The sequence below is a fragment of the Lactuca serriola genome, chromosome 5, assembly GCF_051521515.1.
Source record: "Lactuca serriola cultivar US96UC23 chromosome 5, Lser_US96UC23_V15, whole genome shotgun sequence".
Classification (NCBI taxonomy): Eukaryota; Viridiplantae; Streptophyta; class Magnoliopsida; order Asterales; family Asteraceae; genus Lactuca; species Lactuca serriola.
In genome coordinates, this window is record NC_136412.1 from 343,210,625 (window position 1) to 343,282,713 (window position 72,089).

Consider the following 72,089-nt stretch of genomic DNA (forward strand, 5'->3'; position numbering starts at 1 on the left):
CGACTTCGTATGAAGAAGTTATGCTTCTTTAATGTTTCGCAATTAACTGACATGGCTATGCGTGTCATAAAAAGTGAATCGAAGATAGGTTGCTTACTATCCTAAGTAATCCAAACAAAATTCTTAGTAAGTATAAAAGTGAACTTGTGCATATAGAGAACGTCCAAATCTAATTTCATATGAGGAATTTATGATTTTTAGAAGTTTTAGCGTAGCAGTGTGCGACATAAAAACCAAAATTAAGACCGACTGATTGTTAGGCAAAACAATCTAAATGAGAGTTGAGATCTCGTCAATACCTATCCGTTGATATAAAGATAGTCAAGAACGGAGGTCATATGAGAGAGTTATGATTTTTATACGGACTTTAACAGCCCAAGTCTGTTAAAAATATTACTTTAAAAATAGAGTGAGAAATAGCCGACGAAGATTAAATGAAAGTTGTAGATCTCGTCGATAGCTATGCATGGATATAAAGAACGTCAAAAATGGAGCTTGAATGAGAAAGATACAATTTTCTAAAGTTTTGCGAAAGCGTCATGCACGGGAGGCGTGACGCGCGCTTCTAGAAGGGATCCACATAGGTCCAAAAAAAATTATGCCACATGTCACGTGGAGAGCAGCCGACCAGATCTAGGTGATGACGCATCTCTGGTCTGGGCACGATGTGCCTCCCCAAATGTTGCCATATAAATACGATTTCAAGCCTCATTCTTCCCACACCTCAACTTCCTTCTCTCTAACCTTCTCAGGTCAAAATTCCGAAATTTCTCTATGTTTTAGGATTTTTAGTAAAGCTATGAGGTCCCTGAGAGCCCGAAAATTTGAAGCTATCAAGTCAGAGTTCTGCCTGTAAAATTTTCAGACTTTGGTAAGGAAAATCTCTATAAGTTAAACTACTCTTATATCACTTTCAGTGTAACTTATATTTATATTCATAGTCGAATCTATAAATAAGATTTATCAGTGATTCCATGTCAAAATACTGATTGATCTATTTAAGGGGTGATGTCCAGGCTAGATTTAGTGATGTGTTTAAAGTAAGATTTCCAAACAGTATACTCTATATACCGAACGGACCCTACCTCTGGTATGATCTTACCTAGTTTCTCCTTATCAACTATAGATCAATAAACATCGGGATTATGGAGGAATCTAGACTATCATTAGTCACAAGGAATATAAAACTAAGACTTAGTGACATTCGTACCTAGGTCACATCAAAGGAAAATTCAAGGTGTTAGGCGGAGCGCTGCCAAATTCACTAGCCATCCACTTTTAACAAATGAGTGCATAATTACTTTCATTTTGCACACAAATATGAAGTATTTAGATGATTAAATGCTATATGTGCTTATTATCTATATTATGTGTTAGATGAACCTATATGACATGATTTTACTTGATTTAATTATATAAGTATTTTCCTACTTATAATATGTGTGTGTGTGTATATATATATATATATATATATATATATATATATATATATATATATATCGGGTAGTGATGGGCGATGAGAGATGATTATGAGATGTCATGACTTTTACTTGCGATGTAGTCATCTAACATAGTATAGATGACAACCACTAACTATTCTAGACGGTCCAGTGGAACACTGACAGGTTCACAACCTGTAGGTGATGAGGTACTTGTCCATGCGATATACTCTACCCCTTGCTGACATGTATTGTGGAGGAATCCCAAAGCGGTACTGTCTATGCGATGTTAGCTACGATCCTTAGGATAGGTCCATAGAGATGAATATATAAGAAAACATGGATGTGTCATCGGGTTAATTGTTTGATATGAATTGTATAATTAAAGAATTTAATAGGTTGAAAACCTTATGTACTCATTAGGTTTCCCAACCTAACCCACTCAGTTTCTTTGTATCACAGGTAGCGGTACAAAGGTATATGATGTTTGGATTTGATGAGAGATTCGAGAAAATGTAGGACATTTGTCTAAGATGTTGTAGGGCATGTTAAGGATAATTTATGCTTATGTTTCTATATCAGTTATGACATCCCAAGTTTTTAATAATCAATGAACAAAATCTATTTTGAAATAATTTTATGGGACAAATTCCGCATTTATAAAAAATACATTGTTTTAAAATAAGCATAAAGAAAAGGTATTTTCGAGCCGAGAAAATGGGGATGTCACATAAGTCCAAGCCAATCCCTAACTCAAGCTAGGGTCTTCCATCTAAAAAAACGTCAAAATAAGTTGGGCAATGAATTTTCTTAGTGAGTTACATGAGGTTGGTTTATTAAGAGTAAAGGGATGGCAATCCAACTTACACATAGAACACTTGGGTTTAATAACCCAATCAAAACAAGGGTCTAATATGCCCAAAGACTGACTTTAAGAAATATTATTTTCAAAAGGACACTTAAGTACCACAATTTACATAGAAGGGGTAAACCAAAGTTATAAGATAAATTAAGTGCAAAGCATAAAACTATTCCCACCCGTTGTCAATCTTATAACTGCAACTCACCATCGATATAAAAATACGTAGAGCTAATGAAGGATGAAACCGGTAACATTTTACCTAATAATTGTAGGTCCATCTCGAAACAAATTTGATGGCCATACGTGAAGAGCTCATGATAGATGGCATCGTCAACTTTTTCACTAACATCCACAAACTAGGCACTATGACCCATCACCCTAGGCCACAAATGGGCAGTGAGCCTTTACTTATGCATGAGAGGATTATCTAGAAATTAATCTAGTCACAAACAAAACCATAAACAATTTTCCTTATGGGTTCACATGAGCACATAGTCACACCCATCCTAGCATAATATACATAAGTATGATACTTAAGTTTTTTTTTCAAGAACATAAGTTTTTTGGTTTTATAATCAAACCAATTTACAAAAATGATATTTTATTAATGCACACATACATAGTATTCAAGTAGTAAGCAAAATTATTTAAGGAAAACTCAACAAAATTCAAAGAGAGGGGATGTGTGTTCCCGGTAACTCACATTAGTCCACAATTTAGCAAACAATAAGCCACTTATTAAGATCTTAACTCCAAAATGTAAATTTTACAATTTCAAATCATTCCTTATGATAAAATATGAATGTAGGTGATAGGTACATTTTATGCACCTATTTTGCACGTCTATTTCTATATTTTCATTGCATTTTACTTCATAATTCTTGCTTTTTAGTTAATTATTTGGGCACTTGCACATTTTATTCAGAATGACTGCTATTTCACTATTTTTGATTAATTTTGTTGGCATTATGGAGCTTGGAGCATTGGAACTATGAAGGCGAGCTTGGAGCATTGAAGCATGAAGAGAAGATGGACTGGTCATGCCATGGAAGAAAACATGAAGACATAACCCGAGTCATTGCATATCATCATATCAAAGGACTACGTATGAAACACTGGCCTTGTCACAGCGACTCATGTAATGTTTTTCCTTTTTATCACATATTTGAGCAACATGACTCGTGGTGAAGCTAAATCGAATACAGAGCCAAGTCTGAAGATTTTTTGGAGTTTTAGCAAAAAGGCATGACCATGCTAAAAACACATGGTCAAAAATCATAGCCATGCTAAAAACACATGGTAAAAAGGCATGGCCATGCTAAAAACGCGTGGTCTTATGGCAAGAACATGAGCAACTAATAAAATAAGGGAAGTCATCATTTTTCATCAGGGACGGTTTTGGGAGCAACCTAGGGCGATTTTGGGAGCTTTTGAAGATTACTAATCATTGCAAACACCTTTGATTTCCATTTGTAAGCATTAAACATTTCTAATTCCATTTTTCTTTTTGGTTGATTTGTTCTTAGCCATGTGTGGATAAGAAACCCTAATTTCTAGTTCTTGTTTAAAAAATGTTGATTGCTTGACTTGTTAAATTATAAGGATTTAATATTTCAAACTTATAAATTTTTTATATCCTTTTAATATTTAGTTGGTTATTTATTTTATATATACTTGTGTTGTGTTTGTTATGGTTTGGTGCAGGAGGATTTATTGTGTGTATTTTGTGTAAGTGTTGGACTGGAGTAATCAAATGGTAAAGATATGGAACACGCGGGTTATACCCGACCTAGTTAAAAGTTAGTGATCCGGTTGATTGTCTAGATGTATAAAGTGATGTTTTGTATGGCAATTGTAGAAGAATACACACACATTCATCTTCATACTGATATTTTCTTTCTCTCATTATTAGGGTTTCTAGTTCTTAATTATTGAGTTTTATATTCTGTTCTTAATCTGTTCATCAAGTTGTGAGTAGATTAGGTGAGTGGTTTGTAGTAAGGATCATTGTAGAGAGAATATAAATTTATGTAGTGAGGTTTTGGATTGTAAGTTTTACTTGAAAACCAATTGGTTCTTAATAAATAAGAGTTGTTGATGTTGTGCAATCTTGTGTGTTAATGTGCTTGTGTTCTTTTGATGGTATTGACTTGAAGTATATGGCTTGATATTTGATTTATGATTCTATTCTTGTGATTATATATGTTCGTGTTTAAACTAGAATCCTTTAACTTGATTTATGTTTAATTGGCCACTTACATGAATTGAATTCTTTTGTAGTTAACTAACTTTTAGGGCACCTAATCATTTTATAAAGTTAATGATTGGTAATAAACAATAGGTTTCCTTATTGTAGAAAATATATCACATGTTTTCACACTTCCGAGCGTACGAGAAAAAATGAACATTATTGGGAAGCTTGTACAAAAGTTAATGTAATTTTTCAATACAATCTAAGAGTGTGTTTAGATTGAATTAATAAAGCTATGTCTAGTCAAAGAGCGTATTTTGGTTAGATAATTTGGCAAGTGAGAGGTATTAGAGAGTGTTAATCTCTTTCAACACCAATTTAGAATAGCAATCATGAATTGCATCAATCCATAATCAAGTTAAACAACAACATTGAGAACTAAAACTAGAACCATTTCAACAACTTGTTCACAAATCTATTTAATTTTCTGCATGTTTTCAAAGTAGATTGTTATATACATTATTTCATACTTTGCATACAACCCCCCCTTTTTTTGTGACTAAAGTACTTTGTGCAAAAAGGTATAAATTTTGTTTCGTATCTCTGTGGATCGACCCTATTTGCCTTGTACTACTTTTTAGTGTAATAAAACAGTGTATTTGGACATGGATGGAGACAATAGGGGGGCTGCTAGATGCTCTCCCCCCTCATTCTCTCTTAAAAGTTAAAACACTAGTTTTATATTAATATAAAATATGCTCATAAGCAATGTTTTAAAAATCAGTTTGAACTGATTGGTCGAACCGGTTGGACCGGGAACCGGAGAAGAGAGTAGTTCAACTATCACCGGTTTTATGTCTATTTCTGAACCGGAATGAACCGGCCGGTGTTTACAAAAACCCAATTGAACTGGTTAAATTAAATAAAAACACATAAAAATGAATCATTTTCATAACAAACTTTGGGTTTTTTTTTTCACATCTATTTAGATTTCTTTCAATAAAAGCACATGGTAAGTTTTATAAAGTTTTTTAATGCGTTCGTATTCATCTAAAACTATATTTTGTTTATTTATTATTGATGTACGTGGATTGTGGATTGATGTAAAACTTACAGTTATGTGTTTTTAATGTATTTAGATTGATTTTCAACTTGTATTTATATGTATTTTTAATGTTTAAACTTGTGGATGTTTATGTGTGTTTAGAAAAATAAGAAAAACGATGAAAATTATGGAAACCAGTTGAACCGACGGTTGAACCGCTTAAACCGATTGAATCAGGAATCAGTCACCATACCGGTTCAACCAAAAAAACAGGTTTTTAAAACATTGCTCGTAAGTAAATATATATCCCCCATCGGTTATTACTAAGATGAAGCCTCTCTCAATTGTTTTTAGAAAAGCTAATGTTATATGAAAAAAATATCCAATGATTGTATGTGAATTATCTTAGGCACACGTCTGCTTTAAGTAACACGACCTCCACTCAATTTATTTTTATTTTTATTTTAGTTTCCTATTGATTTTATCCTCATTCATGTTAATTCGTTAATTCTTATTCATAAAAGCTTTTTAATTCGACAAAGATAGTGCTATTTTTATTTAGGTTTCAATCAAGAAGTTACTAGCTACATGGTTGGTAAATTTTAATTCTTATCACATATTTTTGTTTTCTTTAATATTTAATTAATAATTTATTATAGATAATTTGGTTTATTATTATCATAGTGTAAATTTGAAACAAAATTGACCATAACTTACAATAAGCAACATACTTCTTATACTCTAATAAATTTTACTTAATTGAATTCTTTTAAAATGAAGTCTAAAATGAATCATAATATGATATGTATTTACGTTCTAATTAGTTTTTTTTTTTTCTAATAATAAAAGGTTAATGGACAATAATAAAAGATTATGATCATATGAATTTTTTAAGATTGATTCTTACAAAAATTGATGTAGTTCCTATTTAGATGTTCATTTTTCTTTATAAAATTTTTTTTTAAATTTTTATGACTATTACGATATTTTGATACAATTTTTTTAATATCTTATTACGATGGAAGCCCCCTTTATATTAAAATTCTGGCTCCGTCCCTATATTTAGAGTCTATTGTATCTTTATCATTTGTTGGGTTTGACACGCCTAACAGTAGACGTAAATGATGTGTGATTTTGAGTCCATATGCAAATGTTACAAACAAAACAATTTTCAATGCAGATAAGCGCATTACACGACGCCTTTTCGTAAGGTACATGACACGATTTCCACTCGGTAACTCCATTTTGAGCTTTCTTTCACATTAAACTATCCTATGAGATGAAGATGATTTGGAATGGTGGAGAGTGGACAATGGTGAAACACAAATGTAACATGTTTATATGGTGTGATACCTAACCCTATAATTTGTCCTTTGATAGCAAATTACTAACCATATCATAATGAATTAGGAAAAAAAAAAGCTTTGTTTCGGCTTATATAAAATTGATTATTTGGCATGAAATAATTGAACAACTAAAGAGAGATTTGTTTATAAATGTTAAAACTGATTATTATGAGTTCAACTCACAATAATCAAATAATTCATTGCATTTAAACTTGTTATGACTTTTGTAGTTTAAATTATGAGATTTTAGATTTCTTGTTAGAAGTTGTTAAAGCACGTCCAAACACCTTTATGCATTTATCTATTGTAATTAATGATAAAGTCGAACTCAAGTGATTTTCAATTATAATGAAAAAATAAAAATTCCAAACCAGTTGAAAATAAAGCAAAAATCATCAAGTATTAAATTAAGCTACATAAAGAGTTATCAAAACGATAGTTCAAGACATGTATTCAAATGTAAAGATCATAAAAGATGTTTTAAAAACAACACTTTTAGGGGGTTCAAGCGACAACGTTAACAACTTAACATCAAAGGTAACACACGAATAGTATGGAATCTAAAAAGTAACATATAAGCTTATATATTAATGAATATTTGTTAAGATCAAGGCTGAATATCTGTACAGTGTTCAATAAAAGAGAATTAAATCAGAGAATGAAATAAAACTAATTTAATTCGATGAATAATTAATCAAGTCTCCAAACCCGCAAAACCACCGGCTTTCATCATTTGCTTGAACTCTTTAAAGTTAACCATTCCATCACCATCTTCATCGACCTTCTTGATCATCAGCCTACACTCCTCAACGGTTCGACCTTGCCTTAACCCGAGAGAACCCAATACAGTTCTAAGCTCTTCCACAGTGATGAACCCGTCTCTATTTTGATCAAACACATTAAACGCCTCTCTCATATCCTCTTCCTCATCCCTCTCCCCTAATATCGTCTGATAAAGCTCACCAAACTCTTCCATGTCAACAAACCCATCCTTATTGACATCGATTTTTTCAATCATTTGGGCAAGATCATCATCTGGTATATATATCCCAAGGTTTTCTAGAGAGTTTGCTAGTTCTTGCCTTGTGATCTTTCCATCACCATTGCGATCAAACATTTGGAAAACACGACGTAGTTCAGCTGGATCCATCTTGGATGGAAATAACAACACGTTAATTAATTTGTGTTGAACGTGTTTAACGATTTACAAGAGCAATTATTAACGACCAAAGGGGAAAGAGAGGGATTAACAAAGATAAGTATGGTTTACCAAGAACATAATTATGATATAAAAAGTTACGGGGTAAGAAAAAAAGAGAAGAAAAATATGCCAAAATGGTTACAAAGGTAGACTAGAGGGTTTATTGAGGAGGAATTGGTAAAACTGACGGGGTTTGTGGTTGAGAGTAAAGTAAGGAGAAAATATACGAGGGACAATTTGTGGACATCCTCGAATTTCGTTAAATGTTATTAACTTATTTTGTTTGTTTGGTAAATAATATTGTAGTCAATTTGCTATTTTCAAAATTTCATACTCAACAAAAAGAATTTAGAATAAGTTACAGTTTTGGTGCCTGTGGTTTTGAAAAAATTGATGTCAATGATCCTTACAATTAAAAAATATATCACGGTTGGTGATCCTTTGTCCGGTTTCTGTTAATCCATCTTCTTTAAATATTTTAAAGTGACCATTATACATCTCCTTTGGTCTTTTAAGTTATTTTGTTATTTTATAAAGTTAAGGGGTATTTATGTTATTTACATGAGATATAGAATTGAGGGGTCATTTCTATTATTTACATAAAAAAGTATAAACTCACCGGGACGAATCTCTCTACTTAATAAAAACCTCTTTTACATGTAGAGGTGACAAAAATTGACACGACACGAAACCCGACATGAAATAAACGAGTTTGGGTCAGATATTTCAACCCGTTTAAATAAACGGGTTGACACGACACGATACGAAAATTAAATGAGCAAGGTTAGGGTTTAGAATTTCAACTCAAATATGACTCAAAAATGACCCGTTTATTTATATGCAAGTTTTTTGAATTATTTAAATAAACTAGAAATATACAAAACCAAAAGCATAAGTAAAAGAAAACCTTCGAATTAAATTGTTTTGTAATGTTGAAATTACTTAGCCGTCTAGATCAAAATTTCATTTCAGTTTTTCCATTCTCTCCCAAACTACCCAGTCTCTTTCACCACTCTCACATCCTCATGACCTTGTCATCCGCCTCCCCAACTCTCACTCTTTTAATTTTGTCATCTAAACTTGCTATGACTTCGTCTATTCTGCCTCAAAACAATTAGTTTTTCATTTCCGCCTACCAAACTCCTACTTTTTCAACATGCCCAATCTTTTAACCTCACAAGACACGACATATTTCAAGGTATAGCCCTAACCCGAAACCCAACACAAAAATAAACGGATTGACACGACATGACACGTTAATTAAATGAGTTAGGTTAGGGTCAAGCACTTTCAACCCGTTTAGTGTTTCGACACGACACGACACGATTGCCACCTCTACCTACATGCCACGTGTCCATATTTTACACCACTAACTTGCCACCAGTTCTCCAACATTTTACTCACTGATTTTCCCGCCCATTGCTAATTGCTGAAATCTCCGATCATATCCAATAAATCAACTTTTCAGTTATCAATATTTGATCTTATATAAAAAATAGGTGAAATCAAAAGCAACTATACAAAATTCAAACGCATCTAATTTGAAAATACCCTTTAAATCATATCCAAACTAGGTGTGAGCCCCGTGTATTACACGGGTTTATTAAAAAAAGTTGAATATAAAATAATAAGGATCAAGTTTTTCAATATATCTAGCCTAATAAATGAAAACTAATTTCTTTGTTTATAATTGGATTCCATAACATTTTTTTTGAAAAAGTTATTGTATAAGTGAAAATTATGATGTGTAAACATTTAATTATGGAAGAATTGATTATTGTCTAATTTGTAGTTGTACGTTTTTTTTTGGTATGGTTATTGAAATTTAATTTAATGATTGTACATAACATAAATAAACTCGCATAAAATATGAAATTTACTTTTAAATTTAAGAAAATTGAAAGCACAAGAACATGCCAAGTGGAAAAAGAAAAAATCAAAAAATCCTACAAAATGTCATGTGTCAAACTAAATGAGAACATGATATTTGGCAAAAACATTTTCATTTATTAGGATAGATCATTGATGTATTCGAGATCACAGTATCCTATAAATCCGCATTTTAGTATTCAATGCCAATATTTATGATGCAAACTCCACCGTTTTTACTTGTCCGATTCTGTGACCTTCTTCTCCATGATCCATATCCATCTCAGATCAATGTAGACACCATCGAGTTATAGGGCTTTTATTTGACGAAAAGTTGTTCTGGAACACCAAATGTATGTATTTTATTTGACAGTATAAGGATTTTTTTTTCTTGAACAATCGATTAAGAATAAATTACTTAAAAAGGTTTTTGATTATTTTTAATTTCAATTTTCTCTAACTCGATTGACGATCTTAGAAGACAATCCTATTCCGGTAACCTCTCATCTCTCTGTCTCAGTCTCAGTCGATTGTTGCTAAGCACTTTAATCTTTTTTTATGTTTTGTTGTTAATCATCGAATTCACATATCATTGTGTGTGTCCGTGTGTGTAAAACATAATTTATGATTTGTGAATGTCTAAAGCTAATACAGTCGGTCATATTCTTGATGTATACATTTAAATTCATTTGTTTGTTTTGAAATTGGAATACTTTTTGTTTATAAATGACAATAGGTAACTGATAATAAGGAGCTGAGAGATAACATTGTAAGAATGCATACGAGGTGGTCGACGGAATGCCTTAGTGAAATTTTATTACAAGACTTGAACAATTGTATGTTCCATTCAACCTTTTATGAAAAATTATTTCACAATTCATCTCATGAATCCAATTTTAAAACATACTTTTGGTCTTTATTTGGCTCTTAAGATGTTCGGAAACAATCCATGAAGTAAGCGTGGTAAATGATAAACATTGATATTTTCTTTTCTTTAATGATTAGACTCAAATTTGAAGGTACCTGATGGAGTTTTTGATTGACTATAATCATCTTTAATTATAGATGACTTGAAGATGGAATCAGAAATCTTTTGTGTTACAGATAATATATATTTTATCTCTTATCATATCTTACAACATATTATTTCTAATTTTATTTTCCATTATATTGTTAGAAGATTTTTTGACGTGCGGAAAGGGGCGAAGTGAGTATATTGTCAAACAACAAAAGATTAAAGGATAGTGTTCAAAAGTCGATGAAACTAGAACTTCTGATAATCTTGTCCAATGCCCCAAGGATAAAATGAATTATATATAGAAGACATGAATCTAACAACAAGTTAACTTCAGCCCTACGTTCCACAACTCTGACTTCTCTTTGATTAGGGGATGATAATATGACTATTTAGCCCTTATGACATGAAAAATGTTTAGCATGTAAATAATACCCAATTTGATTTGTTGTAGAGTCAAGGTTATATTCTTCTAAGAGAAGAGAAATGTCTTGCTAGAAATATGTTTTTGCAAAATTAAAACCCTAAAATTAATTTTTGATAAATGGATCAAATACCTCTGATGTTCGAAATAGTAGTTTAGCGGTTTTAAGGTGAACTATCAAGTTGATCACATACAATATCTATAAATCCCTAATTACAACCATAATTCATTTTTTATTCAAATTTGAAGCTATACATTTTAATTATTTTTTTGCAGCCCATGTATGTTACATCCACTTCTTCCTGCAATTAGTTTAGACTTTTAAGTTTATTTTTGCCCGAATTGATAGCTTTGAATCACATGTACTTCCTCATCTATTCATTTTTTGAGTCTGAGTATGTGTAATTTACTTCATACTCTATATTTACCGTGATGTCCTTGGTAAATAATTAAAATTGCGTACCTGTTTTTTTTATACCTATAAAGTTGGTCTGCTGCAAAAAAGTATTTTGTGATTTTTATTTTTTAAAGATTCATGTTTTTCTTCATATAATTTGCTTATATGTATTTGTATCGGGCAAATGTTTTGTTGTCCAAGAACTTTTTTAAGATTACATAAAAAGAAATAATTGTGAAACCTACAAAAGAAAATCCAAATCATATATATTCTACTATTTTACTTATTTATTTTTTAATTTTAACTTTTTTTTTTTTTCATTTTTAACTATTGTACTTCGATTCTTCTCAGGTGTCGGCTTTACATTCTCTTTGATATATTATGTTGGTAAGGGGTAAAATTGTCAAGATTGCCATCAACACTCTAAAGGGATAAGCAACAAAGCCCTTTATTGTTCTTCTAACTTTTTTTTTTCTCTTCCTCTTTTAATTAGGACCAATTTTCCTTTCTTTTGAGATTGATATTGAAGAATAGAAACACCCGAATCCTTTATTCTCAATGCTTCAGTGCTTTCCAACTGCAATCAAAATGCATATACATTCTTCCATCGCAATGCCTAAACATTAAAAGGCATGTACTAATTTCTCCAATTGTTACAATGTTTGTTTATATTTAATAGTTTCTTAACATATTTGATTGAGTTGACGTTTTATGTAACTGGTTAAGGTTACACATGAAGACACACCATACACATCAACAACAAGTTTTGAGGACATGCATATTCTCAAGGCTTCTTTTGCATCATCAACATCATACTCCCTTCAAATTATTGAGATTTTAGATTAGCTCTCTGACTTTCTTTCCAGCCATTCTATCTTAAACATGGCCAATGATTTGTTTCATATTTCATTTGGATGAAGATTAGAGATAATAGTTGAACATAATCATACATCACATGATTTTATTTTTCTTTCTTTAACTGTTGGCTTTTAGGATGAAGCACGAGCCGATCGAAGCAAAGATGGTACTCCCTACGTACCTATGTTTGAAGGGCAAGCTAGAATGAGGTATTAAAGAAGATAAGTTCTTGGATTTAAAGGTTAGTCCTACTTAATGGACATTTTTAAACTCCCAGTGTTTAATTTGATTTTAATGCTGAAAATAAACATTTTTGTACAAAAGATTGGAGGGAAGCACAAGTTATTTATAATTTTTACCTAATTTGTTGTTTCTATGCTTTGATTTCATGTTTATGAAGAATGACTAGATTTTGATCCAAGTTTAATGGGTGCCAATGGGTAACAGAATGCGATTTACGTGTATTGTTTTAATCAGTTGAATTGTTTGTTTTATTAATATATTGGGTAAGAAGTTTGCAGGAAAGCTTAGTCATAATATTCGAACACATTTGATTGACTTATTTTTATTCTCCCATGTAGACATTTATCTTTCAATAATCGAGTTTATATATTTGTTTAGATGCCCATGCAAGTCCAACGTGACAACTTTTTTTTGTTTTGTTTTAGATTGTATATGTGTATTGCCGTCACAAGGGTGTTTTGAACTATTTGGTTTGTCAATCTCATTGAAAGGTTCATCTAAAAAATTGCGGAACTCGAGAGTGTCACTACGAATGTGGGACTTTGTTTCTAAGATTATATAATTGCTATATAAATGTCTTTCATTTTTGTTTAAATATTGAATGCTTTTTTTTTTCATGGAAGGATAGCTTTATCACCACAAATTTTGAAATTATGAAACTTCTTTTTTTTTTTTTTTTTTTTTTTTTTTTTTTAATAAAAATAAAAAAAAATATTTGATTTTTTTATGTAGACGATTACTTTTGGAAGTTCCTAATTTTGCTTTTCATATTCAAATAACTAATTGCAAAATTTTAATTATTGACTTTGTTTTTATATTATGTAAATTTAATTATTATTCCTGTGCAACACACGGGTTAAAACCTAGGGGGTGTTTGTTTTATCTTTTAAAACCATCTTTTAGTTTTTTGAAGAAGATAAAAGTTAAAAGATGTTTGGTAAATACATAAAGATCTTGTAAAAGCCACTTTTTCATATAAGGAAAATCAACTTTTTGAAAAAGTCAAGTAATCGTGACTTTTTGCAACTTTTCCAAAAAAAACTTTTCATCTCAAAAAGCTAAGCCAAACACCCACCTAGTCTAGAATAAAAATTAACGTGGTTCCCTAATCAATGTTCAACCAGATCGATAAAAGTATAGTTATGAAAATCAGACCGCAACGATCGGTTCGATCGATTGAAGCGGAAACCATTCTTATTTCCAGTTTTTTATCCAACAAAATTTGTTTGTTTGCAATTAGTGGAACCCGATCGGTTTATCAAAAAAATTGGTTCAACCGAACGGGTTGGACCTTTAAAAACAACAATATTTATAAATATATGTCTACAAAAGTGAATTTAGAATAAAAAATGCTCCAAGTAATCAACTTTTAAATTATTAGTTAAGTCACAGTTAGCCCTTAAAATTAATGAAAATTTTTAAACATACCCTTTTTTTTCCTCTTTTTTGTTCAACAAAAGATAGGTCCTTTATTTTTTTAGGTCTTACTTTTTTCAGATATATAATTTGTAGTAAATATTGAAAAATTAGATGGGTCAAAGATATAGTAGACTCACCAATAACGATCACCTACCCCCCTCTTCATAACCGACGTCGGGTCCATCTCCCTCCTTTGCCCCCAACAACTTTAAAGCCACCCATTGCTGATGTCGACAACTTCAAAGTCACCTACAACGACAACTTGACGTACATCCGACTACACCACACCATGATGCACCCCCGCCGCCTCACCTCCTCCCATGCACCTATAATCATGTAATCAGGGTCGTGCCCGACATTTTGGAGGCCTTGTGCAATTTAACAAAAAATAGACCCTAAACTTGAAAGATCTAAAATTTTAAGGAAACAATTTGCAAAATATATAAATTAAGATTTTCATATAAAATAATATAATTTTTTTTTTGTTTCTACTTGAAACAAGTCCTAATATCTCTGGAAACAAATTTTTCAATAATTCATTCATAAATAACTTTATCCAAAATGTTGCTTTCAATCGTGACGATCATTTTATAGATTTCCTTCTTGGTTCTAGATTCAGAAACTCAAGTAGTAAAGTATAACACCTCTGTGCTTTAAAAGAATTGAAAAAGGCAGATTACATCATGTCATTATTACATTCTCATAAATCAGAAAGTAAAAATCAAATTACAAAGAAAAAAAAAGATGCAACGTCCTAAAGATACTACTAGATAAAATTTTTGTTTTTAAATCAACCAAAACATTCATTCATTGCTTTTAAGGATAATGATAGTATCAAAAGCGTTTCCAATAACATCAAAGTAATGATAAAATCGTAAGTATGAAATCTCCTGTAGATGCGATGCAATCATGCCAGACTCTTCCCCTTGGAATCAGAAGAAGTACCTGAAATGTTTAAACCACAAAACCATAAGCACAAAGCTTAGTGCACTAGTATAAAATTGGGCTTTATCCACGTAAAATACCACACACCATACATATCATAACATATCTATTTCAACCCTGTAAAGATGTTATGGGCCAAATCATAGTCTTACTCCCTTCCATGGGCCATATCATTATCTTTACTTGTACAAGTACTTGGGGAAGATCCTAGTCTTCCATAAAATCGCCATGGGCCAAACCCTGGTCTTACATGAAAATGTCAGGGTGCCCCCTGGTCTTTCATACAAATGTTAGGGGCCAAACCCTGGTCTTTCATGCAAGTATCACAAAGACAACTAGCATCCTATGTAGCATAGTGAGAAAAGTCATCTCGTAATGCAGTCAACAGCTAACCAGCTCACACAGTCAAGAAATGGGTATTACACACCACTTACTGAATCACATAAGGTAAACCCTTATTCTACCTTTTGAAACTAACAATTTTACCAAAAGTCAAACTTGGTCAAAAGTCAACGGTCAAAGTCAATGTCAGTTAACCTCTACGTCGTGGTCATCCTTTGGCCATGTCGTGGAACCTTCTCGACAAACAGTTACAGTCAGGCTAGCCACAACGTTGTGAGAACTTGGTAGAAACAAATTAATAGATTAAGCTCTCATCTAGTTAATCCAAGAGCCCCAAAGCTTAAAACTGATTCCCCTTAAGGTCTAGATAGATAAAATTTCCAAATTTATCCATTAAGACAACCCAATAAGTTAATATCTCTAATCCTAAGCTCTTAATGGTTGCACCAATTGCATGGAACCTTAGGTCATGCAAGACCACTTTCCAACCGACACCATGGTCTAGAAGTAAGATAATGCACTCAAGTGCTCTGGAGTTCACCAAACTCCAAAGATAAGAAGATTGAGACTAAAAAGCTCATAAAATGACCTAACACGAGATCTAAAGATACAATTAACAAGGTTGAGACTTTATACCTCCACAAGGTCAGAAATGAGATGGAGATGCTAGATCCAAGCCAAAGTCATGCTAAAAAACCACAAGATGGACTCCTTCTTCTTCCAAGCTTTAAAAAAATGGCTTCACACTCTTAAAACTCACACAAAGAGGCTAGGGTTTGGGTGGAGGTCGTTCTCAGAGGGTGTAGGCTTCCAAATGAGGCAACCCTAGAAGCCAATGTCTTTAAATAGGGAACTAATCCCATAATCTAAGGTTTTGAACATGTCGTGGCCAAGATCTTGCCATGTCGTGGAGGTTTACGAATGCGTGTTTTCCAGAATCGGGCTGCCACCTCGTAGTCATTCCATCACCACTTCGTGGCCTAGATAAAATCCCAAAAATTAATAAATGAAATTAAATCCAATAGTACCATACCAGGAAATGGGTGTTACATCAGAAATTTGAAGTTATATTACATTCTCAGAAAAGAAATACTCTGATTTGCTTTTGATAAAAAAAATTATGATAAAAAATTCTTATATTACATTCTCAGAAAAGAAATACTTTGATTTGCTTCTCATAAAAAAGTTCTCATAAAATATTATGAATATACCTTCATATATTCGGCACCTCAAGAGGATTGCTTTCTTCTAAAATTTTGATTAGATATGATTTTCGGAACCTCAAATCTTCTAAATTTGAGAATTCGAGAAAGAATGAAAGAAAAAAACTTATTTACTTCTTATAAATAAATTACGAGGAATAAGAATACCTTCTACCTTTTGAATTATGGTTTACTGATTTTTGAAGTAAACGTCAACTTGCTTGTGAAGTTATGATTTTTGATTTTTGAAGTAACAAGGCTTCCCAATTTGTTTTTCATTAACTGATTTTTGAGGACCGGTGAAGATGGGGGTAAGAAAAAAGAAGTAAGAACTCAAAGCTTATGAAGAAGAAAGTAAGGAGACCATTGCTGCGATGGAGCCTAGACGATTCACTAACCATCAGTAGTCAATGAGAATGTAGGAACCAAAGCGATGTTTTCTTCTCCTGAAGAAATTATGATCCCTGCTTTCCGTCGTTTCTAATTCCCGTTCATCATCTTGCGTCGTTCGTCATTACTCTCACCTGATGGCTCATACATTCCTAACCTAATATGATTTGGGCCAAAAAAATAATTCACAATAAAAAAATTGTGCCCATGATCTTAGTGGCCCTTTTCAAAGACACACTTTGAACTCCCTTTGGGCCGACCCTGCATATAATATCTCCGATCATCATCCCTATACAAATCTTGGATTTAGTCCGGTGAAACCCTAAGAATACATTGATGAAGATGGTATAAATGATCCGGTGAAACTGTAAGCATATATGAGTTTGAACATTTAAAACCAAGTTACAAATGACGGAGATCGATGGAGTAAATGGTGGTGGTGGTGGTAGCACACCGGAGACAAATAGGGTGAGAGGGAGGTCACTACAAGAAAAGAGGGTTTTAACGACGAAAAAAATTGCCGCTATTGATCATCAAATTCGCTGCTAATACCTTTAACGATGATTACTTAAAGAACACCGCTAATGCATATCTTGCCGGTATTGCTCAAAATCGCCAGTATTGCCTCTTTTCACCGGTATTAGTGTCGCCGTTATTGTTTTTTTAATCGGTCCTTTTCGGATGTCGAAAAACAGATACGTGATAACGTTAAACGTAGACAAACTAATACCTAAAATGTAGAAAAACGATTACATAACAACATCCACTTACGTACCAAAAGTGTTATAATACCATACATATCTTCCCTAATAAATAAAGAACTTTTTGACACATTTCACACTCTCATTGATTTTGTCACATGTCATTTTATGGTTATTTTCAATTAATTTTTTTTCCACATGGAATTTTGTGTTTTCTTTTTCATTTTATTAATTTCCACATAATATTTAAATGTAATAATTACAATAAATGTAATAATAAATGCATATCAATTTCATTAATTTACTTTCTTATAATTTCAAATTTTCTAAATTAAAATTTCATTAGTTTCCTTTGTTTATTTATCTAAATTATTTGTTTAATTAAAAAAACAAGCAATTTAATTTTAATAATTCAATATTTTTCTATTTTTTCTTATAAATTCAAACTTCTCAAATGTTTAGAATTTCATATTTTTTCTTTAAAATGAAATCATATAATACATGAGTTTTACACCTAGTACCATAATAAATAACAAAAGTCTTATAAATTTATGTCATACTACAATGTCTAACAAAAGATAAAACTAATCCAACGTGACATCGTCTTCATTCCCTCGATATCATCTAGTGCTTTATTGGCCACAAGCCATGTTAGAAGCTCCGCACTACACGTCGGATTGTTAAGCATCGATCGAAGATTCTGCAACTATATAATAAATAAAAAGAAATAATTGTGTATTTGTATCGGGCAAATGTTTTGTTGTCCAAGAACTTTTTTAAGATTACATAAAAAGAAATAATTGTGAAACCTACAAAAGAAAATCCAAATCATATATATTCTACTATTTTACTTATTTATTTTTTAATTTTAACTTTTTTTTTTTTCATTTTTAACTATTGTACTTCGATTCTTCTCAGGTGTCGACTTTACATTCTCTTTGATATATTATGTTGGTAAGGGGTAAAATTGTCAAGATTGCCATCAACACTCTAAAGGGATAAGCAACAAAGCCCTTTATTGTTCTTCTAACTTTTTTTTTTCTCTTCCTCTTTTAATTAGGACCAATTTTCCTTTCTTTTGAGATTGATATTGAAGAATAGAAACACCCGAATCCTTTATTCTCAATGCTTCAGTGCTTTCCAACTGCAATCAAAATGCATATACATTCTTCCATCGCAATGCCTAAACATTAAAAGGCATGTACTAATTTCTCCAATTGTTACAATGTTTGTTTATATTTAATAGTTTCTTAACATATTTGATTGAGTTGACGTTTTATGTAACTGGTTAAGGTTACACATGAAGACACACCATACACATCAACAACAAGTTTTGAGGACATGCATATTCTCAAGGCTTCTTTTGCATCATCAACATCATACTCCCTTCAAATTATTGAGATTTTAGATTAGCTCTCTGACTTTCTTTCCAGCCATTCTATCTTAAACATGGCCAATGATTTGTTTCATATTTCATTTGGATGAAGATTAGAGATAATAGTTGAACATAATCATACATCACATGATTTTATTTTTCTTTCTTTAACTGTTGGCTTTTAGGATGAAGCACGAGCCGATCGAAGCAAAGATGGTACTCCCTACGTACCTATGTTTGAAGGGCAAGCTAGAATGAGGTATTAAAGAAGATAAGTTCTTGGATTTAAAGGTTAGTCCTACTTAATGGACATTTTTAAACTCCCAGTGTTTAATTTGATTTTAATGCTGAAAATAAACATTTTTGTACAAAAGATTGGAGGGAAGCACAAGTTATTTATAATTTTTACCTAATTTGTTGTTTCTATGCTTTGATTTCATGTTTATGAAGAATGACTAGATTTTGATCCAAGTTTAATGGGTGCCAATGGGTAACAGAATGCGATTTACGTGTATTGTTTTAATCAGTTGAATTGTTTGTTTTATTAATATATTGGGTAAGAAGTTTGCAGGAAAGCTTAGTCATAATATTCGAACACATTTGATTGACTTATTTTTATTCTCCCATGTAGACATTTATCTTTCAATAATCGAGTTTATATATTTGTTTAGATGCCCATGCAAGTCCAACGTGACAACTTTTTTTTGTTTTGTTTTAGATTGTATATGTGTATTGCCGTCACAAGGGTGTTTTGAACTATTTGGTTTGTCAATCTCATTGAAAGGTTCATCTAAAAAAATGCGGAACTCGAGAGTGTCACTACGAATGTGGGACTTTGTTTCTAAGATTATATAATTGCTATATAAATGTCTTTCATTTTTGTTTAAATATTGAATGCTTTTTTTTTTCATGGAAGGATAGCTTTATCACCACAAATTTTGAAATTATGAAACTTCTTTTTTTTTTTTTTTTTTTTTTTTTTTAATAAAAATAAAAAAAAATATTTGATTTTTTTATGTAGACGATTACTTTTGGAAGTTCCTAATTTTGCTTTTCATATTCAAATAACTAATTGCAAAATTTTAATTATTGACTTTGTTTTTATATTATGTAAATTTAATTATTATTCCTGTGCAACACACGGGTTAAAACCTAGGGGGTGTTTGTTTTATCTTTTAAAACCATCTTTTAGCTTTTTGAAGAAGATAAAAGTTAAAAGATGTTTGGTAAATACATAAAGATCTTGTAAAAGCCACTTTTTCATATAAGGAAAATCAACTTTTTGAAAAAGTCAAGTAATCGTGACTTTTTGCAACTTTTCCAAAAAAAACTTTTCATCTCAAAAAGCTAAGCCAAACACCCACCTAGTCTAGAATAAAAATTAACGTGGTTCCCTAATCAATGTTCAACCAGATCGATAAAAGTATAGTTATGAAAATCAGACCGCAACGATCGGTTCGATCGATTGAAGCGGAAACCATTCTTATTTCCAGTTTTTTATCCAACAAAATTTGTTTGTTTGCAATTAGTGGAACCCGATCGGTTTATCAAAAAAATTGGTTCAACCGAACGGGTTGGACCTTTAAAAACAACAATATTTATAAATATATGTCTACAAAAGTGAATTTAGAATAAAAAATGCTCCAAGTAATCAACTTTTAAATTATTAGTTAAGTCACAGTTAGCCCTTAAAATTAATGAAAATTTTTAAACATACCCTTTTTTTTCCTCTTTTTTGTTCAACAAAAGATAGGTCCCTTATTTTTTTAGGTCTTACTTTTTTCAGATATATAATTTGTAGTAAATATTGAAAAATTAGATGGGTCAAAGATATAGTAGACTCACCAATAACGATCACCTACCCCCCTCTTCATAACCGACGTCGGGTCCATCTCCCTCCTTTGCCGCCAACAACTTTAAAGCCACCCATTGCTGATGTCGACAACTTCAAAGTCACCTACAACGACAACTTGACGTACATCCGACTACACCACACCATGATGCACCCCCGCCGCCTCACCTCCTCCCATGCACCTATAATCATGTAATCAGGGTCGTGCCCGACATTTTGGAGGCCTTGTGCAATTTAACAAAAAATAGACCCTAAACTTGAAAGATCTAAAATTTTAAGGAAACAATTTGCAAAATATATAAATTAAGATTTTCATATAAAATAATATAATTTTTTTTTTGTTTCTACTTGAAACAAGTCCTAATATCTCTGGAAACAAATTTTTCAATAATTCATTCATAAATAACTTTATCCAAAATGTTGCTTTCAATCGTGACGATCATTTTATAGATTTCCTTCTTGGTTCTAGATTCATAAACTCAAGTAGTAAAGTATAACACCTCTGTGCTTTAAAAGAATTGAAAAAGGCAGATTACATCATGTCATTATTACATTCTCATAAATCAGAAAGTAAAAATCAAATTACAAAGAAAAAAAAAGATGCAACGTCCTAAAGATACTACTAGATAAAATTTTTGTTTTTAAATCAACCAAAACATTCATTCATTGCTTTTAAGGATAATGATAGTATCAAAAGCGTTTCCAATAACATCAAAGTAATGATAAAATCGTAAGTATGAAATCTCCTGTAGATGCGATGCAATCATGCCAGACTCTTCCCCTTGGAATCAGAAGAAGTACCTGAAATGTTTAAACCACAAAACCATAAGCACAAAGCTTAGTGCACTAGTATAAAATTGGGCTTTATCCACGTAAAATACCACACACCATACATATCATAACATATCTATTTCAACCCTGTAAAGATGTTATGGGCCAAATCATAGTCTTACTCCCTTCCATGGGCCATATCATTATCTTTACTTGTACAAGTACTTGGGGAAGATCCTAGTCTTCCATAAAATCGCCATGGGCCAAACCCTGGTCTTACATGAAAATGTCAGGGTGCCCCCTGGTCTTTCATACAAATGTTAGGGGCCAAACCCTGGTCTTTCATGCAAGTATCACAAAGACAACTAGCATCCTATGTAGCATAGTGAGAAAAGTCATCTCGTAATGCAGTCAACAGCTAACCAGCTCACACAGTCAAGAAATGGGTATTACACACCACTTACTGAATCACATAAGGTAAACCCTTATTCTACCTTTTGAAACTAACAATTTTACCAAAAGTCAAACTTGGTCAAAAGTCAACGGTCAAAGTCAATGTCAGTTAACCTCTACGTCGTGGTCATCCTTTGGCCATGTCGTGGAACCTTCTCGACAAACAGTTACGGTCAGGCTAGCCACAACGTTGTGAGAACTTGGTAGAAACAAATTAATAGATTAAGCTCTCATCTAGTTAATCCAAGAGCCCCAAAGCTTAAAACTGATTCCCCTTAAGGTCTAGATAGATAAAATTTCCAAATTTATCCATTAAGACAACCCAATAAGTTAATATCTCTAATCCTAAGCTCTTAATGGTTGCACCAATTGCATGGAACCTTAGGTCATGCAAGACCACTTTCCAACCGACACCATGGTCTAGAAGTAAGATAATGCACTCAAGTGCTCTGGAGTTCACCAAACTCCAAAGATAAGAAGATTGAGACTAAAAAGCTCATAAAATGACCTAACACGAGATCTAAAGATACAATTAACAAGGTTGAGACTTTATACCTCCACAAGGTCAGAAATGAGATGGAGATGCTAGATCCAAGCCAAAGTCATGCTAAAAAACCACAAGATGGACTCCTTCTTCTTCCAAGCTTTAAAAAAATGGCTTCACACTCTTAAAACTCACACAAAGAGGCTAGGGTTTGGGTGGAGGTCGTTCTCAGAGGGTGTAGGCTTCCAAATGAGGCAACCCTAGAAGCCAATGTCTTTAAATAGGGAACTAATCCCATAATCTAAGGTTTTGAACATGTCGTGGCCAAGATCTTGCCATGTCGTGGAGGTTTACGAATGCGTGTTTTCCAGAATCGGGCTGCCACCTCGTAGTCATTCCATCACCACTTCGTGGCCTAGATAAAATCCCAAAAATTAATAAATGAAATTAAATCCAATAGTACCATACCAGGAAATGGGTGTTACATCAGAAATTTGAAGTTATATTACATTCTCAGAAAAGAAATACTCTGATTTGCTTTTGATAAAAAAATTATGATAAAAAATTCTTATATTACATTCTCAGAAAAGAAATACTTTGATTTGCTTCTCATAAAAAAGTTCTCATAAAATATTATGAATATACCTTCATATATTCGGCACCTCAAGAGGATTGCTTTCTTCTAAAATTTTGATTAGATATGATTTTCGGAACCTCAAATCTTCTAAATTTGAGAATTCGAGAAAGAATGAAAGAAAAAAACTTATTTACTTCTTATAAATAAATTACGAGGAATAAGAATACCTTCTACCTTTTGAATTATGGTTTACTGATTTTTGAAGTAAACGTCAACTTGCTTGTGAAGTTATGATTTTTGATTTTTGAAGTAACAAGGCTTCCCAATTTGTTTTTCATTAACTGATTTTTGAGGACCGGTGAAGATGGGGGTAAGAAAAAAGAAGTAAGAACTCAAAGCTTATGAAGAAGAAAGTAAGGAGACCATTGCTGCGATGGAGCCTAGACGATTCACTAACCATCAGTAGTCAATGAGAATGTAGGAACCAAAGCGATGTTTTCTTCTCCTGAAGAAATTATGATCCCTGCTTTCCGTCGTTTCTAATTCCCGTTCATCATCTTGCGTCGTTCGTCATTACTCTCACCTGATGGCTCATACATTCCTAACCTAATATGATTTGGGCCAAAAAAATAATTCACAATAAAAAAATTGTGCCCATGATCTTAGTGGCCCTTTTCAAAGACACACTTTGAACTCCCTTTGGGCCGACCCTGCATATAATATCTCCGATCATCATCCCTATACAAATCTTGGATTTAGTCCGGTGAAACCCTAAGAATACATTGATGAAGATGGTATAAATGATCCGGTGAAACTGTAAGCATATATGAGTTTGAACATTTAAAACCAAGTTACAAATGACGGAGATCGATGGAGTAAATGGTGGTGGTGGTGGTAGCACACCGGAGACAAATAGGGTGAGAGGGAGGTCACTACAAGAAAAGAGGGTTTTAACGACGAAAAAAATTGCCGCTATTGATCATCAAATTCGCTGCTAATACCTTTAACGATGATTACTTAAAGAACACCGCTAATGCATATCTTGCCGGTATTGCTCAAAATCGCCAGTATTGCCTCTTTTCACCGGTATTAGTGTCGCCGTTATTGTTTTTTTAATCGGTCCTTTTCGGATGTCGAAAAACAGATACGTGATAACGTTAAACATAGACAAACTAATACCTAAAATGTAGAAAAACGATTACATAACAACATCCACTTACGTACCAAAAGTGTTATAATACCATACATATCCTCCCTAATAAATAAAGAACTTTTTGACACATTTCACACTCTCATTGATTTTGTCACATGTCATTTTATGGTTATTTTCAATTAATTTTTTTTCCACATGGAATTTTGTGTTTTCTTTTTCATTTTATTAATTTCCACATAATATTTAAATGTAATAATTACAATAAATGTAATAATAAATGCATATCAATTTCATTAATTTACTTTCTTATAATTTCAAATTTTCTAAATTAAAATTTCATTAGTTTCCTTTGTTTATTTATCTAAATTATTTGTTTAATTAAAAAAACAAGCAATTTAATTTTAATAATTCAATATTTTTCTATTTTTTCTTATAAATTCAAACTTCTCAAATGTTTAGAATTTCATATTTTTTCTTTAAAATGAAATCATATAATACATGAGTTTTACACCTAGTACCATAATAAATAACAAAAGTCTTATAAATTTATGTCATACTACAATGTCTAACAAAAGATACAACTAATCCAACGTGACATCATCTTCATTCCCTCGATATCATCTAGTGCTTTATTGGCCACAAGCCATGTTAGAAGCTCCGCACTACACGTCGGATTGTTAAGCATCGATCGAAGATTCTGCAACTATATAATAAATAACAACATTTAAACTTATAAGTTGAACTATCAATATCAACCAAACTAACAATTACCAAAATATAAGCAAATTACCAATTACCAGTTTATCTACATCTCAACAAACAATCAAATTAACAAACCAACGAACCAACATAAACATTCTAAATTAAACCAACAATCAAACTAACAATTACCAATTTATCTACATATCAAATTAACTATCAAATTGCCAATTACCAAACTATCAAATTATCATTTACATATATACATATACCAAATATACAAATACACATACACATATACCAATCACACAAACACATACTATAACTCTTGATGAGAATTACCTCAAGGTCTCTTTTTATATATATATATATATATATATATATATATATATATAGAGAGAGAGAGAGAGAGAGAGAGAGAGATAGGTTCAAATGTTTCTAGCAACTATTGTGTGCATGAATGTACTAATAGGAATTTAGGAATAATTAAATAATTAAAAAATGTAATAAGGGTAATTATGTAACTTTAACATGATAATTAAAATAAAATCCCTTAATTCATGGAAATTACCATAAAAATTTGTTTGACCAATTATTTAACCCTAGCCTCTAATATATACGTATTCTATTTCTGCCTCCTCTCATTTTTTTTATTGACGTTGTCGTCGATGTGAATTGGGGGAAAAGGACTTCGATCCTCGTCTGATCGAGAAGGAGAAGATGAACGAAGGCAACAAGGTTGCTCAGGCATCTCTACGCTTCTTCTTCCTCGGAAGGGATATGCGAAATCTGTTCCTCTGCTACTCCAGCCGTGAGGTGCAAATCGGAGGAGATTAGCGACTTTAGGTTAGTGTTTTGTTTATTGAGTTCGACTGGAAGAAAAGAAAACGAAAAAGAACTCGATCAAAATAAGGGAAAAACAAACGAAATGCAATAATAGGGGTGGATCGATGGTGGATACCCACTGCGAACATGGAGTAGGAAAGTGGTGGTTTGGTGGGAGGAACTGACGGCAGTAGCAGCTCACATGGGGCATTTTTGTTGCGCGGTCGAATGGGAGAAAGGAAGGTTATCCCGGGTTCTTGATTGATTGAAGAGGGAAGACATCTGAGCCAAAGTAGAAAGAACGAAGGCAACATGACAGTCATCGACCATGGCGGTTGTTTGGGTGGCTCCTCTTCCACATAAAATATGAACGGGATCAACAACATATAACCTTCTTCCTTCATTTTTTTGTGATTCTTGACAAAATCAATATACCTAAGTGGTTGTTTGGGCTTTGGTGTTTGACAGGGGTAAATGGAGCAACCTATCTCCTGTGAACCATCTTAAGTTTCTTTCTCGTTGTTGGCGGTGGGAAAACGAAGGGTCAAAAATAGCATCGACCGGCGACAGTGGAGGAGGTGTTCAAGGTAGCCAATAGGTAAGTGGAATGGGGGTTGCTCCGGCAGCCTCCCTGTTGCTTCTATTTACTTTTTTTTTTACTAAAATCAATGGAGTTTTGGTGGGTTTTGGGTTTGATTTTTGACAAAAAATGAACAAGGGAAAACGAAATGTGATGAGGCTGCTTTTTCTTGACAGGAAAATGAAAGAATGGTTTTTATGATCAAATGCAGATTTTTGTAGATCAATTTGGTGATGAGTAGGGTTTTTGTAAATTTTTTACTTTTTCCGAAATTCGAGACACCATTCTTTAATGGCAGCGAACTTGTAGCTGGAAGTATTGATGATTCAATATATGCTTATGATGTTTATGATTCAATCTTATTAACCATCGGTGGTTAGAAGTCTGATATGCATCTTGTTTGATAGGCTCTCTTCCTGAGACCTTTTTTACCTTTTTATAATATTTTTGTTTGTTTCATTATACTGTAAGCTGCTATTAAGTTCAAATTCTTTAAGAATATTCAAAACCATTCTGCAAGAATGGTTTATTCTGTAAGAATATTATTGTTGTATTCTAATAGAATTTTAGTTAATTAGTTATATGTTTAATGTGCAGTTTTTACAAGTGTATCACTACAAAATATTTGACAACGAATTTGTGATAGAAATGGCTTGAAGACCTGATGAAAGACTCCTTGTATAAAATCATTCTCATGCAATACAATTATGACAGAATGCCAATCTCACAAAATGTCAACCTCATAGAATGCTAGCATATTTTGGAGTGGCTTAGAGGTTAAACATACACAAGACATCTAGAAACGAAACAAGAAAGTGAATGAGGATTCCTTCAAGAATGTATTTTTTTTGCAAGAGATTTCAAGAATGAATATAGTTTATGTTCATAGTTGTATTCTTTAAGAATGGATGTAATTACTTATTCTAAACTATTAAAATTCGTCTTATATAAAAGTTCTATTCATTAAAAATTATTGGTCCTGATAATATGTGTTTATAATATTATGTTCATAGTTGTATACAATTCTGACAGAATTACAGAATATCATTCTAATAAAATAACATTCTGATAGAATAAAATCGGTTTATGTTTACAAATTACGTTTGAAATTGAATTAATTTGAAAAAAAATCAGAATTTTTAAATCAAAATCATTAATTATCCCATAAATCTCGATTTTTCCTTTTTTAATTTTGTCTCAATTGACTAAAATGCCCTTATACTGAAATTTGTGTGATTATATGATACATGTTACCCTATCGTACTATCATAGACCATTAGATCATGACCTTTGATTCTATTCCATCCGATGGTCCAGATCTGTGCATTCCGACACACAATAGTTACTAGAAACAAAATAACCTAACCCTATATAATTCAACAACAAACAAGCCACGAAAAGCTTTTTACTAGAAATTTATAATACTCTTTTAATTAGTTTAATTCATTCTTTCGAATTGTATCAAATAGGTTTGAGACAAAAGTAACTTCTTCTAATCTACTTATTGTTTCTAGCAATGTTTATCATAATTTTCACAAACAACATGAACAAAACATGTAGAGAATTAGGAACATAAGCCAAATACACACACAAATACACAAACATATAAAAGATCAAATACACACAAAAATACATCCAAATATACTAAATACACACACATATACAAGATCAAATACACACATATATACCAAATACATACACATATACAAGATCAAATACACCCATATATACCAAATACACACATAAAAATACACACACATATTAAATACACACATATACAACAAATTCAAAAAATGCGCATGTGGTCGCCGGTGGTGTTGTGGTGGTGGTAGTCACCAATGGTGCAACAGTGACAATGGTGGTGTAACTTAAAACAACAAAAACCAATAAATACCAACAAATAGGTATGAAATTATGGTCAGAAGATAAATAGAAAGATAAAGAGAAAGAGAAAGAAAGAGAAGGGAAGAGGGAACATATCGTTGCTGGAAAAACGAAAGGCGTCGTCGATAAATGCTTCACCGCCCATAGATTATGGTCGACAGTGGTGTATGTGTGGTCAAAGCTTCAATCGAGGGTGGCTAGAGCTTCATTAGTGGGTTTGGAATTCGAAATCATCGGAGGATGAGTTCTATCGAGGTTTTGCTGTAATCTGGAAATGAATGCAAGAATGTACCGATGTAGATGGAGAAAGTTAGCGGCAACATAGGGATTTACTAGCGACAAATCAGGTTAATCGAAGGGAATTCTTTCGCGGTTCATATTTTTGGGCATTAGCGGTGACAAAATCGCCGCTATTTGTGTCACTGGTAATGATATCTAAGATGGAAGGGATCATCAGTTGTTCGATTGGGTGATATGATCAACGTATGGGGTTACTTCTTGGAGCACGATGCAGATCGTTGTGTATCACCTTTAGAGGACGCCACCATCAACGGTGACATATAAAATTGTCGCCGCTAATGGTGGTGTCACTAGGTCCCGATTAATCCTTAGGCACTACCCGACCGATTAGAGGGCGCCTAACGATTAATCCCTGTCTAGAAAATGAGTTAATCAGTAGAAAAAGATGAAATTGTAACACTAAGTTCTATTTCAATTGAAACTATTTGAGGATTGATTAGTGTTATATTAATCATATTAACCGATTTTATTATGATATAAGTGATATTTACGAACTTTGTAATGATATTAGTCATATTTAATTTTTAAAAATCAACGAATTAGCAATTGATGGTCCTCGATTGATCCCTGCTTAGCCGATTAATCCCTTAACCCGAATCTACCGACTAACAAACGTCTAGCGTTTTTTACAACCTTTATGGAAAGAAAGTGGATGGTTGAGAAGGGGAGTCACCGACAAGTTCAAGGTTGGTGGGCTAGATAGGACCCATTTATATAATAATATTAATAATAAAAAATCTAAAAATAATAAAAGACAAAATAAGAAAGAGACAAAAAGAGGGATAGTTTGATCATCTTATCTCTTAACAGACGGAGGTTGTCTGTAATTGCAAAAAGACTAAAACTGTAACTGAACCAAGAATTTACTAGGGATAATGACTTAAAAGGATAATATATTTTTTGATTTGTACACATTTGGTCACTGAGTTTTTTTCCGTCCACATTTACCCCTTCAACTTGTTAAACTATACACATTCAACCCTTATGACCGATTACTCCAGGTTAGCTGGGAAAAATGACTTAATAGGGTAATATATTTATCATTTTGTACACATTTAGTCCTTAATATTTTTTTGTTTCAAAATAAATCATTTTTGTTTTTGTACTCATTCAGTACTTATGAATAATTTCTTCAGGTTTTTTCATGACATCTTACGTGGGACAATCATTGATGAAGTGTATGGGGCTGTTGATGTTTATGTGTAACGTCTCATTTTCACAACAAAAAATTTTCATTTTTAAATAAGGCAAAAGTCCCTAATTATAAATCCATTATTAAGAAAAAAATGTTTATTCCAAAATACATTTATCAAAAATCAGAGTAATATAAGAAACACAGAATCCTCAATACTGTTGATGAATGTGTACCAATCATGCCTTCGCCTTTCCACGATCAACGATAGAACCTGAAATCATAAATAACTGGGTAAGCACAAAGTTTAGTGAATTTTCTCCAAAATACTCGATACAACAAACGTATTATCATGCATAACGAGCCCACACTCATCGGATTGGAATACCTTGTCCTAATCAGTTGTCAGACTGGAATGCCAACATGTAATAGGTCCAATCAATTATCAGACTGGAATACCCAGGGTTTTTCGGCATGTCGCCTTAACCCAACCGCTCTTATTGAGCCTCTATGCCTACACCTTACAGTTGTCCCGCAATAGGTGTCTTGGCTTACAACATATAGCAGGACCATCTCAACCTATCCCACCACCATATGGCTATCCTACGTAAGATGTTGTGAGAAAAACCTAAAGAAATCATTCATAAGTACTAAATGAGTACAGAAACAAAAATGACTTATTTTGTAACAAAAAAATATTAAGGACTAAATGTGTACATAAATATTAAGGACTAAATGTGCACAAAGTGAGAAATATATTACCCTATTAAGTCATTTTTACCGGTTAACCTTGAATAGCCGGTCATAAGGACTAAATGTGTACGGTTTAACAAGTTGAAGGGGTAAATGTGGACGAAAATAAAAGTCAGTGATTAAATGTGTACAAATCAAAAAATACATTACCCTTTTAAGTCATTATCCCAATTTATTTATTACCAATTTTTGTGTAAAAGGATTGTAATATTTGCCTTGATAGATGGTTTATCAACCACCAAAGGGTTTCTAACCCAACGATATTCAATGTTGCCCTTTATCCTTAAAGTCAAGAGTTCAAGTCCCGCTGTGAATATAGAGGTGAAATAATTTAGGACTAGTTTACTATATTTGCCATTTCAAATGCGTCAAATATCCCTTAATTAATTCATCCTTAAAGTCAAGAGTTTAAGTCCCGCTTGAACATAAGTGAAATAATTTAGGAGTAGTTTACTATATTTGCTATTTCAAATGCGTCAAATATCCCTTAATTAATAAAGCAAAACCGTAACAGATTTTGAGACTACCTGATACCAACGATCCATAATCGGCCTTCATCAATGAAGATATATTTTCCTTTTTTGATTTTCATTGTACATGACATTTTCTTGCGTTATTTTTTTTAGACACGGGTTTATTTTGTAATTAACAACGTACTATTTTAGAAACAATTAATAAAAATGATAAATTGGATTTTCCTATATTTCCTTTCCATCTAACCAGCGGGAGAAAAAAGCCAATGCTTCTTTGGGTTTGTACTCAGGTACAGTATGCCCTGCTCCCTGCATCACATCGATTCGATATACAAACTATTTCAATAACATATGACAAACCATCAAACATTTAGCTTAAGAGGCATGGATATGACAAACCTTGACTGTGAGAAATGTGAGGTTCTTATCGTATGCTTGTAAGTATCTACAAGAGGAGAAATATATCAACATATATACTCCATCATGGTTAATATTCTTCAGTCTTCACATAACATAATAAGTAAGTGTTTCAGGCAATGAAAGCATACCCGGCAACTTGCTCATCGACATCCCATTGCCTCCACTCATCATCGATAACTTTGTAGCCTAGTGATCGTGTCCAAGCTTCACTTCCGGTGAAAGGAACACACATATCATGATCCCCACTGCAAGAGTAGTACATGATATTTGTAACATTTTTTTTTTAAATTTCTCCCCATTTGTATGATGTGATGTGAAACACATTGAAGGAAATTTGTTTAAACACATAACCATTGATCCTGTTTTCTAAGGACCATTTCTTACGCTTGTGGAGTAAACGGGCAGATCCGTTGGCAGCCCTAAACCTCAACATAATTTTGTATTTGGAATGTAGTGGGGGTCAAGGGGGCAGAATATATGAAGATCATTAAAAAGGGTTTATGGTATTTTAAAAGAAGAATTGCATGATCTTACATCCTTTATTATTATTATTATTATTATTATTATTATTATTATTATTATTATTATTATTATTATTTTATTATTTGGTATTTGGATATAACAACGAACGGATGTACCTGAAAATAAGAGCGCGATAACCACGTGAAGTGAGGATTTTGTGATACTGGATCATGCTTCCGGCGTTTGAATGATATTTAATCCTATCGGTACATATCATCCACTTTCCGGCCAATATAATCTGAAGTATCCGTTTAACTTGACAATCTATCCGAGAATTCAATCCGCATATATATAAACAGAAACCTATTCTATCTTACCGGGTCAGCGTGAATTGCTACCCGAACAGCTTCGTCATTTAGCCATCTACTTGCCACTGAATCGTCCTACAAGAAATAGAAACAATATTCCATAACTAAATTCTAAAACCTATATAACAAATGGTTTCATTTTCTACAAAATTTTAAAAAAAAAAATTCGTATTTGACTAATAAGCAAATACCCAAAATGCCCCCATAATCTCGACATTTTTTTTGAACGACTTACAATACATGGAACGGCTTGCGTGCTTTCGAGAATCTCTGGCCAAGTAGGCACGTAACCGGGCTTCACTGGAGCTTTAAAAGGCCAAGCACGCCCAAATATTCTGGTTCGCACAGGAAGGGGCCTTTCTGTTTCCCCCAGCTTCCTAAAGCTCAGGGGCAATTTTGTATTTTCATTCATCTTATTTGAATTATTAGCGTGATAACACGGTTCGAGAATGTTATACATGTTTAAACCATCAAGAACCTGGATGTACGAAAGTTGAAATCCATGGTAAGCAAGTGTGTCATAGAACACGTGGATTTTGGAAGAATATATAGTATAAAAGAAAGAAAAGTAAATAATTAATTACATCGTCAACTTTTCTCATCTTGCTTTCACACTCTTTGTTTCGTAGTTTGTAAAATTCCCCTTTACACGTCTTGTTAACTTCCTGCATGTGTTTAGCAACATCTGTTTATGAAAATACAGTTTGATAACAGTTTTAAAGTCAAACCAACTGGTTCTTAATCTTAACTTCAACTCTTGATATGCATATTTCTAAAAGTCGTTCCTCAATTATAAATATATTAGCTCTAAACCATTTACTACAAGAAATTACCCACTGCTGATGTCATATTTGCAAAATAAATCCACTGTACCGCATAGAGTTCATCCGATATGAGGCCCATCCCATGGACAAACGGAACAATAGCATTGCCATCAAACACTTGATCGCAAACTCCATTTCCAATAATGTATCCCTGTATTAATCTATCTAGTGAATTCCAATATCTCCAAAATGCAAATAGGTGTAGTTGTGTATGTGTGTGTGTGTGTGTTTATATCACAAAGTTTTTAATCGAGGATGCACCTTGAAGTTGATAGTGGGTTTATCACCGGTTTCAAGTCCTGAAGAATCTCAAGAAGGGCATTATCGTAATTTACTCAGAATCATGTTTGTTTCGGTTTAAGAGAGTTAGTTAGTTACCTCTGATCACTTGATAGGACAATGTAGGGATGTAAATTCCAGCAAATGACTCACCGGAAATATAAAAAGGATTTGAAAGGTATTCGGGATATAACTTGAACCACTAAATTTACAAAAACATGAAATGTAATTACGTTCATTTTTATAATAGATGCATGTATGTATTCAGAGATATATACATTTTGTTGTTTGTTTCTTTTTGAGAATACCTCAAGTAGAAATTTGTGGGAATCTAAAGCCGTTTTTGTATCCGTGGTGTGGTAATCAGATTTATCTAGGGAGTAAGACATACCAACTCCAACAGGAGAGTCCAAAAATATCATATTTGCAACCTGACCAAATGCAAAAATATATTTGCAACCAATATTATAAATCTTGTTATTGATAGTTTTTATGTAATTAGTAACATTATCAAGGGAAAAATGCAAGAGTTATATGCTTGTACTTTCATTTAATTTTTTTTTAATAAAATTATAAATCTTGTTATTGATCGTTTTTATGTTGCTATTTCTTGCATTTAACCCCATTATCAAATTAGTTTTGATGATTTTGAAAAATTTTGGTATATATAAACCTTGTTCCATGCATATGGATTGAGATGAAGCTTTGGCAAGCCTCCAGTTTTATCTTTCTCAAAATTAAAAGGACCTACAACACAACATATATGTTAGATTGATTAAGCAAGACAAGAACCACTCATTTGTTAATACCTAATACACCCATGGTTATGACTTATGACTACTCGAGGGAATTAGTAGTATCAAGAGTACATATCATGCATTTCATTTACAATTATATACACAGTTTAAGAATGGCAATCTATGGTCCCAAAATATAAAAAGACTAGTGAAATATTCATACAAAATGACATGGTATCAACATATCCTTTATCTTTACAATGTTGTTACCTGAATTATGATTCTGAAACAAGTGGATTGTCAATTCAAGATTTCATGGAAATTTACCCTTCCAAAAACTGCTATTTGTACTAAATAATAACAAGAAAATTTATGTGATATAAAATCAAGACAGGCACATGATTCTAATGAAACAGTGAAGAAAAGTGAAGTATATACCATGTTCATAAACAAACCCATCAAAACTGGAGCAACCAGGGCCACCATTGAGCCAAAGAACCACTGGATCCTTAGAAGGATCTCTTTCTGAAAGCACATAATAATAATACAATTTTTTGCCACGGATTACATCTAATGTCACATACCTGTAAACCCATCAAAGATTATGCAAAACAAACATAAATGATAAATCCATCAAGAAAGCTCAGATCTTTTCTTGAAAACATCAGAAAGAAGGGAAGAAAGCAAACATTAAGAGTACCCAGCATAGTGTTTGGAGGGTAGAATGCCAGTAAACCCAGGAACTAGAAGAACTATGGCATTTAGAGGAGCCGATTGTGCGAAGAAACTAGTGAATGAGAGATAAATAAGTAAGAACAGGTAGATTGATTCCAATATCTTAATCATGTTAAGAAAATCAATTTTCCGGTTTCAAGAAAGAGAAAAAAAAAGGGGGAAATGGTTCTTGAATCTGTTTTGAAGTTTTGTGGGAAAGTTTCTCTTGTTCACACACAAAGGCAGCCCCCTTATTTTTAGGACCCAAGTTGACAAGTATAGTCTTAAAATTAATATAATTAGTGGGTTGGGCAGGTTAGATACCGTGTTAAATGAGGTTATTTCTATGCTTTAAAGTTGGTTGGTTTGGTTGCGTTAAATATTTTATTTACTTTACAATATGGTAAAAGTAATTATTTAACTTTGTTAGATAGTTGATGTATTAAATATGTATAAAAATTTTGTTTTCGTTTAGGATGTTAATATCCGAATATATTGTAAGAGAACTTTCAATCTATTCGGCGCCCAGTCTGATTTGTTTTCTTTTATATCTATTTTTTTTCTGCATCACCTGTTTTCTTATAAATATATTGAAGCTGTCAACTCTAACTGATACTCGTATAATATATCATATCAGATTTAGAGTTGTATAACTGTTGGTTTGGGTTGAGAAAACCAAAATCCAAAACATAATGTAACATCCGTTAAAATTCTCTAATTAATTATTTAATTCTAAATTAAAATTCTGGGATATGATTTATGACACTTTAATTGTTAATGGGATATTATATTTATAAACTAGAGTATAATGATATATTGGTCACAAAATATAACACTATAGAAAACATGGGGTTTTCCTATGAAAAATAGCTACGGAAATTTTCCGTAGCTAATTAGCTACGGAATCGCTACAGAATGGGATGCCCTAGTTTAGTAACGGAATAGCTACGGATGTATGCTAATCCCTACAAAATATTTGAAGGTAGGTAAATAACGATTTACCAATTTCCACCATGAAAAACGAAATAGGTATGAGGTTTTAATTGGATTGAAACTGCTAGATGTTTTGAGATTCATTGAACAATTCAATGGCATGTTTAAATCTCGATTATGCCCTTCAGGTTTGTGGATACCGATGATCACAAACAAGGTGTGAATAACCATGCAAATTAACTTGGTACTCTTAATTTTATCACCTAATCGATGTGTCGGTTAACCACACACGCTCCACCGATCTATGATAAAACTTAAGCCACCCTTTGCCACCCTTTTTAGTCCAAGTTAGTGTGTCGGTTAACCACACACGCTCCACTAACGACTTAGCAAGGTGTAAAGTGTAATTTCATTGGTTAGCATCAATTTCACATTTTCCTAAAGTAACTAAGATTGGGAATTTAAAAAAGGTTTAGTTACTTTATAATTATCATTATGCTTAATGAGAATTAATATCCTATCCTACCCGTTCAGCTAACGACCCTCCACCAATCAAGGAAGTGGTGGGTGAGCGTGGACACCCATTAAGCTGCCATTTTATAGGAAACAACCTTATAGATCGGCTTCGTGAATGAGGCCTACTAACGGTAAGACTGACTTGATCTTATATATATATATATATATATATATATATATATATATATATATATATATATATTATTAACTTATAATACTATAAAGTATAAGAGTTGAATTTTAAACTTTTAAAATTCTGGGATTTGGAATTAAAATTTTCTAAAGTGACTTTACAAATTCCAAAACTTGATGGCAAGTTTTGAAACTATTCAAAACCTTTCATTTCTATAACTTATGAGTTTTAATGATTTTAATGGAAAAGACTCTTGGAATTCCACAACTTGAGGACAAGTTATGGAGTCCATTAAAAAGAATTTAGATCAACAATTAAACTAACAAACATGTCAAATAATTCCTATGATCTATCAAAACTCATAAGCATGCACAATTCATATCAACAATTTTCAAGAATCATATGAACTTAATATAAAACTTGAAACGTTGACAATTATCTTTGAAATTGGACTAGCATGATCATCACCACATCAAAAACAGGTTTATAAGTTCAAAAACAGTTTAGGGTAATGATCCTAGTCCAATTCCATCCTTAAAAGTCGAAAATCTACCCTCTGGAGCACCAACTTGTCAAGTGCAGGAACAAACTCAGCGAGTTGGATGAATTTACTCTTGGACTCGAGGAGTCCCCCAATGGATTCGGCGAGTCCACTGTCCAGAAAGCCAAAATTTTGATTTTCTAGCTTGCATCAAATATAATTGAAAACCAAGCCTAGGCTCTGATATTACTGATGGGTTTTGAGCATTCTAACACTCCTATGGTGTGCATGCAACCTTAGAAACCTTGGATCTATGTTTTCTCTATTATACATGCAAAATTGGTTTTCCAAGGTTTTCATCCTAACTAGCATATCATGAGATACATGTAATACAAAAACTAGTAAAATGACATACCTTTCTTGTAGCTTGGATTCCTTAAGACTTTGTGAGCCTAACACCCCAAATGTGATGCCTCAAATGCTTTACACAACACCACCAACAAATGGAATAACTTGAGAGAAGAATACTTGCACCAAAAATCGGCTCGCCCTCATTCTTGTATCTTAAGTGCCGATTTTGTTAACATGGAGCTCCTTTATATAGTGTGATGCAATTAGGGTTACACCATGCAAACCCTAATGTGCATGGCTTTTCACATTCTCCATGATCCATGGGTTTTAACCTCCATGGAGCATCCATGGATCACCCTATGGGTTTTAGCTTAACATAATGAATCATGGATCATAAGCCCACTATATAAGAATGAAAGATTTACATAATCAATCCCCATATATTTAATTAGTCTCTTTTGATCACAAAATTACTTCTTGATCAATACTAATTAAATAATATGATTTCATATTAATATATTAGAACTTATAATATATTAACAAATCATAAGTATCCTTTTCTTATTTGTCTATCCAATTATTCTGATGCCATGCAACCCAAATGGACCATGCTAAACCGGGTCAAGTACATACCAAATACAGTTATAGACTTAAACACCTTATGCAACAGAAACACGTAGGTTTGATCTGTGGGTTATAACCAAGACCCGATTCATATCCATGACCCGAGATATAAAATGAAGAAAGAGAGCAGGTTGCTTTATATCTGTAAATATGAAATAATAACGAGTTATTAGATTATTTTTAGGAGTTCTTGTTAGTTGAGAAACTTTTATGATTCCTAGGAGTTTTAGTTGGGTTAGGATTTTTTTTTGTAAAATTCTATATAAAACTACTTAGATATTAACTTTTATTTATTTCATTGCATTTTCTTTCTCTCCCCTCTCCTTGAAGATTTATCAGTCATGTGGCGTTGCAATAAAAGTCGTTTAATAGAGTTTTTTTCTTTCGGTTTTAGGTTTCCACTTTATATATATATATATATATATATATATATATATAAAGAGAGGGAGAGAGAGAGAGAGAGAGATAGATATGTTCAAATGTTTCTAACAACTATTGTGTGCATGTATGAGCCAATGAGAATTTAAGAAAAAATAAATCATTAATAATAAATATAAGGGTATAATAGTAGTGCATACTATAATTTATTATGGTAAATTGGTAAAATCAAATAATATCCCCTTTAAATTAGGTTATCAGTTTTACAACCCTATAACACCACCACCCTTTCCCCTTCTTTTCTCTAAAAACCATTGTCCACAACCATCATCATCTTGGCTACCGACCACCGCCGTCATCATTTCCATCGCCGACTCTTCGTGCTATGTGATCGATCCTAAACCACCCACGACTAAAGATGAAAGAAGCACCGGAGGGAAAGACTTCGGAAATAGAAATAAGAATCGAGAATTAACCTTGTAGGGATCGTTTGATAGACGTGATTTTATTTGGGTGTTTTCTTGATAATCATGAAGTGGTGTTTGGACCTATTGGTCGATCTGTGAAGCCTTTTAATATTATGATTCCTTTGGACAAGATTCATAATTAATGATGCTTCCCCTAATTCTTTTTTATGGTATTACCAATCTCAATCAGGTTCGTCTTCTTTGTTTTTATTTGGTATTGAAAAACTTAAACTTTGATGTTCTCTAAATAATTTATGCATTTTTTTTTGCTTCCGATCACACTAAGTCTTTTACAGGATTTTGGCTTTTTTGATGATAATGCCTAACAAGTGTTTGTTGAAATTCCTGAAAGAGAATCTAAAAAATTTAACCTTGTGATATGCATTTTGTTAGAATTACTAGCAACACATCTTTTATGTAATTGTTTAAAAAGGTAATTACTTTGTCTGTATATTATTTTGGTTCAATTTGTAATTTTGAATTCCAATTTCTATTGTCACTCGTTATTGTATATTTGGAATCTAAAATTATATTAGCAGTAAATACAATACTTTTGAAGGTATTCTATGTATTTTGTCAGAATGTATTTTGCCAAAATAAAATATATGTATTCTGCCAGAATGTATTTTGACATATTTTATGTATTCTACCAGAATATATAAAGTGATAGTTAATTGCAAGTAACATGTTTTTAACCATTATTAATTTTTGTTGTATTTGTGATAGGAATGGCTAGAAGAATGCGTTGAAGACCTAATAGGAATAACTTGAAGAATGAATAAAGTTTGATCATACTCACAAGTTAAGAATGTTGTTATTTCTTAAGAATTTTATTCATTTTTGTTGATATTCTTTTAGAATATGTATAATTATATTAAAATGTATAAGACTTTTAGTCTGTAAGAATATGTATGAATTTGTATTTAAGTTCGGATGTATAAGAATATATTAGAATGTTGTTATTTTTCAATCTCGGATTCAAGAAATTTTTTATTCTTCAATAATAATCTAATAGAATAAAATTCTGAAAGAACATCATCATAGCAAAAAAACATTCTGATAGAATAAAATCGGTTATGTTTACAAATTACGTTAGAATTAAAATTGAATTAATTAAAAAATTCAAAATTTTAAAATTAGGAGAATTAATTATCCCTAAAAATCTGAAAATTTCCTTTTATAAATGTAGTTAATTGTCCAAAATACATTTTTGCTAAAATTTGTATGATTATATAATACATGTTATCCCATTGTAATATCATACACTCTCAAATTATGTCCATTGATTAATTCCATCCGTTGGTCCATATTTGTGCATTCTGGCATACAATAGTTTGTAAAAAACAAAATAATGTAGACCTATATATATATATATATATATATATATATATATATATATATATATATATATATATATATATATATATAGGGTTAGGTTATATTATTCTAACTATCTATTGTGTACATGTAGGATTGTTTCTGGACCAATCATTTAAGTTATTTTAAGAAAGTAATTAATGCATATTAGATGTTAAAGATATAATGAGCATTAATTAGAACTTCAGCATTTAATATGCATTAATTACTTTCTTAAAATAACTAAAATGATTGGTGCAAAATCAATCCTACAAGCACACAATAGATAGTAAAAACATTTGAACCTAACTCATATATATATATATATATATATATATATATATATATATATATATATATCATGGTGTTTGATTGTGTTTATTATGGTTTATTCTTTATTTTATAACAAGATGAAGTTCAAAATTTGGTAAATGCTGATGATGTATTACAAACCGAGTCATTTATGAAGATAAGCTTGAAGTTGGTGTGGAGTGCATAGTTCTTGGCCTCATAGTCATGTTATACCAACATAAGGTAACACACATTACTAGGGTTGTAAACGAACTGAACATTCAACAAACTGTTCGTGAACTGAACTGAACGTTCAACGAACTGTTCATGAACCGTTGGACGGGAAGTTTGTTTAGTTAATAAATTAACGAACATGAACACAAATTCTCGTTTGGTTAGTTAAACGAACGAACATGAAAAATAGTCATGTTCGTTCAATTATGTTCATGAACGTTCATTTATGTTGTTCACTTACGTTCGTTTATGTTTGTACATATATATATATATATATATATATAAGTTAATTTTGTGTTCATATATGATTAATTGTGTTTGATTACATTACTACATTATATGTTCATATGTTCAATTATGTTTATTTATCTTTGTTCATTTATGTTCGTTCATTTAAGTTCGTTTAACATATTCACGAATATAAATGAACGAACATGATCAATGTAATTTGTTAAACGAACAAACATGAATAAGAAAACCCGTTTGTTTATTCGTTCGTGTTCATTCATTTGTTCGGCTAACTTAAACGAATGGACATGAACAAGCCTCCGTTCGTGTTCGTTCTGTTCGTTTATAGCCCTACACATTACTACCGAATACATTATGTGTTTACAGCGATATATGTATTACAAGTTAATAAATACCACTTAATGAAACAAAACTGTAAAAACTTTCAAAACATATAGTATAATATGGTGAAAATAACAACAAGACCCGATTTTAAGGGTGGGCAAAAGGTGCAGCCGCACAGGGCCCCGGAAAAAATAGAGCCCGAGTTTAATTAAATTATATATTTAATAACTATATATATATATATATATATATATATATATATATATATATATATATATATATATATTTATTCAAGGTTTTGCATAAAAACTTGGTAGCTCAATTAGCATAAACGCATCCTCTCTTTTGAATCAAGCATAGATGGTTCGATTCTTGTGCACAACATTTGATATTTTAAATTCAAGTTACAGTTTTAACCATTATTTTATGTCAATTTGCATAAGTGCATCCTCTCTTTTGAATCAAGTGTAGGTGGTTCGATTCTTATGCACAACATTTTGATATTTTAAATTCAAGTTACAGTTTTGGCCATTACTTTATGCTATGTTTAACAAATCACTTTTAGAAGTTACGTAATTATCCGTTCGAACTTTTTATAAAATTCCATATGTTCCTTTTTAATTAATTTATTTACTTTTAAGTTTTACGTAACGACACTTCACCGTTTTAAGTTTGTTTTCCTTATATATCAAAAAATTGTATTGAGGACCCCATTTTTTTTCTTGCACAATGCTCTTAAAATCCCCGAACCAGCCCGATAACAACAATCTAAATGTCAAACCATAACGGGCCTTCATAGCAACGAGAATTTGATTTGTTTTATTGTACATGAGTTGCCTTTTTCTTTTCCCTATAACACCAATTTACCAAATTGTACTTAAATTAACAAGCACGCTTATCAACGGGATTCTCCTATATTTTCTTTCCCTCTAACCAACGGGAGTAAAGCACCAATGCTTCTTTAGGTTTGTACTCGGGTACCCTATGCCCCGCGCCCTACATCAGAACAAACATATAATCAACTTTAAATGAACATATGAACATTTAGCCTAATTAGCAAGTAGTCCCTCACCACTGCTTAAATGTTTAATCACCTCTCATCTTATATTATTTCCAATTTATGTTTCAAAAATGCACTTTAGTTTGTTCCAGTGTCATACTGTTTTGCAAAAAAAAGTGTTTCGGATATATGCTCAGACATGGGACGACCTAGTAAAGCAAAAGGTATGCACTTGGATATGAAAAGCATTCAAATTGCACATCTTCAAACATCATTTTATTACATGCATCCTAAATTTTGTGTGACAAACCTTGACCGTGAGAAACGTGAGATTTTTATCATATCCTTGTGTGTATCTGCAATGAGGAGAAATATTTAAACATAAATGTATCACTCACATCGTAAAAATATACTATATGTACTCATTTATGTTTAGGAAAGTATTTTTTTATTTGGAAAGGAAAACATACCCCGCGATCTGGCCATCGACCTTCCAACTCCTCCACTCATCGATAACCTTGTAGCCTAACGATCGTGTCCAGGCTTCAGTTCCGGTGTAAGGAACACGCAGATCATGATCACCACTACACGAGTATATGAAATTTATAGCTTTTTTATTTTTTTTGTACCATTTGTATGATGTAATATGATGCATGATGGAAAAACTGTATAAATACATGAGCATTACTCTCGTATTCTATACTCGTTTGTTTGTTACACAAGACAAGTCAAAACAAAACAAAACCAGCTAGACTGGAACTAGCACCTGATGTTAATGGGACGAGATTGTATATGACCTTAGGCTAAGGGCTGTGGTGCATTTTTTACCAATGGTAAAAAGGTGTCATGTAGACGCCATGCCAACTTTCATGGTTTTTACAATTTTCACCTATGAACTAGGGTGTGGTAAATGGTTTACCTATGAGTTTTTTTTTTTTTTTTTTTTTTTTTTTTTTAATTTTTAATTTTTAATTTCAATAAAAAAATAATAACTTTTGTAAAAACCATACTAAAAGTAACATAAAATTAAAAATTACATTTATGAAATCCTAAAAATAAAAAATAACATCAAATTAAAAATTACATTAGAAAAAAAATCTAGAAAAAAACATGACTTCAAAATTTCATTTGCGGTTTAGTTTATATTTTTCGCAAATCGACTCCTGCACTGCTTTAGCCGTCTCTTGATCTTCGGGATCGAGATGTCTCACATCTTGTATTAACAACGAATTCTATGTGAGTCAGACGGTTTCAACGATATGCCTTTCCAAAGTTGAATTCAATTGTGCCAATTGTGTCATCATTTCTTCCGATCTAACTGACTGCTCGGTTCTGACTAACGAATTTGAAGAGTTACTTTTCTTTTTTCCTTTTGCTCGAGCTTTTGTTTTATCCCTTCCCATTGGAGGAGGAGGCGGGCGTATTTCTTCGATGTCGTTGTTATCATCATTAAGATTAATGCTTACATGACCATTTGATGAGACTTGTTGTGAGCTCGAATATGAAGATGTTCGGCTTCTTTTGGCGGATTAGCAGTTTCTTCATGTGTTGCAAGTTCCCTCCACCTAATGTTTCTTTTGACAACTTCACGCACACGAATAAACTTAAAAGGCTTTAGCATATCATCTTGGAATGTAGCGTGTGTTTTTTTTTCAACAAACCCGCTTCACTTTCTCTGCTAGCCCATTGCTTTTCAAAGTTTGTGTAAATTTCATTCCAATGTGTGACGAGTTTGTTCATAAGATCCCATTTGGAGTTACATTGGTCAGAGGTCTGATACTTTGGATTTTGACCCATTCACGTACAAAATTGCTCCGTGATACGTAACCAAAATTGATCACGATTTTGACCCTTTTCCGTGCCACCATCTTCGGATATTTCGAGCCATGCCTTTGCTAACTCAACTTTTTCTTTTTGTGTCCATCTTCTTGGATCAGCCTTCCCTTTCTTTTGTTGTTGATGTTGTTGTTGTTGTTGTTCTTCGTGTTCGGGATCAAAAACAATTTTGGTTGAAGGTGTGAAAGACAGTTGGGATGAAAATTGGGTTTGGGGTTAAGATTGGAAATGGAATTGTTGGAGCCTTTGGAATTGTGAATAATAGTTAGAAACACTATCCATTTTTGGCCGGTAAAGTGGTGGTGATGATGGATCGTAGCCGAAAAGTGCGAAAGAGTTGTTAACATTTTGGTTTGGAGCATTCTGTTTGGAAGAGTTTGGATTGTTGGAAGACGTTTTCAATGAAAAATGTTTGTTGAGAGTGTATATAGTATGGTTAAATTTTGGAAAATTGAATTGTATATATAGTAGATTTTTTTTTTTAAAAAAAAGGAAATTTTGCCAAATAGCTGTTGCTACCCATTTGGTAACGTTCCATTCTCCTAAACGGTAAAAATTTCGAATCTTCACACCTGGTAGAAAGCCACCGCCGGTAAAACGACCTCACGTCCCAGTGTTCACCGACGATGAGCGATGAATTATGCCACGTCGGATATATACCGCCAGTAAGCACTTACGACACCTTGTAGCCTTATAGGTTTAAGAGAAATGTGTCAATGATATGAGTTAACAAATATATCTAGTTGATTATCTACATCTAACCTCTCCTTTACCTACGACCTAATGGGAGTTGACTTTATAAGATGTGATTTAGGGTTGATGTGGTGAAATATGGCCTTACTGAATGTTCAAGGACTATTTTGTAACTAATTAAATTCGATGTCAAAACTGACCCAATTAGGTCGTAGGATATATATTAGCGATGTGGTTGTTTCATTGTCCTTTTGGTAGGCAATAATGAAGCTATAATGAATCTATAATTGTTAGTCATAAAGAGGGTGGAGGGTTTCAATCAAGAAAGTTTTCTTGTCCCTACTTTCAGTGATCAATCAAAGGGATGAAATATTTTAATCGGGTGACGACTCAAGTTCAACTTCATAGAGGTCATATCAATCAAGATAGAGGGATTAAGAACAGGGGTGCGATGTTTTTTCTGGGTTTGTTTTCAATCTACAAGTTGGTAATAACATTCACATTTTGTCCTGATTTTATGGGATTTGTCATTGGTTTCGGTTTGGATCCACAATTGGGATATCTCTGCAAAAAGAATTATGCTTTGGGATTGAGTAGAGAATCAAGCACACAAGTTCACATACAAAAAGAAACACAAATTTTTTACCCGATATTAGAACTAGTGTGTAAAAAACAGAAACGGAATTGTGAAAAATAGTAAAAGGAGGACATGACGGTCACTATCCTTAAGGATAAGTAGCTCACATTATTGTATGTTTGGGTCAGTCAGGTAAGATCTTCACAAGACCTCCTTGAGTTTAGAGAAGTTATGCAATGATCCCACAATCCCTTCTCATGAACGCAATACGTTGCATTTTTCTATGATAATCTTAAAGATGTGAAAATGTGATTAACAAAATAAAAGGAAAACAAATGCCTTTATAAACTTAATTCGTGTTAGTATGTTAGTATATATGGTTTAGGCCCAAAGCCCTTAGGTTTAGGTTAGGCCAAGGGCCCCTTATGTATCCCTATTTATATAAGGTTTAACCCTCACTATTCATCAAACAATCTATTCTATAACATGATATTAGAGCTCTAGGTTTACTGCTGACCACAACCCTTAGTCGTTACCCTCTACCTACGACGAAATTCTCTCATAGTCATCTGAGGTGCCTTCATTATGCTCCATATTTTTCCTTTTTTTTCTCTCATCCTAAATAATAAAACAGTTGTCGGCACCAAACTAGAGCTCTTTCATTGGCTTCTTCAACTGCCTTGTCTGCTTAGGCTTCCTCATCGGATGGCCCCTGGAGCCTTTTGCCTCCTCCTCAACTCGCATCTTCTTTAGATCTCTTTTCTAAGTCAGTCGGAATGGGCTCCGTCCGCCGCAGCTCGAACCCTCTTTCTTTTTTGTTTTCTTTCGCGCTGCTTCAGACTCCTCTACTCCTTTGTCGCTAATTATCACCATCGTCTTCCCTCTCTTCTTCTATAGCGGAACCGCCAATAGTTGATGCCTTTTCTCTTTCTTTCCCCGAAGAGCAGTTGTTGTTAGCCGCTAGCATTAGAGCCCTGCCAACGCTGTTGACGATGTCTTCATTTATGTTTTTTAATTTTTGTTCTTTTATTTATTTTTCCAGTTTAATTGACTTCTCTTGACCAAAATGTGTGTGTGTGTGGGGGGGGGGGGGGGGGATGTTTGTATGTAAGCATCTAGGGTTTAGACCCAAGGCCCTTAGGGTTCCCTATGGGGGCTGGGTTTGCCCTGTAAAGGAGCTCGAACCCGGGGTGCTCGTTGAAATATGCGAGTAGGCTTCTGATTAATCATTTGCCGTTTCCAAAAAAAGGCCCTTAGGGTTTAGGTTAGACCAAAATCATATATGTATCCTTATTTATATGAGGTTTAATCCTCACTATTAATTAAACAATCATTATATAACAGTTCCTAACAACCATAATGGTTTATGAAAGGGTGCAACCTTTCATAAAAAATAAAACCTACCAGAACAGTTTTTGTCTTCAAAATAAGAATTGAAAAAAACAAATACTTGAGTGGAGCTTAAACTAATAAACCCAGTAAAGGTTTCTTCACCCACCTAGGTAGGACTTGTCGCTAGTCATAAAGACTATATTTTCAACATCCAATGTATATCGATGTATAAATTCTTGGTCTGGGCCGTGGGAAATCTGTGAGTGAAGGGTATTTTTTCAAGGTGTTTTGGGTAGCAAAGAAACAAAGTAATAACCCCTCATGTGATGATATATAAGTTCATCAGTAAGAATAACTTCACTCTATGGAGGAGTAAGATCTCAAAACAAATGGTAAACCACACAACCCCACCCCAAGGCCCATCACATTGGAGGTCAATCTCAGAGCACTTGCAATTTTTTGGGCAACCTGGGAACTCCTGTATCGAATATCGCACCTCAACCACTATGCTTCCATCGCAGGGACAAGATTAAGATATTTGTGTGACCAAAACAGTGTTTATGGCTCCCTTTGCTGCCGGAGATAGTCCCGTAACGTAACTGTGGATGATAGAGGATTTTAAATTTAAACGAGAAGAAAACGTCTATTCTACCATTTTGCTACTTCATTCGGACAAAGTTGACAAAATTTGAGATTGTTCTTCTCGTTGAGAAGGTTCCTCATTATATACTCGACATACAATCTATAAAATATAAGGATAAATACATATTTCTAGTCTATAAAACATGTTACTAAATATTTACAAATAACGACAATAAAAGCGTACATATGGGTAAATAGCAAAAAAAAAACACCCAGTTTATACAAAAATTCTAATTTGACGCTGTGTTTTTTTTTTTGTTTCAAATTTGACACGGTGTTTTCCAATTTGTTATAATTCTGACCACTTAACCGGTCAACCAGGTTACATGCTGACGTGACATGATGATGTGTCAGTTTTGATAACGTGGCATGCTGACGTGTCAAAATTGAATTTTTTTTCCACAAAAAACACTAAGTTTTCACTTTTTTTTCGATTTTGACACTATGTTTAATTTTTCTTTCAATTTTACACTATGTTTTTTTGTTCCAAATTAAACATCATTTTTTACAATTTTCTATTTGAAACCGTATAAATATTTTTTTAATACATTTAAACCGTATAAATGTTTTTTTTTCAATTAAAAACCATAGTTTTGTATAAACACAAGTTTATTTTTTTTTTTTAAATTCAAACCATAATTTTATGTATAAATATGTATTAGTTATATAAAAACCGTACTTTATATTAAATACGCAACTTTAAAATGAGTTTGGAGGTTTGGAGACGTGTAACCGATCAAAACCCGAATGTCAAGTTTGCAACCCATGAAATTTTTATGGTTAATTTGATTTCATGATATAACTAATACATATTTATACATTATGCTTCGAATGAAAAAAATACCTTGTATTTAAATAAAAATGTTGGTTTTAAACGAAAAAAATATATTTATACAGTTTAAAATGTAATAAAAAAGTATAGTTATATGGTTTCAAATGGAAAATTGTCAAAATTAAACAGAATTTGATAAATGATGTTCGATTTGGAACAAAAAAACATAGTGTCAAAATTGAAAGAAAAAATTAAACTTAGTGTCAAAATCGAAAAAAAATTGAAACTTAGTGTTTTTTGTGGAAAAAAATTCAATTTTGACACATCAGCATATCATGTCTGCATGCCACGTCATCAAAACTGACACGTCATCATGTCACGTCAGCATGTAACCTGGTTGACCGGTCAAGTGGTCAGAATTATAACATATTGGAAAACACAGTGTCAAATTTGAGAAAAAAAAAACAAAGTGTCAAACTAGAATTTTGGTATAAACAGAGTTTTTTTTTTTTTGTTATTTATCCATTTGGTTTCCTGCCCGTATAAGAAAAGGTTACACTAGAGATGGGTATACCTGTAAATAAGAGCGCGATAGCCACCCGCTGTGAGTTTTTTGTGGTAGTCAATCATGGTTACAACTTCTGAATTATATTTTACCCTGCCCGTACAAATCTCCCATTTTCCAGCTTTACTAATCTGAAGTATCCATTAAATGTTTAACTTCACTTTCAATCGCCATAATCTAGCTATAAAGGGAAACCTATTATATCTTACCGGGTCGGCGTGAATTGCCTTTCGAACTGCTTCGTTGTTTAGCCATTTAATTGCCACACTATCGTCCTACAAAAGTAGAAACAATATTCAAGAACCAAAACGTAACAAATGGTTTTATTAATACTACACAAACGGAAAAAAAACACATCAGTCACTATGTCGGACATCTGACAATATGTTCAATTTTTTTGTCCTATGCAAACCAATCACAATATAACGCTAACAAATGGGCCCACTAAAAGTATTCGACTAGTAAGACAATACCCAAAATCCTCCTTCATCATTATGTTTGAATGACTTACTGAACATGGGGAGCCTCGAATTTGTGTGGCGTTGAGAAGCTCCAGCCAAGAAGGCGCATAACCAGGCTTCACCGCAGCTTTAAAAGGCCATGCACGCCCAAACATTCTGGTTCGCACAGGAAGTGGCCTTTCAGTCTCACCCAATTTCCTAAAGCTCAGTGGCAATTTTGTATTTTCATGTCTAATCTTTTTTCCAATAAAGCATGGTTTGATAATGTTATCCACGTTTAGACCATCAAGATGCTGGATATATATGCACGCGTTCAAATCCAACGTAAGCAATAGAACACGTAATTTAATTTTTTTAAGAATGAAGAATGAAAAAGACGATTACTTGGTAAACTTTGTCAAGCTGGAATTCACATTCTAGGCTTGGAGGTTTGTAAAATTTCCCTTCACACACCTTGGTAACATCCTGTACGTACGTGCTTAGGGTGAAGTTATGATAACAATTTTTAACTAAAAACATTTACACTAATACTAACTTAAAACTGTCACTGTTCTCTAGGTACTTATCACTACCAGGTTCAGGCTATAATCCGTATTACATTAATTCCTTACTTCTGTTAGAAATTTCTTCAACATACGTACCTCCAAAGTCAAAGGTCCAACAACGGTTTGACTTTTAAACTCGAAACGACTAGTTCATAACTTCTTTAGTTGATTTGTATATTCTTAAAGTCTTTACTGGAATTATAAATATATTAACCCTAAACCATTTACTACAAAAAGACCCCATGCATGGATGTCAAATTTTCAACGTAAATCCATGTCAATTTGGAACTTAAAGCATGATAGGTTTGACCTACGTACAAAGTCAAAGGATCCGTTGTTGGAACATTGGAATATTACCTGATATAATTCATCCGAAATGAGGCCCATCCCATGTGCAAATGGAACAATAGCATTGTGATCAGACGCTTCATCGCAAAGTCCATTTCCGATAATGTAACCCTGTATAATTATCTAATGTATTTAGGTCAAGGCAATAGCTGTGAGTGTGTTTGTGTGTGTGTGTATCACAACGTTTTTAATGGGAAATGCACCTTGAAGTTGAGAGTGGGTTTATCACCAGCTTCAAGTCCTGAAAAAAATTGAGAAGGGCATTATCATAATTTACTCAGAATAAGCCTGGTTTGTGTGGGTCCAATGCACAAATATTTACCTTTCATCACTTGATCAGACAATAGAGGGATGTAAATTCCAGCAAATGCCTCACCCGCGATGAAAAAAGGATTTGAAAGGTATTCAGGATATAACTTGAACCACTAAATTCACACAAACCCGAAATGCAAATATATATGTTAATATCTGAAAATAGAATGTACATGCTAAAAGGTGCATGTTGTTGTTTTTTTTTTTTTTCTCGAGAATACCTCAAGGAGAAATTTGTGGGAATCTAAAGTCGTTATTACATCACTGTTGATATAGTCGGATCTGTTCCTGGAGTAAGACATTCCAACTCCAACACAAAAATATCACACTTGAAACCTTGCAAATTAGATTCGCAACCAGAATTATAATTTTTTCTGTTGATCAACTTTATGTAATTAGTAACATTATGAAGGGCTAAATTTAAGTAATAGCAACATACTTTTATTTATTTTTGTATCATAACATTCCACTTTCATTGTACTTGCATTTTTCTTTTTTGATTTAGGCGTGTTGTACATTGAAAAATCTAACCAACTTTACTATTATACTTCAAAAAAATATCTGATTTAGACATTACATTTTAAAAAATTCTAACAAATTATGAGTGAAAGTTGCCTTGTATTTGGATAACATTGCTTTTAATTGGATGGATTTTTTATAATACAATGTAATAGGAAGGAATAAAAGTAGGATACTAAAATAAACTAATCAATGAAAGTGCGTTGCTATTTCTTGCATTCAAACTGATTATCAAATTAGTTTTGATGAGATCGAAAACATTGGTATATATAAACCTTGTTCCATGCATAAGGATTTATATGAAGCTTCGGCATGCTTTCAGTTTTCTCAAAATCAAATGGACCTGCAACACAACATCCCGTTGTTCTTAAGACTGATTAAACAATCTAACACCCGTGAATAAAGGTTAAATTATTTTAACCTTGTGATGAGATGTATACTATTTTTTTATTTGATTGTTTGATATATTTTTTTTGGAAAGGGAACTTCCCTAACAAGGGTTTTGGGTCAGCTTTCGTGCACCGACTAATCCCCCGGTACAAATATGAGGCTATGCCTCATGCCCTCGAGTCACTGCAGGCGAACCTCCATGGCCACAGGGACTAAGTAGTGTCAGGATATGATTGTTGATATTTAATTGAGATTTGTGTGGTAGCTGAATTAAAATAGATCGAGAGATAGAGATTTCTCAAGATAAACATTAAGGTAAGTTAAATTTTAAAGTACATTGCTATCTTTGGTTGTACTTGAACCTTTGTTTAAGATAAATGATGAGTCTTGGTGACTTTGAGGATATTACCACTTCTTGAGGGACGAAAGCTCTATTCAAGAAAGAGATAATTATTTGAATGTTGAATAAATAAAGAGTAAAATTTGTAAGGGATGTGTATAAATACCTATAAGATGATCGCTTAAGGTCTCTAATGGTGATGATGAGGGTTTAAGAGAGACAGGGAGAGCAACACTTGATCTTGGTGAAATTTTGAGTACATGTGGAGTGTGGGGTGAAACCCCTATGTAGTAACCTATGTTGTCATTTATACATAGTTAAGAACTTAGAGAGATTTTTGGGATTTAAGAAGAAAGAGCTTTTTGAAAGGTTTGTATAAATTGTTGATTCTATACGTTGTCTGACCCTTGAGTAACTCACTAGACTTTATACCCTAACATACTATTCTGGACATGTGTGACTCGGGTGCCAGGTTTCGGTGAAATCTTATAGAGATGATGAGATGAGAAGAGTTACAAAGAGAATAAACCTAGAGATGGCCTTGGAGATAGTGGACATTCTACTTTTAGTTTGTATTTGATAGGGATTGATACGCATTGTATATTTATTAAAACATTTATTAGCTTAAACATTTTGAGAGATTTAGGATTTTCCACTATTTACAAATATTTACTCTAAAGTTAAGATATTACTACTTCCCAAACAGGCCCTACGAGGGGTGTTTCATGTTCTTTTTGGAGAGACTTTTTGTGGTAAGCCAAATGCTTTTTCACAAGAGTTCTAAAGAACTCTCAACTTGTGTGCTTTTTTTATCATTCGATTCCTCAAAAGCTACTAACTTGACCAACTGTAGCTGAGAGCACCTTTCACTTGAATTATTAAGTACACATGTTCCTCCCTCATTTTCATCCTTTTTGCCTTCCAATTATGCCATCATCTATGTGTCTTGTTATCATGACATGGTATCAACATATCCCTTATCTTTACAAACTTGTTAACTGGATTATAATTATATGAAAATAAATCAAGACATACATGCTTCTAATAAAACAGTGATGAAAAGTGTAGTATACCTTGTCCGAAAACAAACCCATCAAAACTGGAGCAACCAGGGCCACCATTGAGCCAAAGAACCACTGGATCCTTAGAAGGGTCTCTTTCTGAAAGCACATAATAATATAATATAATTTTTTCCCATGGTTTTCATTTAGTGTCACATACCTGTAAACCCATCAAAGATTATGCAAAACAAACAAAAAAAACATCAAGAAAGCTCAAATCTTTTCCTAAAAACATCAAGAAAGAAGGGAAGAAAGCAAACATTAAGAGTACCCAGCGTAGTGTTTGGAGGGAAGAATGCCATTAAACCCAGGAACTTGAGAAACTATTGCATTCTGAGGGGCAGATTGTGCCAAGAAACTGGTGAATGAGAGATAGATTAATAAGAATAGGTGGATTGATTCCAATATCTTAATCATGTTAAGATAGTCAGTTTGAGGGTTTCAAGAAAGAGAAAAGGGGGAAAGATTCTTGAATCTGTTTTGAAGTTTTGTGGGAAACTTTCTCTATTCACACAAAGGCATCCTCCTTATTTTTAGGACCCAAGTTGACAAGTATTGTTTTAAAGTTGATAAAAATAATGGGTTGGACGGGTTAGGTATCGTGTTAAATGAGTTCCAATTACAATCATTTACTTTTATGTTCTAAACTAGGTTAATTTGTTTTGGTTTAAATAGTTTAACTACTTTACAATATGGCAAAATGGATGGGTTGTACCAATCGAGTAATGTATTAAATGAGTTCGCGTTAAAACAATTTGTTAAGTACATATAAAAAGGGTGAGTTTCTTTGTAAATATATGTTAATTTTGCTTTCTCCTTGTAAAAATAGGGTTGTTTCCAATGTTTTAAAAACCAGTTTTTTAGTTGAACCGGTATGGTGACCGATTCCCGGTTCGACCGTCAGGTCAACCGGTTTCTATAATTTTCATATTTCTTCCTATTTCATATATATATATATATATATATATATATATATATATATATATATATATATATATATATATATATATATATATATCATGAATTTGACGTTTACTAGTTCAAACATTAAAAATATACATAAAATAAGTTGTAGATTAATCCAAATACATTAAAATAACACATATCCATACGTTTTAGTGTTTTACATCAATCCATATACGTCAAAAAGAAATAAAATATAATACCGAAACAAACTATAGTTTTAGATGAATACAAACATATCAAAAAACATTATAACATTTACTATATGTTTTTATTTAGAAAAAACTAAATAGATTTGAAAAAGAAAATCACCAAAGTTTATTATGCAAATGGTTCTTTCCCATGTGTTTATTTTCGGTTTAACCAGTTCAACCGGTTTATTTTCACGAGTTCAACCAGGTTTTTCTAAAAATCGGTCGTTTCAATCATTCACAAATCGACATAAAACCGGTGATAGCTGAAATGCCCTCTCCCTCGGTTTTCGATCCAACCGGCTGATTCAAACCGATTTCAAAATTGGTTGTTTCATTTCTCTTTGTAAAAATGGGGTGGTGGCCCCCATCAATCCACCCAACGTTTCAATCTTGTTTTTTTTCAACCCTTTAGTTTTAAATTTTTAAACGTTTAACTATAATCTTTATATTACTTTCAGTTTTAATATAAACTAGAGAAGTGTCCCCCGCTTTGCAGGGATCGGAAGCCTTCAATTTTTTTTTTTAGTTAACGCAAATTCAATTAGAGTCATTAATGAGCATGACAATACATTGTTGTTTTCAAATTTGGATCCATGAATCACCCAACAAATAACAGTAAGGCTCTTTTGGCAGATGCATTTTAGTCACAACATTATCTATTAGGGGAAATGTGAAGGTCCATCTTCCCTGTTCTAAAGTGGTTGGTATTGCACCAATAAACGAAAAGTGCTGCATTAGTAGGAAATAACTATATAATGTGCTCATAAAATATAAAATAGTAAAATTATTGGAGATGAGTAATGGATTCCTATAATAGTTAAATGAGAGCTGATATTGCCACTGTAATTTTTTATGTTTCCACTGAAAGAATATAAATTGTCAATTATGCCCCTACTACCTGAGAAAAAGAAATAACAATCTTTATTTAAAAAAACCCATGATCTTCGCCTGGTAGTATCCCTCGTAAATGTATTGTAGGTGATGAATCATCTGTAAAAGTAGAACTTTGTTGACTTCAAAAGATACAGAAATTTCATGAGTATTGTACCATTGTATTGTGTTATTAAAAAAATATATTCTTTAATCACTGTCTATCATCCCCACCACCATCATCGTTTCCGATCATCATTTTTCTCCGGCCACCAATCTTCTTTTCTCAACTACTAAATCCAAATGGTTGACCTTGTTAGTAGAAACCAAATTCCTGGCGATTCCCACCATCGGTACCCTTTTTATCCAACATGATAGTCTCCAATGAAATGGTTGTGAGTTTCTCCAGTTTGTTTGAAAACCAAATCTTTTTTTAAACAACCTGTGATTCTATGCAGAACCGAGTTTGCATTCTTAATCTCTCTAGGTTTATAGGCGTTGCAAATGGGATAAAGTTCCTACCTTGATGGTCATCTTTTTCGTGATGTCTATCAACTCGACAACTCGACGAGGAAGAGATAAAGATAAATAGGGATGATAAGGGTGATAGAGTTTATTGGTTCTGAGCATTGTCTCTCGCAAGGTTGCTTGTGATAAATAGGGTTAGTCTGTTTGAGTGGGTGATCTGTTTTTTTTTCAGCAGCGAGAGAGACAACTGGGATAAAGGAGGTGGAGCGTTGTTGGGTATGGTTGGCTCGAGCATTTGGGAAATTTAGTATCTGAGAAAAGAAGAATGGTGGCCGGAAAATAAATGATGACCGGAAAAAAAAAAAAAAAAAACTGTTTTGTCCGGAAACAATGAGGTTACGGGTTGGGAACTGAGGATAATAGAGTTGAAACAGTAATTAAAAGGTTTACAATAAATAATAAAACCATCAAAAAATTATAATTTGGCATACATCCGTAATTACTTTAGGGGCACAGTTGTCAATTCAAATTTTATTTCAGTGGAAGCATTAAAATTTGCAGTGGCAATATCACCTCCCTAGTTAAATACATAAAGGGAGTTCCACTTAAAATGTTACTAAATGTATCCGTTGACTCAATGAACGGATAAACAGATATTAACTTAATTACTTAACACATTTTGTTAAGTTGGAACTCTTAAATCATTTCATTTGTTTGATTCTTGAATTGATATAGATATATAATCTGCCAATTGCACTTCAAATTTTCACCACCACAGTTTCACAATTTGTCAACTTTGGTCCCTCGGCTTAGAGTTGGCCCAACTCCTGCTGTTAGGCTTAGCATTTGTGACCTAACCTTTGATTACCCTAAACAACAAATTCCATCTTTAGATTCAAAGCACCAGAATGGAATTGGAAAAGTAAATTCAACACACCTTCACAATGCTGATTGAAGAAATCCAAATCTCATTTCGTTGCCAGGTAGCCATACAGTTGTCGCTTGCCACCTGGATAAAACAGATTCCGGATGTGATCCCACACATCTCGGTAAAAAGAAGGCAAGTATATGTTTTTCTTGCCTTTTATAGCATTCTATTGGTTTTACAAATGTAGCAAAAGAACGAATTGGTTTTTTTAACTATTTTTTATCAAACAGTGTTTTGTTTAGATTTTAATGGTAATCATAAAAAGAAAACCAGCGTATTATCACACATTTTAATTCAAGTTGGAACTTATCAGCAAATAAAATGGGGGGTAAAATGGTCATTTCAAAAGGTTTACCATCTGCTTTTCACTATAGGAAACCTATAGTAAGCGTGGAAAAATATAGTAAAGGAGAATCTGGTTCAAGCATTTCATCAAGCAGTTGGGATACATTGTGAAACTCAACTTCAAAACTCAATAACTGAGTAGGGCATAATTAAATTTCATGTGTAATTGGAGACCTTTTCTATTAAACTGTAATCAATTGAAAGAGAACAATTAACTTACAATCGGTTTCTTCAGATATCTCTTAAATGAGCCCAATTCCCAAATGCCAAAATTTCTGAAAAAGTTCAGTGATATTGATCAATTTTTCTTGCTAGATTCAAATTATATCAGAGATCGGTTGATCTCACTCCTCTCCATCATTCATATATTCTGGCATTTGTACCATAAATCAACAATAAAAAAAAATTAGGGTTTCAGTAGAGGAGAAGTTAATCAGGAAACTGAAAGGTTTGATGAAGAAGGGAAAAGAAGAGGGAAGCAGCGACCAAGCAAAGAAAAAGTAGTGAACAACGCTTACTCTCTGACATCATCGTCTTCTTCGACTGTTAGCCAATTTCTAGATATGTGTTTGTTGCAATACGCGTCGACATGATGACGAAAGCAGACAGAAAACGTGACATCGAGTTTGCCGGTGATGGAGAGGGAGACGGTCGCTTTTTTTAAAACTGGAAGGATGGATTGAAGCGGTGATGTGGAGAAAACTAAGATAAGCGGTGGGCACTAATTTGGCAAAAATGTTCCTTCGCATCGACTGTTGATATCGAGGATTCCGGCGACGACTTCAAATCCGACGACAACGACATCAGACGAACGTCATTTGCCGGCGATTGGGTATATTCGACTTAAAATTTGGCACCGGGCAATTTCCGGGGTATTTCTCAGGTTCCCTCTTTTGATCAATGTCGTATATGATTCAAATTGTTACAAAAACCCAATTGATTATATATATATATATATATATATATATATATATATATATATATATATATATATATATATATATATATATATATATATATATATATATATTTGGGATGTAAAGATTCAAAGGTTCGATTTTGGGAAAGATCCATTCCGCGGAGTAATGTATTCCCTCCACGGAATGATCTAAGTCACCAAAATTGGGTCTCCGCAGAGGCTAGAGGTCACTCCGCAAAGGGTTCTCCGCAGAATGACCTCTAGCCTCCGCGGAGACCCAATTTTGGTGACTTAGATCATTCCGCGGAGGGAATACATCACTCCGCAGAGGGTTCTCCGTGGAATGACCTCTACCCTCCGCAGAGAGCCATTTTTGGTGACTTAGATCATTCCGCGGGGGGAATACATCACTCCACGGAGAATCCTCTGCCCTTTTATATCCCTTTGTGTGTGTGTGTGTATATATATATATATATATATATATATATATATATATATATATATATATATATATATATATATATATATGAGGTATTTAGTTATATATAAAAATCATGTTGCTATTTATTTTCAATTACTAACGTTTTATATAAAAGTAAATGTTATGTTTTGTAGCATGATGATCTCAATCAAAAAACAGATTTAACTTTAAAAGGCGTTATGGGTACTATTATTAAAGACTATTTTCTACGTCTAACACAATCACAACGACTATTATTCGAAGCTTTGCTGTTTGGAATATTCTTAGGAATGCATATCCCACGTGGTGGTCCCTTACTAGCGCATTTCATGATGTTGCACGAAGTAAGGTCTCAACAAGTATTTGAAATGGGGAGGTTTCTTTTTAATATACAGGGGATGCAGTTGGATTTTGGTGAAACTGAATATATTCTCATTGTGGTTTAAAAGTTGGTCCTTATGTGGATTTACTCTATGACGAAAAAGGTCGGTCAAATTCAAATTTTCGTGCTCGGTTGTTCCCAAACATTTTTGACGCACGTTTACGGCTAAAAGATTTAGAAGACTACATTATGTCTCCAAATTATATGTCACTTCGGGATGAAGATGTTGTAATGCTTATCCAGCTTGTTTTTATGTTGAAAGGTCTCCACGGACGGGATATTAAAACATGCATTCCCGTGGCAGTATACAAGCTTGATGATAATATAGATGATTAGAACATGTATTACATTTAAAGATTGTGTATATATACAATAATAATAATTATAAAAAATAAATTGAAAATTGCGGGTTTGCATGGGGTACATATTTCTGGACCTATACTTCGCGGTTGATGCATGGAATGTTTAAGAAAATAGAAGAATTTAGACTATTCAAGCTAGTCAATCCCGAATCCAAGAAAGTACACAAGTATATTGTTCTCGGTTTTATGCTTCCGTTTAAGGTTAGTTTCTAATGCATTTAAATAGTTATCATAGTTCCGTTTATGCTTACATTTTTTTACATAGATATGGATTTTGGATACGTTCCTCGAGGCAAACCAATTTTATATACACACACCGACAAAATTGCCACAGATGAGGTCGTGGAGAAGTAAAACACCGTTAACTTGGGTTCAATATCGTCGAATAATCAACGTGTCTTTGGTATGCTTTTAATATTAAGGATTATACATATTTACAAATTCCAATGTTTTTCATGTTAAACTAGCAATCTGATTTTTGCAGCCTGACAACCAACCTATTTATGTCGTGGCAAACCCGACGGAGCTGATGTTGTCGTTTTATGTTTGCTACGTGAACTGGACTCTTAACCATGAAGAGTCTTCCCCACGGCAACATACTCCGGTCCGAAATAGTCTAGAGTCTCCCCCACCGCAACATAGTCCGGTCCAAAATAGTCCACCTATTATTGCCTTGCCTCCTTGAAGAAAGAAGTACAAGTCGAAAACATCTTCGACTGAATCTGGCACAAATGCTTCTTCCTCGCAACATGTTGATATAGAAAGAACTTATATGTCAACCGACACATCAACAAGGTTGGTAAAGAAAAAGAAGACGAGCACAAAGGCATTAGTGAAGTGTCTACTAGGCGTTGTGGCTGACTTATCTTCTAAAGTAGATCGTGTATTAAAGAAAAAAGATGAGCCAGACACAGGGTTTGGAGAGGAGGAGGAGGAGGAGATGATAAATGAAGAGGAGGAAGAAACATACTACCATGGTACACAGTTGAACTATGATGATTTAGGTAGTCATGGTTTGGAGGGGGAAGTTAGGCATACACCTACACATGTTGAGCTGTCACTCGATGTGGGTGAACATCACACAAAAACAATGACTCCTATTGGTAGGCCACAACGAAAGAGGGGTGTTCCTTGGTATCAACGGACTCCGTTCATAGTGGTACAAAACTCATATTTTAAATTTGGTATATTTAGAAAATATAACATTATTGATAATTATTTAACATTTTAATTTTTTAGATGCAATCTGTCACACCCCCAAACCAGACGGCGGAAGCGTCCGGGGGTGGATGACTTCATTTGTAGTATCACAACACATGCATTATAGTAATCAAAGTAAAAAAAAACCCATTGCATTAATAAGTATAAGTTTTACATGTGTTCAATCAATGTATATTGACACCAAAATAGTTATAGCAAAAGACAGAAGACATGACTCAAAACAGCTCCATCTTCTCAAAAGCTCGGGAAGTACCTGTTTACTGATTCCCTGAGAATACAAGTAATTTGAAAAGAGAGTATGAACATAAAGTTGAGTGAGTGCATAAGCATTTATGTTTGTAAGTATGTTTCCTATTCTTTGAAATGTAAATTGTTCCATAAAATCCTATATTTTCTTCTGTATATGAAAAGTAGTTTTGATCTCATAAAACCGTTATTTTTGTAAACCAATGTTCTGTATTTGTATTTCTTTGTAAAACCTGTAAAAGTGAGTGTGTCTGGCTTCACCGGCTGTTATTGTATACTGTAATGTAATACTATAAAATGTATCTTGTAAACTAGTACTTTGAAAATGTACTCATGTTTAGTTAATTATACACTAATGTATTGTTAATATCTTTTTGATGAGTTATTATAACCATATTATGACTAGATGGCCTGAAACGACGCTTTGAAGGCGTCAAAACTATTAATAACAATTGTGACTCATAGGCGTGCATGCCCAACTGTAGCTAGCAGCCCGAGTGCATGCCCGATTGTAGCTAGCAGCCCTATTGTAGCTAGTAACCCGAGTGCGGGATTGTCAATCCTAATTAATATTAATTGTTCAAGAATGCAACCCCTTGCTCGACATGTTACAAAGGGTATTGAAATTCAATGAAATTTAAACGACATTGGGATAAATAACCGATACCCTAAGCCCACATCTAAACGAGGAAAAGGAAATAGAGTGAGTTATCAGTCCTAGGCCCTTTAAATCTTATATATATATATATATATATATATATATATATATATATATATATATATATATGATTTTTGGGGAAAAATATAAGTTTATAAAACATTTTAAAGAATTTAACATTTGGATATACTATTGGTGACTTGATGTCATTTTAAAACAATTTGAAACCATTTGATTTAAAGATAATTGAAATCCATTTGTGAAATATTTTGAAACTATTTGTTGGTAACACAAAATCCTTGTGTTAGACTTGTATCCCCCCCCCCCCCCTTTTAAACTGTAAAAATTATGAAAATACAGGGGTATGAACTCACCTTTTAGAGGGTGATTCGATTGATGACTTGATATAGGACGTTTATTTCCACAAGTGAAATCCTGTAGCAAAACAAGTCCTATATAGCAATTTGTATAGTACATATGCTACCAATTAACTAATATGATAATTGGAATGATTGGAAATTGGACTAATTTGTAAGTATAACTTACAAATATGTGTGTTAGAAGCTAAAATGGAGGTTGTATTGAGTTCACGGCCAGGAGGGGTTCACGGCCCTGATGTTCTTGATGAATGAAGAACAGCTGAAGATCTTAAGCAGGTTTCTAAGAAGATTCAAAGGTTTTCAGATGCATTTTCTTTATGTTCTTCGCGTGTTCTTCGTGAAAACTATGATGGGTTTTGAGCATTCTAACACTCTTATGGTGTACATGCAACTCTATAAACCTTGGATCTATGTTTTCTCTATTATACATGCAAATATTCAATATTCCAAGGTTTCATCCTAACTAGCATAGTATGAAGTACTTGTAATATAAAACTTAGTGGGATGACATACCTTTTGATGAAGCTTGAAGTCTTGAACTTTAAGAGCTTAGCCCTAATAGTGTGGAAGCCTCAAGTGGAATCACAAATCAGCAAAAACACCTTGGAAAACTTTAGAGAATAGTAATCACACTAGAAATTGGCCCACTCTTGTTTACTCACACACTCATCCCATTTCATGTGCTAAAGACATCTTTATATAGTATGGAGGATTAGGGTTACATTCATGTAAACCCTAATACCCATGACCTTTCATTTCCATAGGATCCATGGGTTAAAAACTCCATGGACTATCCATGCAAGCTTAGCCCATCCTAAATGAACTTGGCCCATCCTATATATAAGAGTCCATATTTAATTCGTTCCTTTTTTATCACTAAATTATTTCTTGATCAATACTAGTTAAATAATATGATTCCATATTAATATATTAGAATTTATAATATATTAATATAAACCATAAACATACTATTCTCAAAAGACTATCAATATAAATTGTTCTGGTGAAGTGCAACCCAAATGGACCATGCTACTCTCGGGTCGAATACATACCAATAATAGTTATGGGCTTAGACATCTAATCCAACAGTCTCCCACTTGGATAAGTCTAAAACTATTATTGCATATGACTCCAAGATCCCGAATTGCAATCGTAGCTCTTAAAGTCGCTGCCGAACTCTAGCCTAGTCAAATGACTTGTCCATTAGATAAGGGATCATATATTCCTCCATTCTAGATATTATATGGACTGAGACATGGATTATAATCATTCTCTCTGTCCATTTGTTGTTTCCCGATTTCCGATTTATAACGACTGACTAATTGAACAAATCAAATCAGTCCAGTCTTGGCCAAGCACTTTGGGGGTGTCATCACTAAATCATCGGGGGGGGGGGGGGGGCACATATATCGCTTTTATCCCTCCAAGGGTAAAAGGAATGGATAAACTTCGACTCATATGCTTGTACTAACCACTTGTTGAATCATACACAAAGGCACGTTTTATAACATCAAGTTACTGATGCGTTTTTATGCAATCAATGTATAACCAACTCATAGTCAACAAGTCATGTAACACCTAAATTTTTAAAGGCCAAGAAAAGAAAGAAAACCCTAACTTTAAGGGGGGGACTCGACGAGTCCAAGGAGGAACTCGACGAGTCCAAGCGGGATCCGGGTCGAGGAGTAAGTGACCGACTCGGCGAGTCGGCCAAGGAGACTCGGCGAGTCAGGTCTGTTCGAGGAAAACCCTAAATCCGGGACTTTGGGCGCTATTTAAGCTCCTTATTCTCTCCATTAGGGTTCCTTAGAGCCTCCCTCATACAGAAAACGAACCCTAAGCCTCCATTGTTGTGCATTCAAGCTTCCAAGCCATTTTTGGGTGATTTGAAGGAAGAAGAAAGAGGGGAATCAGTGAAGCTTCAAGGATTGGCTTCAGATCTGGAGTTTGTGGAGCCTTTCTAAGGTATTGAAGGTATTAAGTCATTTCTTTCCTTTAGATCTTCTATGTTTGTGAGATTTGGGGCTTTTTAAGCCATGATTAGTTGTCCATTTGAGTTAGAAGTCGGATCTGGAGTTGCTACTTCAGATCTAAGCCGATTTTGGTCTTGGGAAGCATAAAGTTTCAGCCCTTGAGTTGATTGTGGAGCCTCCTTGCCTTAAACCCTAGTTTATGGTGTATATTGCCTAGATCTCCTTCTCTACACGTAAAGTTTGCAACTTTACGTGAAGAATGGGCTTTGGAAGGGTAGATCTACAGTTTGGAGTCCATGCATGACTCAAAAGTCCTCTGCATGTATAGAGATCTGAATGGACTCGGCGAGTCCTTTGAGTGGAATCGACGAGTAGCATGAAGATGAGGAGGAACTCGACGAGTGGGATGAAAAACTCGTCGAGTCAGATGAAGTTGGGTAGGAACTCGGCGAGTTGGATGAACAACTCAGCGAGTCTGTTGAAGGTTGTCTTGGACTCGGCGAGTCAGGTCGCGAAACCCCAAACCCTTCGAGTTGAGACTCGAATCAGTGAGTCGAATGGAGGCTCGGTGAGTTGGACAGGTCAGGACTCGGAAATCGGTAAACTCGGCGAGTCGAGTCGCGAATAGAAGGACTCTGAACATATGAACTCGGCGAGTCAATAGGGTGACTCGGCGAGTAGGGTTGACCTGGAAGGTTGACTTTGATCAGGACTTTGACTTTGACCAGAGTTGACTTGGTTGTCTTTTGGGGGTCAGTTAGACTCAGTATTGCTTTGATATTGGTAGCTCGGGGAGCGAGTGGAGCAGGAGTTCAGAGAGTTGTCGGGCAACAACTAGTGGGTTCATCAGCAAGTTCAGCCAGTGCAGGTGAGTTTCCCTTTGTATGAATGGGTCTATGGCCACAATGCCGGCCCATGTAGTTATGAGTAGAAGTCCCGGGGGTCAGCCCTAGGCACAGTATGCTATTATGATATTTGGGACGAGGTCCAATAATAGAGGGCGGGTGCCCAAGGAATGGTTTATGTGATAGTTTATACTTGTTGTCTGTGTGATTGTAACAACGCAAATTTTCAAACAAAATTTTCATTTAAAATAAAGTGATTTTACTCAAACATTAGCATTTATTCCATGTTTCATATCAAATACATATATAAAATCCCCAAGATCTCAAATAGCAGCAGTGTGTATGCATCATGCCGGCGCCTTCCCACGGTCCTCGCTAGTACCTGAAACACATACATAACAACTTGTAAGCATAAATGCTTAGTGAGTTCCCCAGTATACGACTTACACATATACGCCTTTCCAGGCCCTGACCTTCCGGTCCACAATACATTGCCTTCCGGCCGGTAACATAATCGCCTTCCGGCCCATAACATATTGCCTTCCGGCCCGTAACATATTGCCTTCCGGCCCATAACATATTGCCTTCCGGCCCGTAACATATTGCCTTCCGGCCCATAACATATTGCCTTCCGGCCCATAACATTTACGACACATAATACATTTAATCTAGCACACATAGCACATATATCATACATCATACCTGACCTTTCTGTCACATAACATATCGCCTTCCGGCCCGTATAAACATACATATCATGCATAGCAACTACCTTTCTATTTATAGCATAAATAACACATATCATATTCGACCTTCCGGTCTCACAGTCAAACCCTTCCGGGTGTAGTATAGTGAGAAGACTCACCTCGTGGTAATGAAAACTATCAACTCTTGAAACCACTCGCACTCGATCCGCCGATCTGCAGACTCCCTATAATACCATATACCCTTATTAATACTCTTATCATCCAAGACAACTGACCCTAAGAAATTACATGCAGGTCAACTCTGGTCAACGGTCAACTTGACCGGACTCGTCGAGTGCAAAGGCGACTCGACGAGTCTAGACGTCCTCCCCAACTTTCCCTGTTGTTCCCTTTCTACTCGTCGAGTATCCCCCTTGACTCGACGAGATCCACGTGGAAGAATCGCGGGGCCACCCCGACTCCACTCGCCGAGTCTGAAGAACAACTCGGCGAGTCCCAGTGAATCTTCAAGCTACTCGCCGAGTCTGAAGAACAACTCGGCGAGTCCCAGTAAATCTTCAAGCTACTCGCCGAGTCTGATCATTGGACTCGGCGAGTCCATGCCATGCAGACGAGCAACTGCTTCCTGAAATACGTATGGTCCCGAGATATACAATCATGGGACTTTCTGGACTTCTAAACATCTTATTACTGGGGTATAAACGTCTGGGTAATAACATAATAACCCATCTAATCACTAAATGGGTTTCATAAACCCTAGATTCGTATACACATCAAAATAACAGAAATGGTCCGAGTATTACCTGAAAACGCACTCTCTGTGTCCCCAAACCTCAGGACTCGATCCTCCTTGATATTCCTTTGGCCAAACTCTTCTTCTTCTTGCCTAACAAGTTCCTCCAAGTTCCAATAGCTTTCTCTCCTGCTCTAGACGTCCACAACGATTAGGGTTCTTCTCAATCGGCCAAAAGACGGACAATGACGGCCTAAGAGGCGTTATATACGATCCAAAACCAAATGGCTAGGGGTCTGCTGAACAGCGTCGACTCGCCGAGTCCATATCTGGACTCGTCGAGTCCAGTCGCGAACCCGCGACCAAGTCTGCGGTCCTACTCGGCGAGTCTGGCTCCAACTCGCCGAGTCCCTTCCTAAAATGCCCCCCAAAAATAGTTTTAAAGCAATACCTGAAATTCCGGGCTGTTACAGTGATACTTGTATGTGCCTGGTAGGGAGGTGAGTGTGGGCGAGGTCTCGTATCTCACCAATAGCAGAGTGTGGATGGTGTTTCACATCTCAGTAGCAGCTGAGCAGGGGCGAGGCCCAAGTTAGGGAAGGAGTGAGGGTGGGCTGGGCCCGTACCTCACTATCAGCAGGAGTATGGACAGGGTTCCATGATTCATCAGTAGCAGGACAAGGGCGGGGCCCAGAGATAGGCGAGGCCTTAGGACAAGATCCGTTAGTATGTGTTTAGATTATGTGAAGTGACGTGATATGTTTATGTGCTATCATATGTTAGTGGGTGAGGCCCTGTGACAGGCGAGGCCTAAGTGAAACAGATCTGTATCCGAGCGGGGCTCGAAGCCAGGCGGGGCCTGGAGCGGCGGGGCCGTTGTAGCGTGCGAGGCCCGAGGTAGGGGTGGGTGAGGCCCAGGATAGCGGGCGTGGCCCAGTATGTGCTGTATGTGGTTATGCATGGTATGTGGTAGGGTGGGGAACTCACTAAGCTTCGTGATTATGGTTTTCAGTTTTGGTTTCAGGTACTTCCGGTAGCGGAGGGAAGAGCTCGGGGTGATCGCATGGCACACATCATAGATTAGACAGCCTGGGAATGTTTACTCTGATACGAACATGTATTTTGGAAACTAATGCTTTGCTTATGTTTTGAAATGATGAATTTGCTTTAAGTAATGTTTTATTAAAAGAAATTTTTAGTCTTAAATTTTGGGACGTTACAAGTTGGTATCAGAGCCTTGGTTTGACGGATTCGGACATGCTCTCGGGTGTGTCTGAACTCAAACCGAGGAATTGGTATAGAAGTTTTCAAAATGAAAAGACAGTTTTGTAAGAAGAGATTTTTGGGAAAGAAAACAGTTTTAGAAAAGCAAAAATAATTCAGAAAGAAAAGAACTTTGAAAAGAGAAAAAGGGTGTGGTGCATGCAATCAACCGAGCTCAAGTAAGTACCCCAAAATACCCATATAAGTTTATGTTTTGATTATCAGTTAGTAGAACAGCATGCTAGAATAGGGCTAAGGATCTAGGGATGATGCCTTATGTGCCTGTTATATGTGTTTTTGAGCTGCAGGATAGTGCTGATTAGACAGTAGTCGGATAGCCTATTTAGGTTATGCCTAAGTCTATGAGTTTGTGTGGGTCTATGAGTTTGTGTTGCATGCTAGTTCAGTTTCTTGCTATGTGGATATGATTGCTTGAGTATGTTGTGGTTAGATTTCCCTTTGTCTGAATGTTGCTTGCTTTGTGCATTGTGGGATTCTGGGTGATGAAAGTTAGCCATCAGGTGGATACGACACGTTACATGTGATTAGGGTTGAATAATCTCAGAGTGTTGGATTTGGTCCTATTGCGCAGCTCTTGTTTGAGTCCAACCGTTGTAGGGACGATTCTTTTACTTGAAGGATTATCTGAGCCTCGTCACATGTGATGGTATTCAGGTGATGGCTAATTGGCATCACAAGGAGACCCTCAGCAGCTGAGGACTGGTTTGAGCTGAGTTAGAGGTTTTCCTAGGGTAAGCCTAGGATGAGATAGTGCTGGGAGCAGTAGTAGTGGTTAAGGGACCTGGTGGAGTCGAAGCAATTCCTGAGGAAAGTACGGATAGATGTGGAAGGTAGTATGGGCCCGTACTACTGAAAGAAGAGGATCCGTACTCAATTCGGGAAAGGCCGAGACAAGACCGGGAACCTGGTAGGGTGTGTTTGGTCTCGCATCAGTGATGAGTATTCTGATAGTGGTTGTGGTATATTTTCAGCATGGTGACGTTGCGAGAGAGACCAACGGGAGGATCAGGCGCCGGAGAGGGATCAGGCTCGGGTTCAGGCGCCGAGCAGCTCGAGGAGCGAATGAGGGAGTTGATATCCGCCGAGGTTATGCACAGTATTCTAGATCAGACTTCTGTGATCTTTGGCACGGTCAAGGAGGGTATATTGGAGATTTTGGATGAGAGGCTGGGAGCCTTCCGTACTGAGATGATGGCTTTGATGGGAGCGCGTACCTTGACATTCCGGGAGTTCAGGGCTTGCGGGGCACCAAATTATCATGGGGCTAGGGACCCCATCGCTAGCAGCAGATGGTTGGCTGATGTTGCCAACGCATTCCGTACGAGCCGGTGCCCTGAGGAGGACAAGGTCAGACTAGCTTCCTGTCTTCTGAAGGACAGAGCAAGGGATTGGTGGGAGGAGATTGGTCATGCTTTGGGGGATGATGCCGCGTTGGACGCGATGACTTGGAGCGATTTCTCGGCCAGGTTCAGGGCGGAGTTTTCGCCGATTATTGAGGTGTAGCAGTTGGCACGAGAGTTTCGGGATTTGACGCAGACCACTGAGACTGTGGCGGAGATCACCGCCAAGTTCAGGGAGAGGGCTCTTCTTGTACCGCAGTATGTCGCGGATGAGGAGATGAAGAAGGCTCGATACCATGAGATGTTGAGGGATGACATCAGGGAGTTCGTGAGCAGATCCAACTGTAAGACGCTGGAAGATATGATTTCTCGGGCTAGAGAAAGGGAAATTGATTTGGAGCAAATCCGGAAGAGGAAGCCGGATGAGGTTCAGGTAGCTGCAGGTTCGGGCAAAAGGGCCAAGGGATCGGATTCGAGATCGAGGGATTATCAGGACCGCAGTCGGTGCGGGAAGTGTGGCAGGGCGCACGGGGGTGCGTGCAGGAGTGGTAGCGGTGGTGAGTCTGGTTGTTTCAAGTGCGGTCGGACTGGTCATTTCAACAGGGATTGTACTGTTACCACCGCGCAGGGATCAGACTTGTTATGTTTTCACTGCAATCAGCGGGGCCACAAGAAGGCCCAGTGCCCCAGTTTGTTTTCAGCAGGACGGGTGATGGCACCTGCCCCTGCAACTTTGAGGATCACAGACGGCCGTCAGGGCTGTGCAGAGGCGCCTGCGGTAGGAGGCAGAGCTCTTCAGATGACTACCTTGGAGGCGAGATCAGCACCAAACGTTGCAGGTATGCGATTTCTATTTTCAATTCTTTTAATTGTGCATAATTATATTGTTATGGTTCTGCATCATTATCGGTATGAGTATTTTATTTTTGAGCGGTTGATTGTGATCGAGTTATATGCCATCTGCATACCTTGGATATTCGAATGGTAGTGAGGGGATGTGCCCTATTGGAGAAGGTTACATAGGATGCCGTAACTGTAGCATGCTTGGGAGGGACTTGGTATGTCTCGCTAGATCGGAGTTGTATAGTGTTAAAGATGGATTGGTTAGATCCCTAGCTATGGTAAGCTTGGGTTCCTCAGCAGATTGATTATGGAATGATAGCAAGGATTCCTTTTGAGTATTGAGCAACGAGGGGTAAGCAGGATCAAAGTGGGGGAGAATCCTCCGAGTGTGCAAAGGTAGGAGCACATAGACCCAGAATGAGTGTCCGATCTCCGAGAAGGAAAAGAAGTGGTTCAACGTTTGATGGATTGAGGATTTCAGGGTTGGGAGTTTGAGAAACTCCCCATCAGCTAGTGCGTGTGATGGTAATGGTTAGTACGTGGTTGGGAATTCAGGTTGTGGATCGCCCGTAGGACTCAAGGGAGTCGGAATGAGGATCTTGAGAGCTAATGGCACATGGGTGCCTTCGTACTAGCAGTTAGTGGTGGAAGTGTTGTAAGACTACAGGGCAACCATAGCATTCTCTAGCAGTCAGCAATGGATGGTGATGTAAGACTACAGGTAAGCCATAACATTCCTTAGTAGCTTCGTTAGCGGAGTTGGGGCAACGCCCTTATCTCCTAGTGATCAGATAGGGATTAGGAATGGGTAATGGATGAGAATTATAAGGAGTTTTCCTATATAGCCCTAGAGAGGTGAGACCTTGGGAGAGGCCGCTCCAGGATATAGTTGGGTGAGACCCGTGGGCGAGGCCCGAGCGAGAGTGATTAGACTAGTGGGACTAGAAGGATAGAGGCGGGTGGGGCCTGTGGGCGAGGCCCGTGAGTTTTAGCAGCCCAGGTGGGACCTGGTAGGGACCTTAGTGTCACGTTAGGGATCGGGGATCCCAGGTTGTAGTGCCTTAATGGCAGAATAGATTGAGCAATTATAGGTGGTCGAAGTTTCTTCGGAAGTCGCTGGGAGCGACTAGTGGTGGTGTTGGGACTAGCTACCGGTGGGAGCCGGTAATCCAGACATTGATAGGTTGGTAGGGACCAGGGTGGTCTCAGTTCATCCGGAAGGCAGACAAGGAATAGCAGGATTTCGGTCAGTAGTACTGCGGGTAGGCAGTGCATGGTGGAATTCAATTAGTTGAATCGAGGGGTGCTCGACACCAAGTTTTCGCAGAGAGGAGTGTCAGTGGTTACTGACAGTGATGACCCGTACTGGAAATAGTGGGGGTGATAGAGTTGGTGAAGGATAGAACCTTCACCGTGACAGAGGACATAGTTGGTTATGGAGCTTTGCCTTGGGAAGGCAAGGAATTTGCGCAAGGAAAGAAAGGGTGAACCCCTATAGGTTCAGTGCAGTACTCGTTGAGTACCAGAAGGATTATCGGTGAGTAAGTTGTGTTTCCAGGATGTTCAGGGTCAGGTTTGACCCGAGGTTTTTATCCGTGAGGATTATGTTAGTCAGAATGACCGGGTGGAGAACCAACGAAGGTAGGCAACTGGTGTTGGCATAATTGGTGGGTTATGAAAGCAGATCGCAAGCGGTGGGCCATAGCAAACTTCGAGGAAGAAGTTTAGTTTAAGTGGGGGAGAGTTGTAACACCCAAAGTTTTAAAGGCCAATAAAGGAAAGAAAACCCTAACTTTAAGGGGGGAATCGGCGAGTCCAAGCGGGATCCGGGTCGAGGAGTAAGTGACCGACTCGGCGAGTCGGCCAAGGAGACTCGACGAGTCAGGTCTGTTCGAGGAAAACCCTAAATCCGGGACTTTGGGCGCTATTTAAGCTCCTTATTCTCTCCATTAGGGTTCCTTAGAGCCTCCCTCATACAGAAAACGAACCCTAAGCCTCCATTGTTGTGCATTCAAGCTTCCAAGCCATTTTTGGGTGATTTGAAGGAAGAAGAAAGAGGGGAATCAGTGAAGCTTCAAGGATTGGCTTCAGATCTAGAGTTTGTGGAGCCTTTCTGAGGTATTGAAGGTATTAAGTCATTTCCTTCCTGTAGATCTTTTATGGTTGTGAGATTTGGGGCTTTTTAAGCCATGATTAGTTGTCCATTTGAGTTAGAAGCCGGATCTGGAGTTGCTACTTCAGATCTAAGCCGATTTTGGTCTTGGGAAGCATAAAGTTTCCGCCCTTGAGTTGATTGTGGAGCCTCCTTGCCTTCAACCCTAGTTTATGGTGTATATTGCCTAAATCTCCTTCTCTACACGTAAAGTTTGCAACTTTACGTGAGGAATGGGCTTGGGAAGGGTAGATCTACAGTTTGGAGTCCAGGCATGACTCAAAAATCCTCTACATGTATAGAGATCTGAATGGACTCGGCGAGTCCATTGAGTGGACTCGGAGAGTAGCATGAAGATGAGGAGGAACTCGACGAGTGGGATGAACAGCTCGTCGAGTTAGATGAAGTTGGGTAGGAACTCGACGAGTTGGATGAACAACTCGGAGAGTCTGTTGAAGGTTGTCTTGGACTCGGCGAGTCAGGTCGCGAAACCCCAAACCCTTCGAGTTGAGACTCGAATCAGTGAGTCGAATGGAGGCTCGGTGAGTTGGACAGGTCAGGACTCGGAAATCGGTAAACTCGGCGAGTCATGGACTGACTCGGCGAGTCGAGTCGCGAATAGAAGGACTCTGAACATATGAACTCGGTGAGTCAATAGGGTGACTCGGCGAGTAGGGTTGACCTGGAAGGTTGACTTTGATCATGACTTTGACTTTGACCAGAGTTGACTTGGTTGTCTTTCAGGGTTCAGTTAGACTCAGTATTGCTTTGATATTGGTAGCTCGGGGAGCGAGTGGAGCAGGAGTTCAGAGAGTTGTCGGACAATAGCTAATGGGTTCATCAGCAAGTTCAGCCAGTGCAGGTGAGTTTCCCTTTGTATGAATGGGTCTACGGCCACAATGCCGGCCCATGTAGTTATGACTAGAAGACCCGGGGGTCAGCCCTAGGCACAATATGCTAGTATGATATTTGGGACGAGGTCCAATGATAGAGGGCGGGTGCCTAAGGAATGGTTTATGTGATAGTTTATACTTGTTGTCTGTGTGATACTTGTATGTGCCTGGTAGGGAGGTGAGTGTGGG

At 35.0% G+C, this 72,089-nt stretch overlaps 2 protein-coding genes, 1 long non-coding RNA gene and 1 pseudogene across 4 annotated transcripts; all 4 read right to left on the reverse strand.

Moving 5' to 3' along the window:
* Positions 1-7,362: 7,362 nt before the first annotated feature.
* Positions 7,363-8,260, reverse strand: LOC145052061 (calmodulin-like protein 3). Its single transcript, XM_078999870.1, has one exon. The coding sequence runs from the start codon at positions 8,031-8,033 to the stop codon at positions 7,578-7,580; it is 456 nt and encodes a 151-aa protein (XP_078855996.1). The 5' UTR covers positions 8,034-8,260; the 3' UTR covers positions 7,363-7,577.
* Positions 8,261-31,288: 23,028 nt separating this feature from the next.
* LOC145052062 (serine carboxypeptidase 1-like) lies at positions 31,289-35,211 on the reverse strand. The gene is made up of 14 exons (XM_078999871.1): positions 34,991-35,211; positions 34,729-34,874; positions 34,227-34,300; positions 33,862-33,984; positions 33,653-33,755; positions 33,536-33,573; positions 33,324-33,425; positions 33,035-33,115; positions 32,686-32,928; positions 32,460-32,525; positions 32,259-32,380; positions 31,749-31,865; positions 31,600-31,645; positions 31,289-31,509 (listed from the first exon to the last, which is right to left on the reverse strand). Exons 1-14 carry the CDS (start codon positions 35,134-35,136, stop codon positions 31,426-31,428), a joined length of 1,491 nt encoding a protein of 496 aa, XP_078855997.1. The 5' UTR covers positions 35,137-35,211; the 3' UTR covers positions 31,289-31,425.
* Positions 35,212-42,253: 7,042 nt separating this feature from the next.
* On the reverse strand, positions 42,254-53,241 carry LOC145052063 (serine carboxypeptidase 1-like; annotated as a pseudogene). The gene is made up of 14 exons (XR_013683957.1): positions 53,006-53,241; positions 52,747-52,894; positions 51,219-51,286; positions 50,646-50,760; positions 50,435-50,537; positions 50,316-50,353; positions 50,122-50,223; positions 49,604-49,684; positions 49,270-49,512; positions 48,968-49,033; positions 48,768-48,889; positions 42,812-42,925; positions 42,652-42,697; positions 42,254-42,337 (listed from the first exon to the last, which is right to left on the reverse strand). The product of XR_013683957.1 is annotated as a serine carboxypeptidase 1-like (transcript).
* Positions 53,242-55,688: 2,447 nt separating this feature from the next.
* LOC145055432 (uncharacterized) lies at positions 55,689-57,412 on the reverse strand. The gene is made up of 4 exons (XR_013685182.1): positions 57,021-57,412; positions 56,723-56,872; positions 56,167-56,238; positions 55,689-56,098 (listed from the first exon to the last, which is right to left on the reverse strand). It is a non-coding gene; the product is annotated as an uncharacterized LOC145055432 (long non-coding RNA).
* Between the last annotated feature and the right edge of the window lie 14,677 nt (positions 57,413-72,089).

Coding starts and splice junctions, on each gene's coding strand:
- LOC145052061 (XM_078999870.1), bottom strand. CDS start 8,033: ATGGATCCAGCTGAACTACGTCGTGTTTTCCAAATGTTTGATCGCAAT.
- LOC145052062 (XM_078999871.1), bottom strand. CDS start 35,136: ATGATTAAGATATTGGAATCAATCTACCTGTTCTTACTTATTTATCTC. Junction 32,526..32,685: donor CGCAAGCCGTTCCATGTATT/GTAAGTCGTTCA, acceptor TATTTCTTGTAG/GACGATTCAGTGGCAAGTAG. Junction 31,866..32,258: donor TATCGCGCTCTTATTTTCAG/GTACATCCGTTC, acceptor CTACTCTTGCAG/TGGGGATCATGATATGTGTG.